The sequence below is a fragment of the Macrotis lagotis genome, chromosome 4, assembly GCF_037893015.1.
Source record: "Macrotis lagotis isolate mMagLag1 chromosome 4, bilby.v1.9.chrom.fasta, whole genome shotgun sequence".
Classification (NCBI taxonomy): Eukaryota; Metazoa; Chordata; class Mammalia; order Peramelemorphia; family Peramelidae; genus Macrotis; species Macrotis lagotis.
In genome coordinates, this window is record NC_133661.1 from 38718108 (window position 1) to 38790196 (window position 72089).

Sequence of the window (72089 nt, forward strand, 5' to 3'; positions counted from 1 at the left end):
ATATCCCCCTTCTCTCTACTCATATTGACACCTCTAGTCTAGACAGTTATACAGCCTCCTAAAGTATTCTGCCTGCCTCAATTTCTCCCCATTCCTCCCTATCTTTTACATGGTTGCCCAAATGATTTTTCTTAAATACAGGTCTGAGAATATCACTTTGCTCTGCCTCCACATACACACACAACTAAATAAGCTCTAGTGGCTCACTTTTACATTTGCAATCATATAGAAACAACCATTTTTAGCATTTAGCTCTTGGTGATCTTGCATTTATGATACACACTGCTCCCATCAATCCTTTCCATGGCCCCATCATACTGCTATTCCTGTCCTTCCTCATACGCAGCACTTCTTTGCTCACTGTTATAATTTTGCTCTGATGCTGTGCCACACAAAGAATATTCTTCCTACTGACCTTTAAATACCTGAATACTTGTCTTCCTGAAGTTTAAGAGCAAGTCCAATTTTCTTCTTAAGAACTTTTTGATCAATCTAGACACTAGCACCTCTTCTCTATATCCTCATCTACCATATTAACTTTGTATATAACTATATAAATATGTATAAACTTACACACAAACATGTATCTACATATACATACAGATATAGATATCATATTATTATGTAAACTCTGTAAGAGCAGAGACTATTTCAGACTTGTTTATGGATCCCTGATAAGGAACAGGGCTTGCTTATTGCATAGTCTGAGCTTAACAAATTCTTACTGATTGAATAATTATAAATATTTTTATGTATTTAGGTCTTTTTGGTATTCTCCTTAGTCCAAGAATGTTTTTTGGAAAAAAGAGGGTATGAACAGCTTAGTCACTTTAATAGCATAACTCTATATTTTCTCCAAAATAGTGGAAGACCACTGTATCTACATTGTATTAATAATTGTGTCTTCCAACTTTCATTATTTTATATAAGCTAAAGGTTCTGAGTTAATATCCATTTCTATTGCTTTTAATGATTTGGGGACATTTTTATATGGTTATTGATCATTTATCTTTGTACTGAAAGTTGTTCTGAATATATGTTTTCTGGGGGTTGACTCTTAGCTCTTTATACTGACTACTATTCTCCATATATCTTTTTTTTTATTTTGGACATTTATCCAAGATATTTGATGTGAATATTTCCCCCAAATGACAGTTTCTCCCCTTAAGTTTGCTACATTGATTTTGTTCCTGCAAAAGCATTTAATTTTTATATAATCGAAATTGTCTATTTCAAATGCCCTCTATGCCTTGTTTAGTTATGAAGGAGAGGAACATTTCATTAATGATTCATAATTAAGCAGTGAAAGATGACTGCAACACTGGAGGGAGCCATTGAATGGAGAATTTGCCACACAGTGTGATGTAGCTTTCTGAAAAATCAAGCAGGCCATTTTCTGAGATGGACTTCTCTATTTGGACACAAGCCTGAGACACAATGACTCTTCTTGTCCCCCACAGGCTTCCCCAGGGAGTATTCTTCATAATGAGCAATGTACCACAAGAATGGTTGGCCAAGTGAACTGTCAAATTATTCTCCTCTTGGTTGGGACAGAAAGAACACTTGCTTAAATTGTCATTTGCCTTTAGATTACTTCATTGGTTTTATTAGCTAATTCTCACTGTCTCCATCCTAGCAGAGAAAAGATAACAATAGATTATATTTAGATTGCTATCAGTTCCTCCAAAGGGAGCCTTCACTGTATAAAAATGCAGAGAAACTGGGACCAGGGAACTCTTCTATAAAAGGAAACTCATGATTAGCTTTAGGAGGAGGAATCAAGACATATTGATACCTAACAATGATTAATAATTATAATGAGGAGGAGGAGGAAAAGGAAGAGGAGGAAGATGAGGTGGAGGACAAAAAAAAGTTTTACTATTTTTGTAATTCAGTCATTGATGTAAAGGGTGTGTCAAATATATGTTAACCCATCAGCAGAGTCACACACAATATTTCATTGATCCAAAACCTGGGATGCGTCCATATACTTATAACTAGAAAATATTATTGTTATTATAAATATTGGTAGTGTTTGACTCTAGCTATAATGAAATTGACAATAATACTTTTAGAAAGTATCCAGGGGCGGCTAGGTGGCACAGCAGATAGACCATCAGCCCTGAAGTCAGGAGTACCTGAGTTCTAATCTGGCCTCAGACACTTAATAATTACCTAGCTGTGTGGCCTTGGGCAAGCCACTTAACCCCATTGCCTTGCAAAAAAAAAAAAAAAGAAAAAATTAAAAAAGAAAAAAAAAGAAATTATCCAAACAAAATCACTATGGAATCAATAAAGAACTTACATGCATGTACACATACATATGCATATTATAATATGTGTTTTCATGTGTGGTGTAAGTATATACATGTAGATGCATATTTATACGCACATATACATGTAGTGTGTGCATTCATCTAAAAATACAAATACACTGAATATATTTTATATGTTCACATATACATACATGTATGTGTGTATTCACACATGTATGCGTATATGTCGATTGTTCTGCTTGTTGAATGGACACTGTGAACTGAACTTATACCTTAGCTATAAGCTGTGTATCTATGTTTAATCTTATTGGGAATTATTTTGTTCAGGGATATTGCCAAAGATAACTCCAAAAAATATCTTATATATCAAAGATTTCCAAAAACATCAAGAAAATCTTTCAATTCGGATTTTACTCTGCCTAAGCATATTACAAAAATATTATAAATTGCTTCTGAAATTTTTTTGACAAAGCATAGAACACAGCATCTTATTTTTTCTTTGACATTATCAATCAACCGCAATTGACAAAGAATTATGGAAATGGTAACTGCCATGGATTTTTATTTTATACTAGTAATTCAAATCCTGACCATTTCTTCCAGGATTTTAGAAATGCCATCCTTAAGGAGCCTGGATTTATTTATCAATGCATATTATTCAAGGAAATTATAGATGCCATAAAGCATGTCATTGAGAATTCCAAAAAGTTTGAACCTACTGAATGTCTAGGAAGACAGAACCTAGTATTCTGACCAATAGATAAACTAGCTAAAGTTAAGTCCCAAAATGTTATTTTAGACCCCGTGTATGCTTAAGGAATCAAAAAAGATACCTAAATGAAGAAAAAAACTGAATTTTCACCATTAAAAATTTAGCAACAATATTTAATGGAATTTATTATACTCAATATGCATAATCTCCAAGCTATATGAGTTGAAAATTGTAACTACCTTATAGAAGAATTTAGTTCTATTTTTTAATTTTGTATGAACAGATTGAGGTACATATCATCCCTACTATCTTGCCTACTGAAATTATCCAGAACATTCTTCCATTGAGTCTACAGAGATAAGCTAACATTCTAACAATTTTTTATTGTATGCAAGTACACAATTATTTAATCATATATGTTTACATATGTATATTTATGTGTAATAGTTTTCAGAATTATAAAAATATAAAAAACAAACAAACCTCGAAAAAGCAAATACAAATATAAATCAATAGTTATATGGTATATGGTACCCCCTATGAATAAGTCAATATGCTAAATTCTTTACAAATCTTATCTTATTTGATTTTCAAAGCAATCCTGGTAGGTATTGTTATCATTTTATACTTAAGAAAATTGAAGGGGTGGCTAGGTGGCGCAGTGGATAGAGCACCACTGGCCCTGGAGTCAGGAGTCCGGAGTCCCTGAGTTCAAATCCAGCCTCAGACACTGATTACCTAGCTGTGTGGCCTTGGGCAAGCCACTTAACCCCACTGCCTTGCAAAAAAAAAAAACCTTAAAAAAAAGAAAAGAAAATTGAAGCAAAGAGGGTTAAGTAACTGACCTCAACTGACCTCACATAAGATTGGAATTCAGCTCCTCCTGACTTTAGTCCTGAAATTCTATGCAATGAATAATCTCACTGTCTCAATTATCTTTGAAAAGATGTATTTATTGAGAAGATAGATTAAAAACAAAAATTATGAAAGACATTACCCAATCAGGATCATTTTTCTCCTCTCCCCTGCTATATTTTTGTGGCGTGTGAGAGTAGGTGCTTCAAAAATTTTGCTAAATCAAGTTCATTTCCTGATGGAACTCCATTGGGCTTTGTTGTGTCTGAGATGGGAGCACACTCTAGTGTGGACTCTTGTTCTTGAACCTTTATTAATTCACCATTCTCACCTTTCATCTAATAGTAAAAAAGAATGGATACAAAAGGAAAACAAACAAAGAAACAAACTCTGAATCTTTTCATGACCCAAGTGGGAAGAATTAGTTGGGGATACTGAGATCTATACTCATAGACTCTTTGATCTTCCTATTATGCTTATGATTTCACTTTCTATGTCTAAGTTATATATATATATATATATATATATATATACACACACACACATACATATATATTTCATGTTTATCTTGGTTTGTACTATAAGATGCTGGCTTCTCTTTACCTTCTGCCAGACTGTTTTTCCAGGTTTCCCAATAGAGAGCATGACCTTTACTTAATAACTGGAGCTTTGATTTTATCAAATGCTATGCCATTGTGATCATTTGTTTTTATATTCTGTGTAACTAATTTGTTCCACTGGTTAAAATCTCTACTTTCTTTTAACCTATAACCAAACTGTTTTTATTTAGGGGCATAGTCCTTGAAGCAAGATTTTGAAGTATAAAATAATACTGCTAATCACTCATATTTCCCACTATTTTGTTAATGGCAAAGCAAGAGATAGAGATTGCAGAAAATAAAATGCACATTTTATTTTTTATTTATTTATTTTTTAGATTTTTCAAGGCAATGGGGTTAAGTGGCTTGCCCAAGGCCACACAGCTAGGTAATCATTAAGTGTCTGAGACCAAATTTGAACTCAGGTACTCCTGACTCCAGGGCCAGTGCTTTATCCACTGCACCACCTAGCTGCCCCCAAAATACACATTTTAATTCTACCAATTTACAATTTCTTTGTAGAAACAAAAAGAAATCAATTTAATTAAAAAGGGAAAGACTTAAATGGGGGTAAACTTCTTTGCAATAAGTTGTTCTGACAAAATCATATGAAAGATCTAGAGGAATTAAGTTAATTTTTAAGGATATGAGCCATTCTTCAATATGTGAAATATGAAAAGGCAATTTTCTTTCTTTCTTTCTTTTTTTAGTTTTTTTTGCAAGGCAAATGGGGTTAAGTGGCTTGCCCAAGGCCACACAGCTATGTAATTATTAAGTGTCTTGAGACCGGATTTGAACCCAGGTACTCCTGACTCCAGTGCCGGTACTTTATCCACTAGGCCACCTAGCTGCCCCAATCAGGCAATTTTCAAAAGAGGAAATCCAACCTATTAGAAATCACATCAAAAATTCCCAAAGCTAATAGGAAATGCAAATTAAAGGAACTCTATGTTCTACCTTACTTCTTGGAGATTAGCAAAATGATCAACACAAATGACAACTATTAGAGGAAGATTGGGGAAACTGATTCTGAATTGATGGAGTTATGAATTTGTTACACCATTCTGGAAAGCAATTTGAACCTATGCTCTGAAGGACATCAAACTTTTTATGTATCATTTGACCCAGCAACGTCATGTTAGGCATATATAATAAGAACTCAAAGAAAGAGGGAAAATATCCATTAGAACAACTTTCTTTAGAGGACTTCTTTTACTTAGTACCCAAACTAAAGGGGTGTCTAAGTATTGTGGGATGGTTAAATAAACTATTGTATATAAACAGAACAGAATATTATTTTGCCATAAATAATTATGAAATAGAAAGCTTCAGAGAAATCAGACAACAACTCAAAAGTAATGCAAAGTGAATTGAAGAGAACCAAGGAACAATTTATACAATAAAAACAATGTCATGGTCAGTTAACAAAAATTTATTTAGGCACTTAACTAAAGGGAGACATTTTATTGACTTCTGAAAGTACAAAGAAAAGGCAAATTCAGCCTTGCTTTCAAAGAGTTCACAGTTTAATGCAAACAAAATATACCTACAAGGCTCATACAGAGTAAATTGGAGATAATCTAGTAAGGAAGGGTTTAGTATTTGGGAAATCAGGAGAGACTTCTTGAAGATATTGGATGTTAGCAAAGAATTGAAGGAAGTAAGAACGCAAGAGGTAAAAAATTAAAGAGGAAGAAATGAAAGGCATAGGGGAAAATTGGTGAAAATATATGAAGTTGGAAAATAAAGTATCACGTAAAAGAAACAAGAAAAAGGTTAGTCAAAGTGGGTTACAGATTATGTGGGGAAGACTAAAGAAAAAGAATGCTGGAAAAGTAGTAAGAAAAGTTATAAGCGACTTTAAAAACAAAACAAAGGAGTTTGTATTCAATCTGAGAGATAATTGGGAGTTATTGAGAGTTTATTTGGCAGGGATATGACATGGTCAAATAGCCACATTAGGAGGATAATTTTGGTAGTTAAATGAAAGTTGAACTATAGTGGATTAGTCAGGGAGACCAACCAAGAGACTACTAAAAAAGTTCATGCATCAATGCCAAAGGGAAAAAGAGGTCAATGTTATAAAAGATGTGAAAGTAGGGACTAGCTTGTTTAGCTTTTGAGGGTCTGAGTTTAAGATGCCTACAAGACGTCGGGAGATGTTCAATAGATAATAGGAGATGTGTGACCAGAGATCAGCAGAGAAGTTGGAAATAGATCTGAGACAATATTTGAATCCATGGGAACTGATGAATTCATCAAGGGAGATAGTGTACAAGGAGAAAAGAAGAAAACCCAGTACAGGAGGATACCTGTAGCTACCAGGCATGACTTGTCTGAAGATCCAGGCGACAGGACTGCCAAGTACCAGACAGATAAATAGGAATGCCAGGAGAGAGTTCTTAAAGAGAAAAATATGTCAAGAAGAGCTTAATGAATAACATCAGATACTACAGGGAGGACAAGATGGATGAGTATTAAGAAAATAAAACCTTGAATTTAGCAATAGAAAAGATCATTGGTAACTTTGGAGAAAACAATTTCAGCTTAATGCTAATGCCATAAGTAGACTGCATAGTATTAAGAAGAAAATGAGAGGGGAAAGAAATAGAGGCAGTTTTCTTGAATTTAACAAACAAAAGGAGGAGAAATATAAAGAGGAGAGAAATGGATGAAATAAGAGTTGGGGGTTGGAGAAGACAGGAATATTTGGAAGGAGTTGGAAGGTAGTAAGTAAAAAGGGAGATATAGGTGATTAGAAAGAGTGAAGATAGTGCAGGCAGTTGATGAGGTTGATGAGGTTGGCTTCTTAGTTTTTCAGGAGATAGCACTGTCATAGTGATCATCCTAATCTCCTCCATTCACAGACAGTAGCTTTTCATGCCAGTAACTATAAATGACTCCCATTACTCAATGTCAGATCACAAAGTTCTCTTTTTTGTTCCTTGGTTAAGTATCAAATGCCAAAGATATTTTCTCATACTTTAAGAAAAAGGAAATAAAAAGGAAACTCCTAATTCTAGTACGAGATAACTCTCCAAAGATACTTCTCTTCCCCAACATCTTCAGGTAATGAGAATAAAAGTCTGGCAATGAATCCATGTAAATTGATTTGGTACAGGAGTTGGTGAAGGAATCAGAATATTGGATTTGGATTCAGGAGAAGTAAGTTCAAATCCTTCCTTTACTCTCTCTGAGCCTAGTCTGCCTATCTACAAAATGGGAATCTTATATGCAATTAATAGCTCCAGGACCATTTTAGGGTCTTATTTACCTTAAAGTACTAAAGAAATATAAATGAAGGATATCTTAGCTACTTATTCCCTTAATGAAGTGAAAGTATTTAGAGCAGAAGATACATTTAGTCCAATTTCCTCATTTTACAGCAGAGAAAACTGAGGAAATCTTGCTCAAAGTTTTAGGAATTGTTAACCAGCAGAATTAGGATTTCAATCTATGTCATCTGCCTCCAATTTCAAGACTCTCTACTATGCCCATTGGTTAGCAAATATCATTCTGTAAGATAGAATTTTAGACTCCTCATCTTTTCCCCTAGCACCTTGGCATTATTCTTAATGTAAAAGCAAGAAGTCTTATTTTTTATCCAGTAAAGAAACCCAGACAGAAATATAATAATGCTCCATTTGGTATCTTAGCAAATGGCATATGGTGGGGCCTGCACTTCAGCCACTATGTGACTCAAAAGCCAAGGCTTCTCTGCAGGCCTCATATTCCAGTGCCGGCTCCATTTAAAAGGAATAGCACGTGTTAGCCTAGTCCAAGTTTTAGGGACTGTGCCACTCAGGAAATAGAAGTCTACAAAGTTCTATGATTGGAACCGAACTAAGATATAGTAACAAAATGGTCTGAGTTACTAAGGCATCCTAAATGTATGCTATAAATAATACAGTAGGGTATGTTTTATGTCTGAAGGAGATCATGGACCAATTGGAGGATGGAAAATTCCAACTATATTACTTGAATAGTGTTACTAATCTGAAACCTATGAGCCCAGGCAGTTTAAGAACTAAGGTAATGAAAGACCAAGGCCACCATCCTGTGAACTGTTTTGAATATGAGAGAACTGCCATGGGCATTGATTCCTCATCTATTCTTCATGGAAGATCAAACAGCACAATTTATTCTGTCAGTGACACCCACATGGTGATTACCCACATTCAGGCTCCTATCACTTCTTTCAAAAATTATTCTATCAGCCTCCTAATTATACTCTCAGCTTCTATGCTCTCCTATATTTCTAATATATCCTTCCTGTAGCTGATTGTTTTCCCCAAAGGAAAATATGACCTTGCTTCATTTCTTATCAAAAGCCTTTCATAGTAATTTCTGATAGGCTAAAAATATCCATTTGACATTTGAACAAATGATAATTTTGGCTTTATTTCCAATATTTCCTCATCAAGTATGCCACATTCTAGGAAAACTAGTTTACTCGTTACTTCCTAAACTGGGAATTCTATCTCTCCCTTGAAGATTTTGCACATACCAAGCATCCATTCTCTTCCCATTTTTTAATCTTAGAATCAATAACTTCTATCAATGTTCAATTCATGGATCAATTTTTGACCCTGAAAGGCTTTCCTGATGATCCTATTAAAGGTGTTCTTAAGCCTCTTTTTTTAATATCATGTGTCCTTTTGGAAGTCTGCTGATATTTAGGAACCTCTTCTCAGAATGATGCTATTATCATAAAAATAGAATTATAATAGAAACCAATCAGACTAAAATTCAGTTATCAAAATATATTTTTAAAAGTTGCATGAACTTTCAGATTAAAATTTCGTGAACTCTAGATTGGGAACCCCTATTCTGGTTGTATAGTATTTCCCTGCTTATATCATTATTATTATTATTATTATTATTATTATTACAATTGCTATCATCATCATTCTTATTATTCCCTGTAATGTTGGGGAAATGTTATTTAATTTTATTTTCTCCATAACATTATAATATAGGTATTAATATCATTATAAATGAAGAAGCTAAGACAGAGAGAAAAATGTAGCTATTATTACCTGCGACAGTATATGAATTCTTTCTGAATTCAAGCCTAGAATCGTGTGCCTGGCATTGTTGAGCTGTCTAAATGAACATGTTTATATGTGATTTCCTTTAGTAGACTATAAGACCCCAAGAAAGGGATTTTTGAATTTTATTTTGCTTTTTATTCTTTGAACCCTCTCCCTACTCCTTTAGCTTCTATGGACTCAGTAGAAAAAGATCTAGGACTGAAGTCAGACTGATAGTCGTTGCCAACACAGCTGCAGGCATTAGATATGTGACCCCAGGAAAGATATTTGAATATCTGTTTTCTCCAGTTTCCTCAACTGGAAGATGGGGATAAAAATACCCTGAACCTTTAAGGCTGTTAAAGAAGATCTAATAAGATAATAATTATAAAATGCTTAACACACTACCTGGTATACACAGCAGTTGTCTTATTAACCTTGTTTCCAAGCATACCTCCTGCCATGATTGCATTGTGTTTTGTATCTACTTCAGAAATGTTTGTTGGGGGACTTCTGCCCAAAATGGCAGAGAGAAGGCAGAAATTTTAGGAAGCTCTCCTGGGTTTCCTTCAGGAATCACATAAATCAAGTCTATTAACAGATTTTGAAGTGACAGAACTCACAAAAAATAAAATCACTGGGGAATATTTTCCAGCAAAGTCTGTAATGATAAGTGATTGGGTGTGTCCGGGCTGAGTGTACCAGCTGCAGGGCTCCCTCAACAGTGAGAGTGGAGGCTTTGGCAGTTCAGGCTACACGGCAGGCTGGGAAGGCTCCAGTGGATGCCCAGGACCCCCATTCAGGTGGCATGGCTCCTCTGGACCATCAGATCCTGATGACAAGCCCTTGGCATTCCCGGGTGGGAGGGCCTGACATTCCCCAGGGTAGAGAGCCCAGAAACAACCCCAGGTGTTCCCACCTTGCCCAACAGCCCAGAGAGTAGTTGACAGACTTCCCCAGCACTTAGAGTACAGAGAGAGCCCCAGGCATCCCTAACCAGGAGGGTCTAATTCAGTAACTAAGCTGCTAGATGGTCCAGAGAGAGAGCCTCTGGCATCCCTTACAGGCAGATCCATTAAGCACCCCCTCCTAGAGTTCCTACCATCAATGGCCCCAGGCCAGTAAGGAGGCCTCTGGGATTCTCAACACAGAAGGTATGTAAATGAGCCCTTTGCCCAACACAAGATCCTTAGGATGGGTAACAAATTTCAAAAACAAGTAAGAAAGATCAGAGAAAGGCAAGGTCTATTGAAAGTTACCTTGGAGATAATTCTGGACAAACCACTACCTCAGAAAAGGAGGACAGAAGGGATGCCACATGTGAAGCTCCATACTAGAATATGAATTGGTTTTCAGCCCAGAAAGACTTCTTAGAAGATCTCAGAAAGGATTTTAAAAATCAAATGGAAAAAATTGAGAAGAGAAATATACGAAAAAATTAACAACTCGCAACAAAAAGTGGCAAAAATAACCCCGAATCCTTTAAAAATGCAATTGGGCAAATGCAAAAAGAAAAAGAATTATTTCAAAAATATATTTAGACAAATGGAAAAAGATATCAGCTCCTTTAAAAATAGAATTGGCCAAATGGAAAAGGAGATGCAAAAGGTAACAGAAGAAAATATCTCCTTTAAAAAAAAGGCTGGGACTAATGGAAGCTAATGACTCTAAGAGACATCTAGAATCTGTTAAACAAAATCAAAAACCATGAAAAAATCGAAGAAAATCTAAAATATCTCATTGTTAAAACAACTTACCTGGAAAACAGACCCAGGAGAGATCATTAATGATTTGTGTTTTCTGTGCCTATCTCTCTGTTTCAAATATGTTTCTTGTAAGTACTATACTGTAGGATTCTAATTTTTTAAAGGTTTTTTTTCAAGGCAATGGGGTCAAGTGGCTTGTCCAAGGCCACAAAGTTAGGTAATTATTAAATGTCTGATGCCAGATTTGAAATCAGGTACTGCTGACTCCAGGGTCCATGCTCTAGCCACTGTGCCACCTAGCCACCCCAGGATTCTAATTTTTAATCCACTCTACTATCCCCTTCTGTTTTATGGGGGAGTTCATCCCATTCACATTCACAGTTATAATTATTAACTCTTTATTACCCTCCATGATAGACTCTGTTTACACTTATTTTCCACTCTTTTTCTCTGTCCTTCCTTACCAGTGTTTTCCTTCAGAATACCTCTTCCCTCAATCTGTCCCCCCTTCTATCAGCCACCCTCTCTTTTTCTTCCCTCTTTCCCTTTTTCCCCTGAAAGTCATGATCAAAAAAAAAAAAAAAGAAAAAGAAGAACCATCCCTCAGGAATTAGTCAAAGAGAACTGCACTGATATACTTGAACCAGAAGGCAAAAAGAGTCATTGAAATAATTCACTGATCATTTCCTGAAAGGGATTCGAAAAATGAAAACACCAAGTAATATTGTAGTCAAACTCCAGAATTATCAGATCAAGGAGAAATTCCTGCAAGTAACCAGAAAAAAGTAATTCAAATATCAAGGAGGCATTGTCAGGATTGCATAGTAATCTTGGCTGCATCAACATTAAAGGATTTAAAAGCATGGAATATGATCCCAGAGAGCAAGGAAATTTAAATTACAATGAAGAATCAACTACCCATATAATTAAGCATCTTCATTCAGGGGAAAAGATGGTCACTTAATGAAATAGGTGATTTTCAAACTTTCCTGACAAAAAGACCAAAGCTGAACAGAAATCAAACAGGAGACTCATTAGATACATGTAAGGGCACAGAGGGAAAAGAAAAAGAATGCTATTCTAAAGATTAAAGTGGGTGCATCCTTACTTAGGAGGAAGATTCTCATAACTTTTAAGAAGTCTAACTCTATTTAGAGGGAGTAATCTTAGGTTGAAGTTATGGCCATTAGTTGATTTTGATGAAATAATTTAAAAAATTCAAGACATTAAAATGGAGGGGATTGCAATGAGACAAGAGGAAGGGGGAGGCATATGTAATATACTGCATGAAGAGCTGCAAAATACCTATTGAAATAGAGAAAAAGAAGGGAAGGGGTGAGAACTGTTTGAATCTTATTCTCTTTGGATTTGACTCAAAGACACACCCAGAATTTTATCTTCCCTTTCAAGATTTAGGAGTGGGAAGGAGAGAAGATAAGAAGGAACTGATAGAAGGGAGAGAACCAAGAAGGGAAAAAGGGAAAGAGAGAAGAAAATAGAGAGGGTGGCTGGTAGAAGGGGGCATAGATTGAGGGAGGAGGTAAAAAAAAAGTTCCAATTTATTACTAATTAGATAAATGCAAATTAAAACAACTCTGAGGCATTACCTCACACATCAATTTGGCTGGTATGACTGAAAAGGAAAAAGATCATTGGGAGATTAATGCATTATTTTTTAGGTTGAGTATTCATTTCTTTTTATTTATTCATTCATTCATCCATCCATCCATTTATTTATTTGTTTGTTTATATTTTCATCCATTTATACATGCATATTTCCAAGTTACATTTCCCTCCACCCTTCCTTTCCACCCCCCTCCCTTCAGTAGAGAACAGTCAGGTATAAGCATTTTACATACATATTTTGTTAAACCTATTTACAAATTAGTCATTTTTGACATGAGGAATTAGGAATAAGGGAAAGAGATAAATAAGACATAATTTTATAAAGTGCTCATAAGATTGGGTGTGTTTTTTTAGGGGGTGTGTTTTTTGTTTTGTTTTTCTTCCTCTGGTTAGGGATAATATAGACCATTACCAGTTTATAATAGTTGTCTTAGCTCTCTGGACTCTGTCGAGAGAAGTAGCTTCCATCAAGGTTGCTCATGTCAAAATGTTGAGGTATACGTTGTTCTTTGGGCTCCACTCCCTTTGCTCAGCATCAGATCCTATAAGTCATTCCATGCTTCTCTAGAGTCTGACCATTTGTGGTTTCTTATAGGACAATAATATTCCATAGTATTCATGTATTACAACTTGGTTAGCCATTCCCCAATTGATGGGCATCCCCATGTATTTCTCTATTCAATGTGATTTAGAGCATGTTTTCATATGAATATATATATATATATATATATATATATATATATTTAATTTCTTCATTTGAAAACTGTATGTTCATATCCTTTGACCATTTATCAATTGGGGAATGACTTGTGATCTTATAAATTTGATGCAGTTCTCTATGTATTTTACAACCAAGATCCTTATCAGAACTCCTCCTTGTAAAGATTGTTTCCTAGCATTTTGGCCTTCTTCTAATTTTGGCATTGATTTTATTAGTGTAAAACTTTTTTAATTTAATATAATCAAAATTATTCATTTTGTAGTTTATTAAGTGCTCTAATTCTTGTTTGGTCATAAATTTATTCCTTTTCCATAGATCAGATACATAGAGAATTTTCTGTTTTATTAATTTATCTATGGCTTCACTCTTTATATCTAAATCCTATACCCATTTTGACCTTATTTTGGTATAGGGCGTAAAATGGGGATCTATACCTAATTTTTGCCTTACTCTTTCCCAGTTTTCCCATCAATTTTTGTCAAATAGTGAGTTCTTATCCCAGAGGCTGCTGTCTTTGGATTTGTCAAATAGTAGATTGTTGTAGTCATTTACTGGAGTTTCTTTTGGACCTACCCTAATCCACTGATCCATTACTCTATTTCGTAACCAGTACCAGGCAGTTTTGATAGACTGCTGCTTAATAATAGAGCTAGGCCACCTTCCTCTACATTTTTTTTCCTCAATTCCCTTGCTATTCTTGCTCTTTTGTTGCTTCAGATGAATTTTGTTACTATTTTTTCTAGCTTGGTAAAGTAGTTGTTTGGTATATTGATTGGTAAGGCACTGAATAAATAATTGAATTTGGGTAGAATTGTCATTTTTATTATATTAATTTGACCTGACCAGAGCATTTGATGTTCTTCCAATTATTTAGATCTCACTTTATTTGGGGAAGAAGAGTGTTATAACTGTGGTCATACAGTTTTTGGATTTGTCATGTGAGGTAGTATTTAATGTTGTCTACAGTTACTTTAAGTGGAATTTCTCTTTCTATCTCTTGCTCTTGGGCTTTCTTGTTCACATATAGAAATGCTGATGATTCACGTGAGTTTATTTTATATTCTACTACTTTGCTGAATTTGTTAATTGTTTCAATGAGTTTTTTAGATGATTTTCTCTGGTTCTCTAGGTATACTATCATATCATCTGCAAAGAGTAAAAGTTTTGCTTTCTCTTTGCCAATTCTGATTCCTTCAATTTTTTTCTTCTCTTATTGCTCCTGCTAGCATTTCCAATATTATACTGAAAAGCAATGGTGATAATGGGTATCCTTCTTTTACTCCTGAATTTATTGGAAATGTGATGTTTATTCCCATTAAATATTATATTTGTTGATGGTTTTAGATAGATACTATTTATTATTTTAAGGAAAACTCCATTTATTCCTTAACTTTCTAGTGGTTGTTTTTTGTTTTTGTTTTTGTTTTTTGGTTTGTTTTTTGTTTTTTGTTTTTTGTTTTTTTTTAGTTTTTGCAAGGCAATGGGGTTAAGTGGCTTGCCCAAGGCCACACAGCTAGCTAATTAGTAAGTGTCTGAGGCCGAATTTGAACTCAGGTACTCCTGAATCCAGGGCTGGTGCTCTATCCACTGCACCACCTAGCCGCCCCAACTTTCTAGTGTTTTTAATAGGAATGGGTGTTGTATCTTATCAAAGGCTTTTTCAGAATCTATTTAGATAATACATGATTTCTGTTGGTTTTACTATTTATATGTTTATTGATGTTGAATGCTTTCCTAAAGTTGAACCATTCCTGTCTGCCTTGTGTAAATCCAACTTGATCATGGCATATTATCCTGGTAATAACTTGTTATAGTCTCATTGCTAAAATTTTATTTAAGATATTTGCATCAAAAGTCATTAGGGAGATCAATCTATAATTTTCTTTGTCTGTTTTGGTTCTTCCTGGTTTAGGTGTCTACTCCATGTTAATGTTATAAAAGGTGTTTGGCAGAACTCCTTCCTCTCCTATTTTTTATTTTTTTTATTTTATTTTTACAATTTCATGTCCCAATAACCTTTTTATTATACTATTTTATGGAAGGCTTGTTTTATTCTGCAACCTAATTTTAAATAATTTTTTTTTAAAAAGATCACTGGTAACTCTGGAGAGAGTTTTTGTTGTTGTTTTGTTTTGTTTTCCTCTCCTATTTTTTAAAAATAGTTTATGTAGAAGAGGAATTAATTGTTCCTTAAATGTTTGGTAGAATTCACTTCAGTAGAATTCACTCTAGAACTGGAGACCTGTTCTTAGGGAGTTTATTAATTGTTTCTTCAGTTCCTTTTCCAGAAATGGGGTTATTTAAGTAATTTATTTCCTCTTGACACTAATACATTGTTTTTAAAAAAATATTTCATATTTATTTATTCTCATTTTGTACAATTAATGTTTTTTATACATTAATAAAATATTTTTGTTTAAGAGTAAACAAAATACCCCCCCCAAAAAAATATAGACTCCCTTGAGTGATAAAATGAAGGGGAGAGAAAAAAATTAAAATTAAAAAAATAATAGTAATAATTGTAGGTATGGCCAGGTGGTTCAATGGATGGAGTCCCAGCCCTGGAACCAGGAGCACCTGAGCATATATCTGGCTCCATAAACCCAACAATCACCCAGCCATATGACATACAAGCCATCCCAACCCCACTGCCTGCAAAAACCAAAAAAATTTTAAAAAAAGACCCAAAATAAAATAAAATAGTAATAATAGTAGGGGTGGCTGGGTGGCGGACAGAGCATTGGCCCTTGAGCCAGGAGCACCCAGGTCCAAATCCGGCCCCAGACACCCAAAGATCACCCTGCTATGTGGCCCCAGGCAGGCCACCCAGCCCCACTTGCCCTGCACCCCCCCAAAATAATAATAATAATAATAATAATAATAATAATAATAATAATAATAAAATGTGCTTGAGTCTTTGTTCCAACACCAACAGCTCTGTCATGGGTGGATCTCATTCTTTATGATAAGTCCATCACAAAAGTTACTTCCATATTTTTCCATTGCTGATTGCAACTCCCACCTTTCTTATTTCTCCACTACCATGTACTATATTTTCTCTCTTCTTTCACTTTGACTCTGCTGTAGGGTTGCTGAGTGGTGCAGCAGACAAATCCCTGGTCCTGGGGCCAAGAGGCCTCGAGCCTCCATACAATCCCTTAGGCTCAGAATCCACCTGGTCCTATGGTCCAAGATAGACCATCCAATCCCAGCCCCTTGCAAGAAGTTAAAAAGAAAATGTGTTATATCTGACCACTTTCCCCCCATGGTCCATCCTCTCCTCCATCACTCACATCCCCATGACTTCCCCCTGTCCCCCCATCTCTCCTTCTTACTCCAGATGCCTATACCCCAGTGAGTATACATGCTGTTTCCTCTCCTAGCCACCTCTGATGAGAGCAAAGATTCCCTCATTCCCCCTTGTCTTACCCCCTTCCATATCATTGCAATAGCTCATTGTAATAAAGAAAATTCTTATTATATGAAATATCTTGGCCTATTCCCCCTCTCCTTTTTCTTTCTCCCATTACATTTCCCTTTGTTCTATTGACTCCATTTTTACACCATATTTTATCTTCGAATTCAGCTTTCTCATGTGCTTCAACTATAAAAGCTCCTTCTGCCTGCTCAATTTACTGAGAAGGATCATATAAGTATTGTCAGTGTCATTTTTCTATGCAGGAATACATGCAGTTCATCATCATTAATTCCCTGAATTCTTCTCCTCCAATCTCCATGCTTCACCTGAGTCCTGTATCTGAAGATCAAACCTTCTGTTCAGCTCTGGCCATTCCAACAGGAACATTTGAAATTTCCCTGGTTCATTGAAAGTCCATCTTTTTCCCTGGAAGAGGACATTCAGTTTTGCTGAGTAGTTGATTCTCCGTTGCATTCCAAGCTCTTTTGCCTTCTGGTATATTATATTCCAAGCCATATGAGCTTTTAATGTAGTTGCTACTAAGTCCTGTGTGATCCTGACTGCTGTTCCATGGTATTTGAACTGTGTCCTTCTGGCTGCTTGTAATATTTTTTCTTTGACTTGGGAGTTCTGGAACTTGGCTATAATATTCCTAGGGGTTGTTTTTATTTGGGATCTCTTTCTCGGGGGGGGGGGTGGATCAGTGGATTCTTTCCATTTCTATTTTGCCCTCTGCTTCTAGGATATCAGGGCAATTTTCCTGTAGTAATTCTTTGAAAATGATGTCAAGGCTCTTTTCCTGATCATGACTTTCAGGTATTCCAATAATTTTTAAATTATCTTTCCTAAATCTGTTTTCCATATCAGTTGTTCTTTTCAATGAGATGTTTCACATTTTCTTCTAATTTTTCATTTTTTAGTTTTGAAGTAATGAGTCCCAATTTCTCCTAAATTCATCGATCTCCCTGAGTTCTATTCTTTGTCTGAAGGATTTGTTCTCCTCAGAGAGTTTTCTTATCTCTTTTTCCATCTGACCAAATTTGCTTTTTTAAAGCATTCTTCTCCTCAACTTTTTGAACTGTTTTATCCATTTGACCTAAGCTGTTATTTAGCATGCTATTTTCTTCAGCATTTTTTTGGATTTCCTTGACTAGGCTGCTGACTTCATTTTCATGGTTTTCCTGCATTTCTCTCATTTCCTTTCCCAGTTTTTCTTCTAACTCCCTCATTTGATTTTCAAAGTATTTTTGAGCTCTGTCATAGCCTGAGCCCTATTTCTGTTTTTCTTGGAGTCTTTAGATGCAGGAGCTTGTGTTTCCTCATCTTCAGACTGAGTATATTGATCCTTCTTGGGATCATAGATAATGTATTTCTCAATGGTCTTCCTCTTTTTTCTCTGCTTGCTCATTTTCCCAGCCTAAGCCTGTTTTGGGGGTGCTTCCTGAGCTTTTGGACACTCCCACAAGGGTCTCAGTGTGTGAGGCTCTGTCCTCACTACTGGTCTGTGAATGACCATAAGCGCCCCCCTCTGCCATGGGGCTGAGGTGGCGGGGGCCTGTTGTTCTGTGGGGGGGCCTAGACTGCGATCAGGATCTGAATGTGGTCAGAGCCCCAGAATCCTGTTCCAGGGGCAAGGACAGAGCTCTGCAGTCTCTCTCTCTTCACTCCCCTCCCTCAGCTCAATGGGCTCATGCCCTGGGGGCTCTTACTTACCTGTTCTGCCTGCTTCTATTTCCTGGATCTGGAATGCAGTGGCCATGCTGTTCACTGTGTGCCCTGAGGGCTGGGTTCCCTGTGCTCACTCTGGCAGAGGGCCCCCGCTGTTCCCCCAATTTGTGCCTGGTGTTCCCCGGGGTGCAGCTCAGGAGACTCCTCCGCTGCTGTGAGCTGGGGCTCCCAGTTACCTGGGGCTGCCTCCGGGAGGCTGAAGTTCTTTGGCTCTGGCAGGCCACCCCTCTGGTGGGCCGCCCCTCTGACCCCAGGGAGCAGAGCCTTTCTGCTCTTTTCCAGGTTACCTTGAGTAGGAGAACAGAATCACTGGGTCCCTCTGTGGGTTCCATCTCTCATAAATTTAGTTAAAAGTCCTTAGTTTCTAAGATTTATGAGAGAGCACCTAAGAGAAGATCTGCTCTTGTTGCCATCTTGGCTCCTCCCCCCACTAATGCATTGTTGGTGGAGTTGAGCCAACCTGTCTGGAAAGCAATTTTGAATTATACCCAAAGGACAATAAAACTGTGCATATTCTTTGATCCAACAATACCACTACGAAGTCTGTATCCCAAAGAGATCACAAAAAGGGCACAAAAAATCCACATCTAGAAAAAAAGATGTATAGCAGCTCTTTTTGTAGTGGCAAAGAATTAGAAATTGTAGGGATGCCCATCAATTGGTATTGTGTATGAATGTGATGTAACATATTGTTCTATGACAAATCATGAGGGACAGGACTTCAGAATAGCCTGGTAAGACTTTCATGAACTAACTCAGAATGAGGTGAGCAGAACCAAAAGAACGTATTACACACTAACAGCAACATTGTAAAATGATCAACTATGATGGATATAGCTCTTTTCAGCAATACAGTCATCAAGGACAATTCTAAAAGACTTATGATGGAAAATACCATCCACATCCAGAGAGGGTACTATGGAGTTTAAATGTACACCAAAGCTTACCATCTTCAATTTTTCAAACATGTTTTATGTATTATGTTTTTTCTCTCTACTTTTTTCCCATTTAGAATGGATTCTTCTTTCACAACATTATTAATATATGTCTATGTTGTAGCATGGTCAACTATATAATGTATATTAGATAACTTTCTATTGGAAGAGAGGAGAGGGAAGAGAGGGAGAGAGAAAATGTTAAACTCAAAACCTTGCAAAAAATTGTTGAAACCAGCTATACATGAACTTGGGAAACTAATAAAAATATTTTTTTAAAAAAGAAGGAAATGTTTGTTGTGTTGGATGGGATTAGGCTAAGGTAAGCCAGGAGAGGTTCAGTAATGAAATGTCTCTTAATTTGTTGGGACACCACTTCTGTCATGGTAAGTTCCTCTTTGGGGGTCTCTTTAAGGAGTTCAATAAAGTGGCCCAGAAGACAGGAGAACTTGAATGAAAATTTCATTATGTATAAGTATATCAAGACCAAAGCAAATGTGAGATAGATTAGCCAAAGAACATAGATAGCACTGTTGTGTATAGACCAAATCTGGACTATTATGTTCACTTATTAGTGCTTTATTTTGAGAAGGACATTGGCATGTTAGAATATATCCCAAAAGTCACAAATGGTATACGGTAAAAGGACTGAAGTCCTAGCCATTTGAGGCCACATTATCTCCACCTGGTTGGACCTTTAAAGAAGGATTTTAACAATCTAACCACCTGCCTCCCTCAATAAACCTTTCTCCAACCCCTAGTACTCATCCCAGACACATTCCTCAATAGTTAGCATACTTCTTCCCCATTATACTAGCTCCATTCCATTGGCTCTGAACCCCTGACTATCAATGCCCATTTTGTAAATCCCATTACCCACTCCCTAATCCTAGATCCCTTATCCATAACATCCAAATATATCATTTCATTTCTTCCTGCTTCTTCTGCTGTGCTCTCTGAAATGTCTTACATGATTAGTAAACATTTTCATCTTAAACCATTTCCTTTTCCTATTCCCATGAGCTTTATACCTTCATTGAAGCTTAGCTCCCTCCTGATGACACTATCAACACTTCTTGTACTGGTTGCACTCTTACTCATATCCTTTTACTCACTAAAAATGTTCAGGTACCCAAAATTCATCTTGATTCTCATTGCTACTTCCAGACTCTCTTTACCATCATTATTTGCAATCTCTCCTCGTGTGATTTTTATTCAATACAAATTTATAAGCCTATCAGTATTTTGATAGCTGTTATCTATCAACTTCGAGAAAATTCACCTTCCTTCCTAAACAATTTCACTGACTAAAGCAGTTAAGAAGGAATGAATGAGGTCCTCTCCATTCCAACTTATGCTAGAACACTTCAACTTACATCTCTATACTTCTTTAACCACCCTAACTTCACAATTTCTAAATTTACTTAATTGCTATTAATATCCCTCCTTTCTCTGACAGTAATACAAAGATAGTCATGCCCTTAATCTTGCCATAACCCACTATTTTCTCTTGTGTTAAAGAATTCTGGATAAAGGATCACTCCCTCTTTCCCTCTGTGTTATGACCCCCACTCTTGTTCCACACTCACACAATTATCTTCAAGACATCCAGTGTTTAATTCATTCCAAGCTATTATCCTTGTACTGATCACATTCTCCTCCTGTCCTTCTCTAGTTTACTTGATGAATAAGTTCGGTTTAATCCTAACTTTTATATTTGTATCTCACACTCTTATCCCACTGCAAATCAGACTTTGGCAAACTCCCAGACTAGGATTACTCTCACCATCTGTTTCCTTCCCTCCCCTTTTACCTTCCGCTGAATGTGGCTAGAGAATAATGTAAATCCATATGGACTGGATCCACTAGAAATTGGTTACATAATCTTAACTAGGTCCTCATTGCCATCAAGGAATCTTTTACATCAATGTTATTCGTCCATTTTATCACTCATAATATCAGCTTTCTCAAACATTTCCATCCCTGTTCAAGTCTCTCAAGGCACCCTCTTCTTCCCATCATTTCAACTGGAAAATTTCCTTATAATTTACTGAAAATATTAAAGCAAGCCTGAGACCATTTACTCTTCCCTCCTCATCTAGCATCACAAAGATACCTTCTCCCTATTATCTCCTTCATAAAACTTACATCAGATTACATGGGCACACACAGATATACACATGCACAAACGCATACACACATATGTGGAAGACTGTAGACAGTCATTGCTAAGCAGAAATTTTATAAATATCTTTGATCCCATATCACTGTAGCAGGTTATCTCTTCTGTTATCCCCACTCTCATTTATCTTTGATTTAATCTTTTACTGACTACTTCCATGCTTCTTACTATTCTAACTTCCCCAATCTTTGGAAAATCTATCATTTTAAATGATACACTCACTTCTTCTTTCTTGGTTAAACTCCCAAAGTAAATCACCAACAATCAGGACCTCTGCTTTTCTTCTCCTTCAATTATAAATCCTCTATGATCTGGATTTTGATTTTATTATTTAACTGAAACTAGCCTTTTCAAAGTTATCAGTTATCTATTAAACAAATGTAGTGACCTTTCTTCAATTCCTATCCATCCTATCTTAATTTCTCTTCCTCTTTTAACCCCTTCCCCTGATATTTGTTCGTTTCTCTTGATTTTTCAGGACACGTCTTTCCTGGTTCTCCTCCTTCCCCTTCTCAAATTCCTGTGCTAGATCTTCATTTAAGTAATGCCCATTGTGTCTGTCCCCACCAAAGCTCTGTCCAAAAATTTCTTTTTTCCCCTCTAGCCTATTTCATTTGATGGGCTCATAAGGTCCCATGGTTTCAATGATCCTATTTATGCACACTATCCCCAAATTTATTTATTCAGTCTCAAATTCTCTCCTGATCTCCAATATTACATCACCAACTGTCTATTGGATGTTTTAAAGTGATTGCTCCATTTACATTTCAAATTCATAATGTTCAAACAAACCTTATCTTTCCCTGAATGCTTCTTTTTGCTTTTCAAAATTCTCTTTTATCGCTTAGATAAATCCAGTTGTGTAGGTTTGAAATTCAAGCACCATCTTTGACTTCTCACACACATTAACTTCCAATATTCACTCTGTCATTTTCTCTTCATTTCTATCTTCACAATATCTTTAGTATATGGCCCTTCTCTTCACCCATGCAGCCACCACCCTCATCGACTCTCTCCTGCTCAAGCAATACAATAGGGTGCTGACTGGTCTCCCTGATCATGGCAAATCTCTGTCCACCCTAGTCCATCCTCTACTCAGTTATCAAAGTGATTTTCCTAAGACAAAAGTCAGATAATTTCACTCACTTTCTTAACAAAATTTAGTGGCTCTTGGTGTCCTACAGTTAGGTATTACAGTGGATTTCTCAAAGTCAGAGCCCTAAGTTAGAAAGAAAGAAGTTTAAGTCATGTTAATAGCCAATAACTACAATAGGAGGATTAGAAAGGAGGAAGAAGAAGAAGAAGAAGAAGAAGAAGAAGAAGAAGAAGAAGAAAGAAAGAAAGAAAGAAAGAAAGAAAGAAAGAAAGAAAGAAAGAAAGAAAGAAACAAAGAAAAGAAAGAAAGGAAGGAAGGAAGGAAGGAAGGAAAAAAAGAAAGAAAGGAAAAAAAGAAAGAAAGGAAAAAAGAAAGAAAGAAAGAAGAAGAAAGCTGCATAGCATGTTAAATGCTTTACATACATTATATCTTGGAAAACATCCAGAGGCCATTCATTCAACCATGGAGAAACTCTAGGCTGACTTCCAATTCATCATAATCTGATGTTTCCTTCCCCAAGGGCTAAAAGATAAGAGAGATGTAATTGTTTTGCCAGACATAAGAGAGAGCAGTACTGAAATATCCATACTCATGCTTTTTTAAAATGTTTATTTTCTCTCTCTCTCTCTTTCTCTCTCCAGATTATCTAAAATTAAGGGAATTAGATTAGATAACATCAATATGCCTTATAGGATGACTCAATTGACCTCATGGAACCTCAATTTCCCTTTCTGAACAATGAAAATGCTACAGTAGTTCATAGAGTTGCAACAGGGAAAACTGCTCCATATATCCTATAGTGCTATAGTGCTATCAACAACTGATACTGGGAGTCACACAACTTTTACCTCCTCCTCCTACAATAAATGATCAACATTCCCCTAAACCTGAGTGAGCTCTAAATCCCTTGACAATAATTGACATTTTTGTATTCCAAATCCAAGATTCTAAATATTCAAAAGAAATTATATTTTAAGTAATAATCAAATTTAAAAGAAGGAAACAGAGACTTAGAGTTCAGACAAGTAAGGAATAATAAATTTTTTTTTACCTTCCCTACTTCCACATCTTCCCCTGAATCCAATATCAGTGTCTATTCTACTGTCTTATAATACCCCCTTACAAATAGTCACCATATTCCCAAAGCCAATAATATCTAAGGATACTTAATTCTTTTGTCTAAATGATATCTTTAGGGAATGCATCATTTCCTATGTCTTACAAGCTATGTCTGTGTGTTGAAGTGACATCTTGGAAAATATCCAGAGACCATGCATTCAACCATAGAGACATTCCAGACTGATTTCCAGCTTATATTTTGATGTCTACCTACTCTAAGAGTAAAAGATGGCAGAGATATAATTCTTTTTTCTAGACATAGATCTAGAGAGCAGTACTGGAAAACCCATACTTAGCATTAAAAAATGTCTATAATGCTCTCTCGCTCTCTCTCTCTCTCTCTCTCTCTCTCTCTCTCTCTCTTCCTCCTTCCCTCCTTTCCTCCTTCCCTCTTCCCATGGCCAAAAACAAATCCATCCATTCCCCACTATTGGTTGTCATCCCTTTATTTTCCTTAACCTTTTTGGGGGGGGACTATCTTCAGCCTTGACTATGGAACTATCTATCCCTCAGTTCTCAATGTCTCATGACTAAGTTTCAGGACAGACTTACACTTGGTTCTTCCTGAATGTTTTGTATAATCACTGAACATTTACTTCTAAGTTATGACCAAGACACCACTCTGATTTTTGGTCTCTATTACTAGGTCCTAAACTTGTTTTTATGATGCTCATATGTTTTCTTGGTATTGTTCCTTGTACCCTGGATTGCTAGTTTGAACTTGCCATTTGTTCTGGTTCTGGTAGCTTTCTTCAAACCCCAGCCTCTAGGGACAATTCCTAAGCAATCTTACGGTCATCTGAGCACAATCTGTCCAACACCTTCATTATACAAATGAGAAAACTGAGATTTAGAAAGCTTAAGTGACCTGATCAAGGTAATAAGTCATAGGTGAGGATTAAACCAAAATTTCTATTTCTAGCATCATTATGCTTTCCACTAAACTATATTCACTCACTAAGTCTTCAGTTTAGACTGAACCAGAATAGAACTCATCACTTTGCTGAATTGAGATTGTTCTTTATTCTTGCTAGCATCTTTAGGTTTTGTTTGTCTATCCTTCATTTCTTTTTTTCATAATTCTTTTTTATATATTTTCATCCATGTGCCTATGTATATTTTTAAGTTACAAAATTTCTTTCCACCCTCCCTTCCCACCCCTCTCCCCCTCAGTGGTGAACAGTTAGGGTAGCATTGTACATACATATTTTTGATAAGCATGTTGACAGATAAGTCATTTTCAGTATGAGAAATTAGGATTAAGGGAAAGAGATACATAAGAGATAATTTTTAGAAAGTGTTCATCAGATTCTGAAAGGGTGTGTGTGTGTGTGTGTGTGTGTGTGTGTGTGTGTGTGTTTGTGTGTTGTTTTGTTTTGTTTTGTTTTTTCTTCCTCTGGATGGGAATAATATGGTCCACAGCCGGTCAAATACAGTTGTCCTAGCCCTCTGGACTGCTGAGAGGCGCTGCTTCCATCAAGGCTGATCAGCTCACAGGGTTGTTGTTGATGTGTACATTGTTCTTTTGATTCTACTCCCTTCACTCAGCATCAGATCCCATAAGTCTTTCCATGCTTTTCTAGAGTCCAACCACATATGGTTTCTTATAAAACAATAATATTCCATAATATTCCTGTACCTTAACTTGTCTAATCATTCCCCAATTGATGGGCGTCCCTTTAATTTCCAATTCTTTGCCACTAAAAAAAAGAACTGCTATGAATATTTTGGAACTTGAGGACTTTTGCCTTTTTTATAATTTCTTCTGGTTATAGACTTATAATTGAAATTGCTGGGTCAAAAGGAATGAGTGATTTTTTTGTTTCTTTTTTTTTGCTTTTGGGGTATAAAATTCCATATTGCTCTCCACTACACTCCATTTTCAAAGAGAACTAATGATATTGTGGGGTGAGGTCTTGACTTATGTGTGAATTAGATTAAAGTGAGGCAGAGGTGTATCAAATCATCACTTTCACCCCTTCGTCTAGAATCATCAAAGTTCAGTGGAAAATCAAAATCAGGTGATGGTCCCAACAATAAATGATCTTGGAGTCTTCAATGTCTACCCAACCTCTAAGGGCTCCCCAATGTTTACTTCATCCTTCATGCTTTGCCTTAATGACCAATGGGTATAAAAGATTCTCATCTATCCATTCCATTGTGGAGGACTCTTCACATGCTTAGGGTAGCCATCTCTGTAGCTCACTGATGGGTTTGTGACCTATCCATTAACCTCAACCTGGTTAAGCCTGTCTGCCAAGATCTTTTACCATGGTGTGATAGTTGTGCATGCTACAGGCTTCTTGAAGTTACAGGTGGGAGTTGAGCGCTAGGTAGATCCAACAGTGGATGAGCAACTCTTAAAAAAGGCTCATCAAGTCCTCAGACCAGGGGAACTAGTTTTCCTTCAATATTCCATATACCTCAAGCAAGTATGGTAGAAAATAGAGAGAAGCAAGAACTGTATATATTCAGATTAAGTTTATTTTTCTTATTTTTTTATTTTTTTTTGCCAGGCAGTGGGGTTGAGTGACTTGCCCAAAGCCACACAGCTAGGTAATTGTCTGAGGCCAGATTTGAAATCAGGTACTCCTGACTCCAGGGCCAGTACTCTATCCACTATGCCACCTAGCCACCCCAGGTTAAGTTTAAACAAGAAGAAGTTTCATTTCTAAGATATATAGGACACTGGTTGAAATTTAAAAGGATAAGATCCATTCCCCAAAATAGTCAAAGGATAGGAAAAGGAAGTCTTATGAGAAAGAAATCCTTTTTTCTCAAAGATCACAAAAAGAAATGCCCCCCACCATTATTTATAAAGCAATGCAAATAATATAATTTTGAGGTTCTACTCTACCCTTAATAAGGTTGGCATTATTGGGGAGAAAAGGAAAATGATAATTGTTGGAATAATATAAATAGATGTCTACAATTGGTGATAATGTAATTTGATTACTGTGTTAATCAATTTCTATTGCCATTGTAAAAGCAAAAAATCCTAAGAGTTTTAGGAAATCTAATTAATAAAACCATATTCCAAAGAATTCACATTAAAACATGTTAACTGCTTACTGAAAAAAAACCAGTGTTTTACTTTGATTACAGATATCAATAACAATAGATAAAAAATAAGTGGCATAAATTCCATGTATATGTATATATATATAAACACTTTATATATATTATGTAAAATATATATTAAATATAATGTATATATAAGGAAAGAGCAAGGGACAGTAATTTTCATGTTTTTCCTTCCTTTGTCAGTTCCAACGGAGGAGAGAAAAGGTGAGTTTGAGGTAATTTTTAAAAATAATATCTAATATAAAAATTAAATACTTATATCTAACTTGATTGTGCTTCTTCAAATAGAGATAGATTTGGCAAAAGTCACCATGATAGTAAATGTCAGAACTGGGATTTGAATTCACATTTTCTAACTCTAAACCTGGACAACTCTTTTCACTGAAGCATGGGGAGGGCAGTGAAGACAGTGAAGGAAGTATCCTTTTAAGAGTATTTTGAAGAATTGGTAGGATTGTGACAGGTAGGAATTGGGAGGGAGGGCAATCCAGACAAAGGAGACATTCATCAAAAATGCGAAATTGGGCCCCCATGGATATAATTGATGATTGAGCAGTAGTTCACCCTGGTTGACTCTGAATCTTTAACTTCTTGAACTTTCTGATGGAAAAGCGAAGGCTTAATAGCATCAGGTCAATGACTAGGCCAAAGCAACTGGACGTTTACCACAACATGCCATATTTAGAGGCCCTAAACTTACAGGTTTTAAGGGAATTTTTAATCCTTCATCAGTGGAGAAAAAACTAAGCTTAGCACTGTTAGCAAGAGTAATTAGTTCAAAAAGGCAAATATAGGATCATAGACCAGGATGAGTTTTTTAACTGCCACATCCTTCCTTCCCACCATCATCACCTATTAACTTGAAAATTTGATTTTTCACATGTGTCCCAGGTGCAATTTGTAATACTTACCCCAGTTCAACCATTCCTAGTTAGTATTCTATATGACATGCAAGAAAAAAGGAAAAAAAATAATAGATTTTTCTTTCTACTTAGAAACACATTTAACGATGAAAGAGAGAAAGACTCACTAAAAATGGAAGAATTACATATATAGCTTCTCATTTAATATTAAAGTAAAGGGACACAGGCATTTATAAAAGATTGTGGCATATGACTTATTCATGAATTCCCATGTACAAAACCTGCAGGAAGTATCATAGCTGTGAAGGATTTGAAAAACATCTGTCTTGGCTTATTAATGGAATCTACAGGAGGGACTGGGTTCATTTTGGCAAGCAAAAATATTGATTCACTTGATTTTTTTTTCCTACTCTGGATAAAAACGACAGAAAGTTGGGTCCAGAACTCAAAAGTTTCCTAACAGTGCTATGCACCATAGAGAATACAGTGCCTTTCTCATTGAGGCTATTCTAGAATTAAGTTGATCATCTATGATGAATGAACTCCTAAAGGATGTGGACTGTAGCTTCTATGATGATCATTCTGGGACATTGCTGCACAGCATGGATGCAGGCCCCCCACACAGATGGTTAGATAATTCACTCATTCTTAATGAAATACAATAGAGAATGCATATGTTTTAATAAATGAGCATTCACAAAATCTAAATGAGTGGTTTTGCAAAGTCGCCCACTGAGGAGAATTTGGGAAAGGGATGCAAATTCTCTGGACTCTGGATTGCCCCCTAAGGAGATGGTCATCATCCCATGGAGCAGAAAAAATGAGACTCCAATGAAAAGAAAAAGGCCCTAGTAACAGAGTTGAAAATATATAAGGAACAGAAATAAAACAGACCTGTCAAGGTTAAAACTCTTACAGATAGACCCCCATTTATTCACTGACCACTATAATTTCAGCCATACAAAAATAGAGGCAAGAAGATTGTTGAGGGCCACTGAGAATAGGCAGGCAACAAACATTTTATTAAGTGTGCTATTGTGTGTGGAGACGTGAGTTGAAAGAGACCAGGAAAGGCAAGGTGGGGAGGAAGACCAGGGAGTGAAAATAGTCAACACAGAGGTACTGAGTGAAAAGGTGAAGTGTCCCAGATAAGAAATATCAAAGAGGTCAGTGCTGGTAAATCCTAAACTGATGGAGTAGTATGGTGCTGACAAAAGTCCATCCTCCTCCTTTCAAAAGGGCATCATCTCTCCAACTTGGTGATGGCCTCCCCAAAAGGACAATGTATACCAAAAGCATATCTCTTTCTTCTGTGCTTGTCTATAGATTTTCTAACCTCTTTGCTCTGTCAATTCAAGCCTTGACATAGCAGCCAGAGAGAAGTATCTTGACAACCTGTCTGGACAAGCACAGAAGAAAGGGATGGCAATTCCATTGATAATTCTATTAATGTTAAAGAACGTTTAGCCCACCTACGCCAGAGTACTTTGAGCAGTGAAGGACTGGAGAGCCTCCCTAGACAAGTCTTCAGTGTAGTACACTTTAGCTGGGAGTTATCACAGATCACAATCTCTTCTCTGTCAAAGCCTCAATAACAGATCCTCCAATATTTTTTGAAAACCCCTAGTGATTGGGAACTCACTTTCTCCACAAGTATCCAATTTAATACAGGGTCTAATATAGAATTTATCTGGAGAGAGGCTTCTTTGATTGCTTTGTTTTGTTTAACCTGTAAGTTAAAGAATCAAAGGACATCATTGTCTTGATGGAAAGAACAATAGATTTGGTGTAGGGTGACCTGGGTTCAAATTCTAACCCTGAAACCTGTTTGAGTTTGAACAAGTTAATTAACTAATCTCTTGGATCCTCTGCTTTCTCATTTTTAAGATGAGCATTGGTCGGTTCTCAAACAGAACCATAGAAATTTAGACTTATAAGAACCCTCAGAAAGGCCATACACATTCTGGCTCACATCTGAAGAGAAATCTCCCCTATTAAAAGTCCTACCACAGATTCTTGATCAAAAACTTTTCTCCAAGCTCTGAATCAATGATTCTGTGTAATATTAAATATGGCAGAAAACAAAAATACCTAAATCTGTCTGCTCATAATACACAAAACTGGTTTTCATATGGAAACTTGAAGAGATTTATATACACTGTCTCATATGAACCTCACCACCCCATGAATTATGCCAAAGCATTTAGCACCCTCATTTCATACTGACAGAACTAAGAAAAATTAAATGAGTAGGCCAACTAATGAACATCGGAAGCTTGTTCTTCCAGAATTCTTACTCCTTCTATGCCAATGTACCCTGAGCACTACAAGACTGAACACTAAAAAATGAGCCCTTGAACTAACCCCAACCTACTGCTCCAAATTTTCATAGAATAGCCCAAATCAACCAAGTCTGAAACCAGAAAGACCAGATTCCAAATGCTGCCTCGGATACATGTCAACTATGTGATTCTGGGCAAGTCACTTAAACACTATCTGCCTGAGTTTCCTCAATTATAAAAGAGTGATAATAGAAACACCTATCTCACAGAATAGTTGGGAGGATTAAATGAACTAATGTTAAGCACAGCAGCTAACACATAATAGGTCCCTGATACATGTTTAATGTATTCCTTCATTTTGAGGGGCAAGGATGAGATGAAGGGAGATAAAGCTGGGTGAGAGCTAGGGTAGAAGCTTGGTGTCTCCTGCCAACTGATCACTTGAATATTATGTATTAGTGGAGGTACTGACAAGTTCTTAGGTGAATGAAGGCAAAAATACACACATACAAATAAAATAAACAAACAAAACTGAAATCATAGATCTTTTTTTACTGTAATCTGTTCTTTGACAAGTGTTTGAACTAGAAATCACCACATGAAGCATTTGCTCTTAATTGATAAGGCCTATATGCCAAAATCTAAAGATGATTCTGTAAGATACCTGCCAGGGTATTATCTTTCAGAAAGGAATAAAAGCTATTACCCGTGGGAATGAGCTGGCCCTCCTAAGGATCCTGGGAGACTAGATGTGATAATGTCTCACAGAGCACTTTAGAAAATGTAGTTGTAGGAAGTGGGAGCATTACTGATGGTTTTATTCTCATTTGGCAGGGCCAGGGCAAAGGTGGGCTTGTTCCCAGTGTCTCATAATTTGGAAAGATTGTAAGGCCCAGGCAGAAGGTAATACTGAATTCTAACAGCATCAAATAATTGGCCATAGGAAGTAGGCATCAATGGAGGGGAAATGAAATTCTCAAAAAGGATGACTGGGTCAGTATTTATTTGATATACATTATCTGGTATGGAGAGCAAACAAGTAAGAGCTTTAGGTAATTTGTTATATGCTTTGGGAAAGAGATTAGGAATGCAAGCTTAGCTCCATGAGGGAAGAAGAGAGCATTGGTTGATTCTTAAACAGAATCATAGAAACTTAGACTTATAAGAACCCTCAGAAAGGCCATACACATTCTGGCTCACATCTGAAGAGAAATCTCTTCTACGAAAAGTCTTGCCACATATTCTTGAAGCCCTTCAGTGATGAAAAACTCACTGCCCCCAGAAGCAACCCATTCCAACTTGTGCACACTAATGTATAGGGAAATCCTTATTCCCTCTCATTATATTAGAATTTGCCACTTTCTACCCATTCGGCTCTAATTCTTCCCTCTCAGAAACAAAAGAGATATCTATTCCCTTTTCAAATTCAGAGTCTCTACAAAACTAAAATATTCTTATCAGTCTTCTCTTCTTGAGACTAAATATCTCGTTTTCTTTTAGCTATTTTTCCCAAGACTTTCATTCCCTTTATTATCTCATTTTTTTCCAGATTATGGAAGCTGCAATAGATTAATATGGCTTTCCAAATGTGTGCAGGAAGTATAATAATTTTAGTTATATACGAAATGTCTACACACACACACACACACACACACACACAATAAGACTACAAAGAACCTATAATTGAGCAAGAAGAACAATGCAGGTTGGATTTCCCTTGGGTTAATACAAAATTGTTTGTTTTTCTTTTTTTGTTTTGATTTATTTGTTTATTTTTAATTTTAAAGGATTTTAAATATCTCCTTCAAAGCCCCATGTTTTTCATGACAATTTTTTCCTGATGATTTTATATGATCTCAAATCCTGTAATACTCCAAAGAACTGAAGCTCTGTAAGCCCAGATAATTAATGAAAAGATACATGGCAGGAGTGAGAAGGCTATAGCATGTCATAAATATGGTATTATACTAGGAAAGTTAGGTAAGGGATGGTGTTAATATGTGTGAACAAAAAGACAGAATAATCATATCATAAGAATGAGGGCTAGTAACATTATCCTGATGTCAAGACTTCCCCCACATAAAATAAAGTCAACTAGGGTTTAGTGACTACTAAATGCCAAGAGTTGGGATATAAAGAAAGGTTAAAACAAAACAAAAGAAAAACAATTCTTATTTTCAAGGATATCATAGTCTGCTGGGGGAGACAAGATACAAACAAGGTTAATGTGAACCAACCATCAGACATGGTGTCCCAAAATAACAGTGCCAACGAATACTGTCCACATCTGAATAGGAATCTTTTCTATTAAAAATCTGACAGAGGAACAAACGGGTGGCATTTGGAATGAGGGGACGGAACCTTTTTCTGCATTCTGTAGGTACTTGTCAGACTTGGATTCTCCTAGAATCTGGTATAATATTCAAGTTCAAATCTCCGCCATTATGTATTGACTTAGAAAATCACATTTCATTATCTATGCTTTAGTGTGGCTTTATTTTGTTAAATATTTCTCTATTACATTTTAATCAAGTTCAAATGGAGTCAGAAGTGTTGTCTGCTGCCAGGCCCGTTGTCTGACAACTCTATTGTACAAGTGAATCCCATGGCTTTCTATTTATCATGAGGTGAAGTTCAAATAAAATCTCCCTACAGATAGATCAGTATCGCACTTTTAAGGATAGCTATGTATTGCACTGGATAGAATTAGGAAATGGAGTTAGGAAAACTTCAGTTCAAATCCTGTCTAAAACACTTATTAGCTATATGACCCACCTTTATCTGGCTCAGTTTCCTCCACTATAAATTGGGAATATCATAATAGCACCTGCCTCCCAGGATTATGGTGAGAATAAAATGGGGCATCTGTAATTAAAGCACAGTTGAAGAAAAAGACCCATCATCTTCTAATCCACCCCTTACTCACTTTGAAATTTCCAATTGATATCAAACTTTCCCTTCAACACTCCCAACCCTGATATTTAGATAGCTATAAATACGGATATGGATACAAATATAGTCATAGATAGACATAGACATAAACACAAACACATATATAGGTATAGATTTAATTGGCTATGGCTATAGATAGATACAGATATGGATATAGATATAGATGCAGACCATGGATTAGATATAGATAGATAGATATAGACATAGATAGATGTATCTTCAACCATTTGGTGAGGGTATTGCTTTGTGAATTAGGGGTTTGCAGAATTTTTAGGTTTTTTAGGATTTTAGTTATTCCAAGCATATTGTACACATAAAAAAATCACCTTTTCTTAGAGGAAAGCTTTTATTTACAAAATGCTGAAATCTGTGTGTGTGTGTGTGTGTGTGTGTGAGTGTCTTTGTCTCTCTGTGTCTCCTTCTCTATCTCTATCTCCCTCTCTGTCTCTGTCTCTGTCTCTTCTCCCCATCCCTTTGTCTCTGTGTGTGTGTGTTTCTGTGTGTGTGTCTTTCTTTTTCTGTGTGTGAGTGTGTCTCTCTGTGTCTCTGTCTCTGTATCTGTCTGTCTCTGTCTCTCTGTCTGTCTCTGTCTGTATCTGTCTGTCTCTGTCTGTCTGTTTGTGTCTGTCTATCTGTCTGTCTCTCTCTCTCTCTTTCTCTCTCTCTCCCCCCCCTTCTCTCCCCAGGAGTGCTGTTAATATGATGAAATCTAAGAAAATTCAGCTAAGAGGGTTCAGAACAGAAATTAATCCACCCTAACTAGAATCATACCAGCAGAGATAGTAATCAGAACCCAGAGATCAGGCAACCCTCCTGTGTTATGGCTGATTGGCCCTCATAACCCAACCCAAGGAATATTGTTAAAGGAGAAGACATAGGAATGGACAAATATGGAAAGATGGACCCTAGGAGAAAAGTGCCATAGTGATAGGATTGTGGTAGCTGTGGCCAGGACTCATCTAGAAATGTTGCCAGCTAACTTCTTTGTTCCAAAGGACTACATGACCCTTTGGCTTTCTTCTTATTTATCATGAGTGTGAATTCATAAAGAACCATAAAGCTAGATCAATATCTCAACCAGAGAATGAAGTACAATGTGCAGAGGATGGTGGGATAGAAGCTGCAGAAAGGAAGCACAACCCAAGATATGTATGTTTTTAAGGACTTAGTTCCAGTTACTCCTACCTTGTTAAAGGCTCTGTCAAAAAGATGGAGCTAACTTTTAACTTCCCTTTGTGAAGCAACAGGACACTGATACTAAGATCCTGCCTGTGGAATAGTAAAAGGGCACTAAACAGCAAGACAGTACTCAGGTTATATCCCAAACTCTACCACTAACCTGCTATGGGACTTTGAAGAAATCATTTGAGAGTGCCCTGGATTTTAAATCATATCCTAGCCCTACTGCTTATTCAGTGAATGACCTTGTATTTGGTGAGGTGACCAATTGGGCTTATTCTTTCCCAGAATCCTAATAGTGTGACTAGAAGGTGCAAGTTGAGTTCTTCACATACTCAAGTTACCATCCATTTGGGGCTCATGTTCACCTATATAAAGAAAAGAACAGAATTGACGAGTTGAGTCTTCTTAGGTTCAGTGAGGGAAGAGACAATATTAGAAAGACTTTCATATTTTGATTGATCAATACAAGCATGAAGGGTTATACCTAAGACAAAATAACATGGGCATTGGAATGGCCAGTGCCTAGTTTGGAGCATGCTGAAAACATTCAGTTTTTTAGAAATCTAGAAACATTTGGGCTTAGAATACAAATAACAAGAACACTTAATTAAACATTATTCTCCTCTAGGTAGACAAGGATTGCAAGTACAAAATGTTCTGCACATTGTCTGACATGATCATTGTTTTACTTTGCTCCACAAGAAAATTAAATTCTGGCATGGGAACAGATTAGAAGTGTTCTCATAAATGGTTAGGATATAAAAAAAAGGAATCATCAATAAAACGTATTTAACAAAGACAGCAATCCGGATAATGATTTGATATAGAAAGCTACCAAATGGTAGGTGTGGATGAATTCTTCCTTCGCCCCATTCTCATTCACCCACCTTGAACTCAACTGACCATAGCTTATGGCCCTTAATTATAGCTGTTTTTTTCTATTGGGAAGACACAAGCCCATAGAAAAAGTTATCCACACTTTTTCTACCTATAATCCTCTGTGGTATGAGTGGGCAACTAAGTGGCACAGTGAATGGAGTTCCAAAAAGACTTCTAGAAGTCACGAAGGCCTAAGGTAAAAGCCAGCCTCAGACACTTAATAACTTCTTGACGCTGAGCAAATCAATTAACACTTTGTCTCAGTTTCCTCACCTGTAAAATGAGCTGGAGAAGGAAATGGCAAAACACTTCAATATCTTTGCCAAGAAAAATCCAAATGGGGTCGTGAAGAGTCAGACACAACTGAGAGAGATTAAACAGAAGCTAGGGAGATCATTTTTATTTTTTAAATTTTTATTGTGTTTTAAAATTTATTTTCATCCATCTGCACATGCAGGGAGATTATTTTTAAAAGCAGAAGAGAAGTTTTCAAGTAGGGGGGAGAATCAGAAGAAAAAGACTAGCATTGAGAGAGACAGAAGCTGTCCATGGAACAGCCAAGAGCCCAGTATCACTACAATGAAGATTTTGAGTCAGGGAATAATAACATGTAAAGAGACCGGAAAGACTTTGATGTCAAACAGAGCATTTTGAATTTAATCCTGGAGGTGATGAGGAGCCATTGGAGTAAAGGGAAGAGGGGTGAGATCATGGAATCTAGACTTTAGAAAATCATTCTAATAATCATTGGAGGATGTAATGGAGTGGTAAGAAGAGCCATCTGCAGCTATTGCAATATCTAGGTGTGAGGTGATAAGAGTTTGCCTCATAGGGGTGGCAGGGTCAGAAGAGAGAGGGCATATTTGAGAGATGATGCAGAGGTGAAACGGGCAGGGTTTGCTAACAGCATGGATAAAGGGGGCCAGTGAGAGAGACTAAGGAATTCAGGATGACTGTTAGGTGATGAAACTGAGGTACAAGCAGGATGACATCATCCTTTATCCTCAGGGTGATAATTGTGTAAGTAGAAAGAGACAGATTAGAAAGCTATTTTAGAGGGAGAAACAACTCAAGATTTGGCAATTGTATTTTGGGAGTGAGGGAGAGTACTATGCCAAGGTTAGTGTACAGATTATAAACCTGGAAGAATGGAATAATGGTAGTACCTTTAACAGACCTAAGATGTTTAGAAAAAAAAATTATTTTGGAGGGAAAGATAATGGATTCAATTTAGGAGAGATTGAATTTGAGATATACCCAGAACATCCAAACTAACTACTGGACTGACTCTAGGATTTGCTTTTAATTAGTTTCCAGGGGTGTGGTCATTTTTTTAAGCCCAGCTAATATTGTAGCCTATTCTTAATTCTCTCAAAGGATTTGGTGAGTCAGAAAGGCTTACACATTTTATAATTAGTTTAATATATCTTTATCAGTCCCTTTTATGTGATTAGGTCTTGGTTTTTTTAAAGACCACTTCCTTTATAAAAACAATGCAAGGGGTATGATCTTTTTTAACAGAGGAGGAAACTGAGGCAACCAATATTTAAATGACTTAGAAACTCAAGTGCACAGGGTTACAAGTAATAATATAGAATCAATGCATAAAATCTACAAAAAGTGCTTTCACATTCTCCCATGTCTCTCCCTCCAGTAATGACCTAGGGTTTAGTTCTAATTGTTCAATTAAATCGTGGAGCGATCTCAGGTAATTTAGTTAACCTCTCTATTAGTCAGTGTCTTCATCCTTCACAAGACCATTGTAAAGTCCAAAAGGAATAATGGATGGGAGGTTGTTTGTGAAGCTTAAAGTACCATCAAATGCAAGCTATGGTTATAAAAAACCATGAAATCCATTTCAAAAGTATAAATTGCAACAAAAATGGGGGTTATTTTTATTACAATGGATTGCCCTTTCTTGAACTGTAATCTAATAGCTGGATATTTCTGTCTTCTTTGGGGAAAAGGGAGAAGGCATTGAAAAGACAGGGACTGAAAACCACAAGCCTCCCTTCAATTGTCCTGTGACTAAAGATGCTTATGAAAAGTCAGCTAGAAGGAGCCCCTATAATGTCAAATTATCTCCTAGAATTGGTGACTCACAGACTCTTCTGCTAGGAAGGCAGCTTGGAGGTCATTTGGGACAATTCATACTTGAAGCATGAATCTCCTCCTCTTGTTTTTGCTCAGGCCTGTGATTTCATAGAAAACACTTATTAAGGAAAACCCCTATTGACATTGCTGGCTTGAACCCTCTATGGCTTACTGAAGAACTTACTGAGATTTTTAGATGCTACTATCTGTGTGACCCTGGTCAAGTCATTTCATCTGTATCAGTCTTAGCTTCCTCAGCTATGAAATGGGAAAAGTAAAGGCATCTTTCTCACAAGGTTGTTGTAGGGATCAAATGAAATAATAGACACAAAACATTTCAAAAAATTTATAACACAATAAAGAACTGAACTCAGAGGAAGAAAAATGAAACCTAGCTTTTCATATTGAAAAGTTAATGATTCTCAGGTGACCATGATTCTTTTTTTCTGTCATTAAAATGGAAGTTCCTTGAGGGCAGGGACTGTCTATGCTTGTGTATTTATATCTCTATCACATAGAACAATACTCAATTCATGATAAGTACTTAATAAATGGATTTTCAATCTATCTCTCCCTTTTCATTTCCCTTGTTCCTCTCTCTGTAGCTACCCTACTGTAAGGATGATGGTACCCTAAACAGAAATATGAGTTCATTTATTGATGACTCCAAAGACTGACCATTTCCTTTCCCCGAAGTGGCCCATGCTACTTTTCATTTTTAATTAGCTTTACCTACTGCTGAGATTTTCTACAAATTGTATGGAAAAGTCCCCACAAGCTTTTATCCATTTCTTTTAGCTCTGCATCTTAATTGATTTTTCAAAAGGTCCTTGTTATGATCATAGACCAGACTATTATGACTCTCCAATGACATCTCTCTTTTGGACTCAATACCCCAGTTTCTATTCTTGTATTTCATGCCTTTTAGCTGTCTAACCATTACAATGGAGTGGGAACTTGGAGTGGGAATGAGGGTAGGGACAGGGCTGCAGAACTATTTTTAACTCTTTAAAGAGTACTATCTTGAAGGAGGATTTCATTAGTTTTTCTTCATTCCAAGGGGACAGACTTGAAGCAATGAATGAAATTTAAAGAGTGACAATATTTGATATTTGCTAAGAATTGTAGACATTCTAAATGGAGGTGGATTAGAAACAGAATTATGCAATGGAGGTATTGGATTTCTTCAAATTGGAAGTTTTCCACAGTGTCTGGATATCCACTTGCCAGGGATTATTGTTCCCATATGTAAAAGGACCTATTCTCTGAGGTAATTCTACCCAGAAATTCTTGGATACTCTGAAAGATCATAGGATTAGGAACAAACTAATCTAGATACTACAATGAGTTTGGATCAGAAATTTCATGTCATCCTTATCTTTGATTGCTGTGCCATAATAAGTATTAAACAGAACTGGACCTCAATATAGTTTTGTGGCAGTTCACCAAGATCTCACTGCAGTGTGACACCTATGTTCAGTATAGAATTGCTCAATTCAATCAGTCTATATAATTATGCTATTTGCTAATCCACATCTTGCCATCATCACAAGATTTCACAAAGAGTTTTGGTAAATACCTTACTGAAAGTCACACATATTATGTTCATAGCCTTCTCTTAGATTCCAGTCTTTCAACAAAAGGAACTTTCATCCTTTCATCTGCTATGGCAGTATCAATAAATCTGTGCTGGATAATATTTCTCATGAACTATGTCATCAATAGCATAGACTAGAATTTTAGCAGTAATTAAAATTAATCGATGCAAATTGCCCAAATCAGAAATTCAGGGCAACATTTTTTGTTTGATTTTAAAGGCAAGAAGGCAGCAACACTTAGGAATAACTCTAATGAAGTAACCAGCCTCTTTCCACTATGAAGATGCTTGCAGAATATTAATGAAAGTAAGCTTAACCCAGATTTCTGGGATGATGCTAACAAGACACTTCAACTTCACAGAGGAAAGGAACAGAATCAGTTAAGTTTCTTTGTTCCAAAGCAACTAAATTCTGGGGAGTCCATTGGAATGGTTTTCCCTATATGTTCGTGTTTGTTCTTCCTTATACTGTATGTGTGTTAAGAGAAAATATTTTGTGATGTCCTGTGTTGGGAGAGGGGGTGTTGAGGGATAGCCTCCATCAAAAGGCCACAAGTGCAGAGTCATCTGTATCCTTGACCACACCCTCTTAGACCTTCATTTTTCTCTTGAGTATTCCTGTACCACAGTTCAGTGAAGTCTGGCAGTAAGCAATTCTAATGCTCTGATACTCTCACTGTTAGTTTGAAGAATTTAGCTTTCTCCCTTTTTGAAAATCAGGTACTTTCCCATAACCTCTTTAAGCTCAATTTCCTCATCTATAAAATGAGGAGGTTGGAGTAAGGGACCGCTAAGGTCCCTTCTTCCTCTAAGTCAATGATCCTTTGATAATTTTCCCTGCCATTGCCTCTCTTAGTCTATACCATTTATCAAAGTTCTCTGACAGGGTCTCAGCAATCAAATCTGCACGTTATTTCAGTACCCTGGAATGTAATTTGTCCAGGTTTTGTAAATTGAACTCATTGAGGGCAACTAGGTGCCCAGCCAAAGCCTTATATATCATGACTGACTCAAACTAGGAAGTGGCATATGATTCAATGATTGGAAAGAAATGGTTTCCATCTATTACAATGTGAACTCAAGATGAAAATGAAGTGGTTTACAATCTGTCTTTGCATTCATTAAAATTTAGAGGGCATCTGTCTTCATGATGCCTAAATTTTCTCCCTATCCCCATGGCACACCATGGTCAATGCATTCTCTTGAATGGAGGAGATATTTCTATTTTGTGTACTCAAAACAAGCAAAAGCATGACAGTTCCTTCATGCTGCAGAAGGAAACATATTTATCATATTATAATGAATATTTATCATTATATTCAAATATTTATCCTAGGACTCCCTCCCCTACTATCTTACTCTGTCCCCCACCCACTGCGACCCTCTGGAAGCTATTCTTCTGAATATATTGAAGGAGTCTTAGATCCTTTATGCACTTTATGATTATTCTGAATAAATAGTCTTTTTCTACTATTTCTGTTGGCTTTTGTTACTCTTAAATGCTGTCAAATTCTGTGGTTTTATTTTGTATCCTAATGTATATATATATCTATATGAATCTATATGTATATATAATATGTATGCTTAAGTATGTATTTATACATGCATGTGTATATGTAACATGTATATATGCATATATACAATGATAGATTATATTATAAATATATATACAAATATTTGTCCCAATTAATTTCTTTGTGAATTCTCCAAGATTTACTTAGTAAACCATCAGATCATCAGATATTAAATGAATTTAAAGGAAAATAAATGCCACTAGAAGAGACAGGGAAATTTTGATTTTTGGTAGGAATTCTATGTTTAATCTAATCTCAGAGATTTTTCATGAGAAGTATGGAATGGTGCAAACCAAGATCCCCAACTCCCTCCAATGGACAATTGAAAAACTGGATCAATTACATATTCACTTGTATGCTTGTGGGTAAAAATGTTGTTACTTCCGTTTCCCCTCAGCTTCCCCTAAACCCCAAATCCACCGACAATAAAGGTTTAGGACTAACTCTCTGTACCCTGATGAAACTTCCTTGCAGATGGCTCTTTTTCCTGAAACCTATATTCTTTATTTCTTTGTTTTGAGCATTAAGAAGCCTGTAGGAAAAGTCGAGTCTTGTTTTTCTGTTTTGTTTTGTTTCTGCCCTCAAAATCAAGCTAATGCTCACCCTGTCACAAGGTAGGGAAAAGGTCCCTACTCTCTAGATGTCATTAGAAGAACTCGAAGCTGGCAGGCCATTATTATGTACAAAGAAACATTACAAGTGGCAAGGGGGGCATCTATGCATGTCAGATCCATAAATCTCTAGGAATTGTGCAGCAATGAGAAATGGGATAAAGTCAATTTTGCCCACCAAATGGACACCTTGGAGTTGTATGACTAAACCAACAGCACAAATCATATATATTCTACTGGAGAGAAAATGCCTTAGCCACTGAAATACAGAAAAAGAGATTTTTGAAGCTATTTAACCACCTGCTCCTCAAGTACCAGATCTATGAGTTCAAATTTTGCTTTGTGGTTGGAGATGAGATTTTAAAGGAAATGTCAATGAGACAAAGTCAGAGGATCACTGGATTTTCACAGATATGGATTATTATCCTTTCCGGGAATGTATCCCTATCGACTTTTATACTTAAGAATGTCACATCTCTATTTCCTCCCTCCTATTTTTTGTTTCTGAGATTCATAAGGTGGTTTGTTAACAGAATGAAAATTAAGGTTTAGTGACCTGCAGAGGACAATGGACGGATCATCCAAAGGTCCCTTTGGAGGGAGAATTTTTTTCTAGTAGATCTCATCCCTTTTCAGTTGGCTCTTCTCAACTTCCTGAGGTCACAGGGTTTTTCATCACCAGAGGGCATTTGCTCCTCATTTCATTTAATATCAAACTATAAGAAACAAAAGGTACTTTCTTCTCTGTGGAGGGGGTACTGTTCAGACCTTCTTCTGGAATCCAGATGGAGTCCCATCTGCTGCCCCATCAGGTAAGCAGCCTTTTGAGAACAATTCTTTGGCCAAATATCAACATCTCAACCCCCAGACTCCCTTTTCACAAATGTATTCTCATTTACATCCTCCAACTGTAGAGCAATTATTTGGCCAAGAACTTTGAGTGTGTCTATCCAATGCCCAAAATAGGTTGATTCTATTTGACTTAGTCTTAAATGATTTAATGAGATGGGGCAGGACCTAAGCCAGCCCCAGTTCAAGGATTTCATTGTGATATGGAAAGGGATCAGAGCAAATTGAGTTGTGACTTACCTTCCCACTTTTCAAATAGCTGGCATCTAGGGATTGGGAAACAAAGAGAAAGGGATTTCAATGAATTTCTTCTAGATACTTCAAAGGAACTTAATTCCTAGAAACTTTTGAAAGAAGAATGCTTATAAAGTATATAAGAAAAGCCATAGGTTTAATTTAATTAATTGGACTAATAAATTAGATCATATGATTCAGAGTTGAAAAAGACCTCAGAAACTATTTTTCATACAGGGATAGATAAGGAAGAGGAGATTCAAAAAGGTTAAATGTCTTCCTCAAGGTCTCCCAAAGAGAATGAATTGAGCAAGGAATTGATTATAGACCTTCTAAATCTAAATAAAGAACCCTTTCCCAAATAACTCTTCCCATATAATCTAACCCTGAAAGCTATAATGCAATAGATATTTTTGAGTAGAAGATCACCCTAATATTCAAGGGACTTTCTGTGATATCATGCAACTAAATGAAAACTACAGAAATCTGAATCCTGGAATCTATAAAGAAACAAAATATCCCTGTAAATTTTAGGGTGAAAGTGATGAAGCGATTTATTCACTTTTGAGTGATGCAAGACAGTCACTAAGCACTGAGCTGACCTTCAATGCATAATCACAATGTGAAGGCTCTCCTACTTTCCTAATGACTATAAATGGATAATGCTAGCATGATTACCCAGATGAAAAAGGCAAATTGGATTATAGTACTAGTAACAGAAAGAATCTCAGGGACCCTCTCTTCTATATCTCATTTTATAAATATAGAAACTGAAACCCAAAAAAGCTTAAGTGACTTGTCCAAGGTCACACAGGTATTTTGCTTCTTCCCTTATAGGGCAAATGAGGGGTTGTATATGTAGCTATCCATGACCCAGCCAAGTGAAATGCAGTGAAGCTAACAGCCAAAAGGCTAACCACTAAGTGTTTGTTATTATTGTTAAAATGTTATCATCATTATCATTTTCATCATTATTAGTCTTCAGTTAATTGTGACCGATGCCCCTAGATTTTAAATCCAAGAGCATATTATCTGATCAGGGTTGCATACCTGGTAAACGTCACAGGTAAAAACTGAACCAAGTCGGGGAGGCTAGGTGCCCAGTGGATAGAGCACTGGTCCTGGAGTCAGGAGTACCTGGGTTCAAATCCAGCCTCAGACACTTAATAATTACCTAGCAAGCCACTTAACCCCATATGCCTTGAAAAGAAAAAAAACTGAACCAAGATGTTCTTGATTTAAAGACTAATTTATATCCACTATTCAATTAAGGCTCCTTCTAAAACCTGAATTGATATGGCTGAAAAATACTAGTAGGCTAAACAGCAACAACAAATAAATACCAGCTACAAATCATGGATCTGAAACTGCTAAAAACTGGATCAGAAATTGGATCAGAAATTGGATCAGAAACTGGGCTAGGTAGGGCCAAAGATCAGCAATACTGATTTAGAAACAGAAGAGAATTCAGAGATCCAACAGAACTTTTACTTAAAATCCTACTTTGCTGGTGTTAAAATAAACTTAAGCATGAACAAAAGCTTAATGGCAGATTCTCTGAATAGAATCTACTCAACCCTCTGTAGGCCTTCTTTCCTCCTGGTATCTTACCATTAAATGGCTGTGAGGCTATAAATATTTCCCTTCAGCAACGTCTTCTTCTTCTTCCCTCTTTTATTTACCCTCTTACTGTCTCCTCTCCCAGCTCCACAACCTTCCCTTCCACACACACAGACTACATACACAGAAACACAAATATTTATTTTTGAGGAAATGGGAAAACAGAGAAAATAAGTAATTTGTTCAATATCATACAGGTAATTGGTGCAGTGAGTTGGCACAGTGGCAACAGGACCATGCCTAGAGTCAGGAGGACCTGAGTTACAATTCAACTTCAGCTACTGAATAGATATATGACACAAGACAATTCCCCTAACCCTATTTGCCTCATTTTCTCATTTGTTAAATGAGCTAGAGAAGGAAATGGAAAACTACTACCCTATCTCTGCCAAGAAAACCCAAATGAAGTCACACAACTAAAAAAAAAAAAAACGAACAACAATGCAGATAATTCAAGATGAGCAAGGTTTGAATACAGATCTTCCAGCTAAATTTTCATTTCTCTTAATGCTGCAACCATATGATGGACTTTAGGAAATAAGGGACCAAGAGACAGGTTCACACAAAGCTGACTAACCTACCTGTCAGAATGTAAAGCAAAGAGCTGTAAACAAAGTGACTGGATGCATGCTAGATGGAATAGATTGATAAAGTTTGAGCTTTCAGGTTGTGCCTTGGGTAGATGATCTGGTTAGCACTCTGAATATATTTATCTATTGTCTTCTGGAAAGGACACTAATGAATCTTGTCTACTAAAGAATATCCTCCTTAAATTCAATCTACCTTGGATGATAGAACAAGGGGAGCAGGGAAAGGGAAATAATGCCATAATTAAATGATATCACAAATGAAGGGGCAATACCTACATATGGGAATTCAGTTTAGTGAAGACTCTATATATGAGGTGATTGGAGGCAGTGTGTAATAGATTTTTTAATGGGGCAGATTTAGACATAACTATGTCTCTGCAGAAGCATTGAATTGGTAGAGTACAATAAAGTATCTTTACAGAACTCAAATAACAGCTCAAACTATGAGTCTGATGGTCATCAGAGCAAATTTTCATCCAAAGGAATGAGTATTGACTTTAGTCATAGAATCTAAGTTCAAATCATGGTTCTTTCAATTATAACCTCTGTGACCTTAGACAAATCACTTAATGTCTCTGAACCTCAGCTTTTCATTTGAAAAATGAAGACTTTGGACCAGATTATCACTAAGATCTCTTTCTCACTCTAAATTTATCATTTTACTACTGCATGAATCTGGCAACAGGTTAATTTCTTCATTTAAACACAAAGAATACAAAATGTCCCATTAGGAAGTGGGGATTATCTGAACTCCTTTTGCCAACTGGAGATTTCTATGAACCACGGGAGCTGATTTCTATGTGGTAAGTTAATGACCATATTGTTATAAAGTGTTAATATCATATTAACCTGAGAATGAAAAATGGTGATGAAGAAAAGTGTTCCCATGAGATTCATTATAAAATATGTCCTGAGAAAATGAAGACTTAAGTTAGGCTTGTTCCCCTATTAAAAGTTAAACTCAGCAATTTTCTGCTGAGACTTTGAAACTCTTGCTGACCATGAATTTATGGAATATTGTATCACAGTAAATGGGGTTAGTTTTAATGGGAATTAGCTATTTGGCTCCATTTTCCTTCCAAATATTACATTATTTCAAACAGTCTCTTGTAAATTTATAGAAGTAACTCCACGAAGAGTATGTTTTTTCTTCCTCTTCTTTTTAAATCAATGGAGATAGTGTCATGAATACCGATTCTAGGTGTCTCAATGGATAGGGCATTGGACTTGCAATCAGAAAGACCCAAGTTCAAATCTGGAATCAGATACTATAAGATCTCAGATGTTTGTAAAGTGCAGATTAAAATATCACCTCCTCTTTAGAGGTATTGTGAAGATAAAAAGAGATTTTTGTAAAATACTTTTATATAATGGTAACTGAAGTTATTTTCATACTTATCAATTACTGTTATGCATCAGCAAATGCATATTTTTACCCATGTGCTCACTCCTTCCAACACAAGATTCATCTTTCTTTTTCCTAACCCATTTGATCTTTGTCCATGTTTTAATCACAATCCTCAATAAGGAATCTATTTGAAATACCTTTTCACCTTGGTATACTTTCCTTTAGGGCCTCAGGTTGGGCATTTCTTATTCCTTGCTCTTGTCACATGCCTATATCACCTTCATTTCCTATCATATAGTCCTTTTGTATCTTTTACATCAATTATGTAAAACCAGAAGATTGTTTCATTTATGCATCTCCAAAAAAGCACCCCAGATTGGAAGCACTCAATAGTCAAGTACCCACTCAACATCAAAGCTCACAAAGCTCCATCAATGTATTTGCTTTTGCCAACCAGTAAAGAAACTCTTGCCTGAAAACAAAAGATATTTGATAAAATAAATAAAAATACAAGAAAAACTCCATGCATGTAAACATGGGTTATGTTCTTCAACAGATTATTACATCATTAATGGGAAGATCTATCTAGCTATCTATCTATCTATCTATCTATCTATCTCTCATCTATCTACCTCTCATCTATCTATCAATATATCTATATCTATATATATATATACGTTATATATGAAAATAATATCTGACTAGGGAACATACAGAGAAATCATATACACAGATACAAAAAAAAAAAACATGAGGCCAAGATATCTCAAGAATCCATGTGCCAAGAAGACACACATGAAGAAGACACAGTAGCAGATATTCCTGGTGTGGATACATATGTAGACAGTAAAGCTCACACCCCTGATGCTATAGGGGACCAATTCCTATGGTTCATGGAATCACCAAACTCTCAATCATTGTCCCTGTGGCAAAATAATGTTGTTATATGTTTAGAGTCATCTATATAAACAAACTCTTTCTATTTGGAATGTCTTACCAGTTTCAAAATCATTCAAATTATTTATGCTACTACCTTCTGCACTTTAGGGTTATAGAACTATGTGCTAAGGACTAAATTCCTCTTTCCTAAGGTTGAATGACTAAAATTCATTTTACTGATAAGAGAAGATATACAATTCTTTCATGGCCAGCAATATGAATCACTTCACCTACTTAAGGAAAATCAACAAAAGTTCATGTAGACATAGTATCCAAAAGTTAAGATTGAATTATGATTCAAAGTCTCTGGGTCAAGATATCTGATTTCACATTAGAAAACGTTTTAACTCTCATTTTAACTCTGATAGAAATGTCTGATATCTAGAATCCACTTAAAGGACTATGCCCCCCAAAATAAAAATACAAATAAACAGCAAAAACCTATAGAAACAATGTGGAACCTTAGCCTATCATAAAACCAAAATACTGCTTCCTTAGCATGCAAACAAAAATAGTCAAGAACAATGAGTCAATGAAAAAAGATAAAATCATTATCCCCTGATGACTTCCTGGTACACAAAATCAAATAACATAGTTACGATGAACTTGGCTTCTGCGCCTTGTTATGGTTAGTGTAAAATGTTGATGTCTCAGTACACTTTATAGGAGTTATTGTAGGTAATTATAATTAAAATCTGCTTTTGCCCACTATTTATTGCTTATAAGCATTGTGGCTCACTAATAAATATAATTTTTCTGAGATTATGGATCTCCATGATTTTCAGATGCATTCCAATTGTGGAAGAATAGTTAAATAGTATATATATATATACATATATATATATGTATATGTATATGTATATATACATATATATATATTTAATAGCATTGATGTGGATTCCTTACATTTATGATGGCTGCAAATCATCCTTGTCTTCTTATCTGTGCATTTCTTTTCTCTGTTCTTTAACAGATACCCTCTTAGAGCATATTACAAGTATGAGTCTCTTGTCTAGGTACCAATGGAGAACTTGAGCCATTTATCAGTCACCCATCACTCTAGCTTCCTAACTGATCCATTTCTGTTTATGATCTTTTTACCATTGGTAATATATCCCTGATCCCATACATGAGGCCTAGGTCATCATTGGACCCATACTGCAGCATATGGGTGCCAAATACAGATTTCTTGATTTCATAAATTTGATTTTTATAGGATGTAAGATTTTACTTTCATGTTTATTCAATGATTTGATAATTATTCTCCATAAGTAAAATATAGAAAATAGGAAGATATGCTTGTTAAAGGTATTCAATAATGCTATGTTAGCTAGATGGGTAGCACAGTATATATAGTATCAGACCTCAAGTTAGGAAGACCTAAATTTAAATCCATTCTCAAACAATTAATTATGCAAGTCAATTAAACTTTCTTTGCTTTAGTTTTTTTCATCTGTTGTTCAATCATTTTCTTTTTTCCCCCTGAAAACTATTTATTTTATTTTACATGTAAAGATTATTTAATTGCCTGTAAAGATATCTTGGATCATCCAATTTCATATAATTTTGAGTTCCAAATTTTTTCCCTCCTTTCCCTTTCTTTTCCTAAAGACGGAAAACAATTTGATATATGTGATATATATCCACAATCATATTAAATATATTTCCACATTATTCATGTCATTAAAAAAAAGAAACACTACAAAAAAGGGAAAAAAAGGAAAAAAGTTCAAATCATATGCTTTGATCTGCATTTAGGCTCCATAGTTCTTTCTCTGGATAATAATGGAATTTTTCTATTACAAGGCTTTTAAATTATCTTTGATCACTGTAGTGCTGAGAAGAGTTTTGTCTATCATAGTTGATAATGACACTGTTGCTGTTACTATGTACAATGTTCTGCTGGTTTTGCTCCCTTTACTCAGCATCACTTCATGTAAGTCTCTCCAGGTTTTTCTGAAATCCACATGTTCATCATTTCTTATAGAGCAATAATATCCCATCACATTTATATTCCACAACATGTTCAGTCATTCCCCAGTTGATAAGTATTCTCTTAGTTTCTAATTCTTTGCAACCACATAAAGAGTTACTATGATTATTTTTACATATTTGGGTTCTTTTCCCCTTTTTATGATACAGACCTAATATTGGTATTGCTGGATCAAATAGTATTCACACTTTTTTTAGCCCTTTTAGCATAGTTCAAAATTGCTCTCCACTATGATTAGGTTGGTTCACAATTCCATCAAAAATGCATTAGTGTCCCTGTTTCCACACATTCCCTCCAACATTTATCATTTAACTTTTCTATAATATTAGCTAATTTTATATGTGCTAGGAGATACTTCAGAGTTGTTACAATCTACATTTCTCAAATCCAAGTGTGAGGGAACCTGTTTTCTGCCAAGGGACATTTGGATATTAATAACATTATTCATAGGTCATACAAAATTATCAGCTTAAAAATTAGCTGCTATATTTGGTCAAACATTTAATTTTATAAAGTTCCTAGATTTATTGGATTTCAAGTTTCACCTATGATTTTCACAGTAGAACCAGACAAAATGATAATTTTATGATCTGTGGACTAGATATTTGCTGCCCCTACTCAAACTATAGTGATTTAGAGCATTTTTTCATTTGACTATAGATGGCTGTAATTTCTCTTTCTGAAAATTGTCTGTTCATATTCTTTGATCATTTATCACCTGGGGAATAATTTGTACTCTCTATATTATAGAAATGAGACCTTTATCAGAAATACTGGCTATAATATTTCTTCCAGCTTTCTGCTTTCCTTCTAATCTTGGTTAAATTGGTTTTGTTTGTGCAGAATTTTTCTTTTTAACTTTTTATTTAATGTAATCAATGTTCTTTATCTCTGGTTTCATCATAAATTCTTCCTTTCTCAATAGATCTGGCAGGTAAATGATTCTTTGCTCCAATAATTGGCTTATGTAATCACCCTTTATTACTAAACCATATACCCATTTCAATCTTATCTTGCTATAGAATGCAAGATCCAGTTTTTCCTACCACTTTTGTCAAATAGTGAGTTATTACCCCAAAAGCTGGAGACTTTGATTTTGTGAAATAGTAGATTACTTTAGTTAAGGAATTCCTTTCTTCACCTAATTTTTGTATCTTCTTTTCTTATTTCCCATTTGAAGTAGTTTGAGGGCAGAGCAAAGGTGGCAGAGAGAAGATAGAAAGTTCCCTGAACTCCCTAACTTCCTTCAGAAATAACATTAAATCAATTCTCTAAATGGATTCTGGAGTAAAAGAACCACAAAGAGATAGAATGGTCCTTTTTCTACCTAAGATATATTAGAAGGATTCCAGGAAAGATCAATCTCTCATACTCAGCTGGAACAAGAGCAAAGTCCAGTGCAGGGAACACTAGTCTCTGAAGGATGTGAGGAAAGCAAGATATTCTTAGTCATTGCAAAGATCAGCAACTAAGACCCCTAACATCTAATTCATCAGGTCAGTTGAAAGGTCTCCAGGCCCCAAATAGAAAGTAAATTGACACAATTATGGTGACTAGACTGAGCAACTCCAGTGCCAAAGACAAGCCACTAGCACCTCAGGGTCCAGCACAGAAATTCAGTTAGTGGGGCCCTGGACCAAGGCACAAGAAACTTTGGGATAGTGATTCCTGTGTTCCAAGAGTTGTGCTCAACTCAAAAATATCTCATCCTAGGCTAAAAAATGAGAAGGAAACAGAAAAAAAAACCTGACCATAGGAAGCTTTCATCATGATAAAGAATATCAAAATACCATCTCAGAAGAAGACACTGGAAAATAAAGGTTTATATGTGAAGCCACAACAAGAATATAAATTAGTCCAGTCCCAAAAAGTTCTCTTAGAGGAACTCCAAAAGGATTTTAAAAATCAAGTAGAGGGGATGGAGCCAAGATGGCTGCAGGAGAAGGGCCTCTTAGGTGCTCTCTCCAAAATATTTCAAAAACCTTAAAATTATGACTCTAACTAAATTATCAAGAGACATAACCCACAGAAAGATCCAGTGAGACAATTCTCCAGTCCAAGGTTAACTGGAAAATAGTGGGAAGCTTTGTTCCTTAGGATAGGAGGGGCAGCACCAAGCCAGAACAAAGGAGCTTCAGTCTCCTGGGAACAGCCCCAGGGTGACTGGGAATGCCAGGCTTCTGGCAGCAGCTGGAGTTTTCTAACTTGTACCCCAGGCAGCACCAAGCACAACTTGGAAGATCAGCAAGGAGATCTCTGCCAGAGTGAGCATGAAGCACAGGCCCTCAACACAGCCATAGTACTCTGTGTAGCCCAGGCAGTCAGCACAGCCCAGACCCCAGGAAATGGAAGCAGGCCTGGGGAGCCACCCAGCAACAGCTGTCTGGCAGCTTCCTGGCAGAGGTTGGGGAAATAAGTAAACAGGGAAAAAAAGGAACCTGACCATAGACAATTACTTTGGTCCCATGGAGAACCAAATCACACAATCAGAAGATGAGAAAGCCCAAGCTTCTACATCTAAAGACTCCAAGAAATACAGAAGTTGGGCTCAGGCTGTGAAAGAGCTCAAAAACTATTTTGATAATCAAGTAAGGGAGGTAGAAGAAAAGTTGGGAAAAGAAATGAGAGAGATGCAGGAAAAAAACATGAAAATGAATCAGAGATCCCCCCAAAAATGCTGAAGAAAATAACATGTTAACAACCAGTTTAAGTCAAATGGATAAAAAAGTTCAAATAGTTATTGAGGAGAAGAATGCTTTTAAAAGCAGAATTGGCCAGATAGAAAAGGAGATAAGAAAACTCTCTGAGGAAAACAAATCCTTCAGATATAGAATGGAGCTAAATGAAGATGATGACTTTGTGAGAACTGAAGGCACAATACTTCAACACGAAAAGAATGAAAAATTAGAAGAAAATGTGAAACATCTCATTGAAAAAAAAACTGAACTGGAAAACAAATCCACAAAAGATAGTTTAGAAATTATTGGGCTACCTGAAATACAAGATCAGGAAAAGAGCCTTGACCTCATTTTTGAAGAATTCCTACAAGAAAATTGCCCTGACATCCTAGAAGAAGAGGGCAAAATATAAATTGAAAGAATCCACCAATCTACTATGGAAAGAGATAAAAAAAAACCCAGTAATATTATAGCCATGTTCCAGAACTCCTGAGTCAAAGAGAAAATATTACAAGCAGCCAGAAGGACACAATTTACATATCATGGAGCTTCAGTCAGGATCACACAGGACTTAACATTTCTACATTAAGGGCTCATAGGGCTTGCAATATAATATTCTGGAAGGCAAAAAAATCTTGGAATGCAACCAAGAATCAACTACCCAGCAAAACTGAACATCCTCTTCTAAGGGAAAAGATGGACTTTAAATGAAACGGGAATTTCAAATGTTCCTGTTGAAATGACCAGAACAGAAAGTTTGATCTTCAAGCACAGGACTCAGGTGAAGTATAGAAAATGGATGAGAAGGGTAAATTATGAGGGGCTTAATGATGATGAACTACATGTACTCCTGCATAGAAAGATGATACTGAAAACACTTATATGAACCTTCTAATTTAATAGAGCAGGTAGAAGGAGTTTTTATAGATGAGGTACAGGAGAGAGCTGAATTTGAAGATATAATATACTGTAAAAATGGAGTCAATGGGTGAAATAGAAATGGAGTGGGAGTAAGAGAAAGGAGAGATAGAATTGACCAAGATGTCATGTAGCTTTTACAATAGTATGGAAGGGGGGTGAAGATGAGGGGGAATGAGGGAACCTTCATTCTCTTCAGAAATGGGTCAGAGAGGAAACAGCATACACACTCATTAGGGTATAGAAGAAAAAGGAGAGAAGGGGGTCAGGGGAAGGGGAAGGGGGATGTAGCTTATAGAGGAGAGGGTGGATCACAGGAAAGAATAATCAGATATAATTCATTTTCTTTTATATTTTATACAATGTGCTGGGACTGGGTGGTTGCTGGGCCTCTGGGGTAGCATGTGGGCTTCGACCCTCTTGGCCTCAGGGCTGCACTACTTGGCTGCCCCATAGAACATTTTTGAAGAGAGATAGAATGAAAGGAGAGAGAAAATGTCACAGATATTAGTGGGTAGGAATGGATGGAGGAAATTACAATCAGCAACAGCAATTGTGGAAAAATATAGAAGTGACTTCTGTGATGGACTTATGATAAAGAAAATGATCCACCCAAAACAGAAGCCATAGTATCAGAACACAGACTGAAACACATTTTTTCTCTTTCTTTTATTTTATTTCTTATGATGTTTTATGTTTTTGTGGGAGAGGGGTATTATGTTTACTCTTAAACAAGAACATTTTAGTAATGTGTAAATAAATTAAAGGGGGAAAAGTATCTAGCACATAGCAGGTGCTTCATAAAAAATTAGAAAAATTGGAAAAAAGAAATGAGAAGTCTTCAAGAAAGCAAGGTTCAACAACTTGGAAGGCAAAGCACAAAAATTGACTGAAGAAAATAATCCTTTAAAAATATAACTGGACAAATGGAAAAAGGAAACAGCTCTTTAAAAATGGAATTGGCCAGATGCAAAAAGCTAAAAATCCTTAACAATTAGATTTGGACAAATGGAAGCTAATTACACTATGAGACATCAAGAATCAATCAACCAAAATTTCAAAAAATGAAAAAAAATAAAAGAAACTGTAAAAGACTTCATTGAAAGAACTGAACTGGAAAATAGATTTAGAAAAGATACTTCAAGAATTATTGGATTATCTGAAAGCCATGATTGAGAAAAGAATTTATATAGTAACTTTCAAGAAATCATCAAGAAAATAACCCTGATACTCTAGAAGCAAAAGCTAAAAGAGTCATTGAAATTATTACCTCCTGAAAGAAAAGAAAAGGCTGGTTGAAGGGAGAGCAGAAGGGTAGAATTAGAAGGGGAAAGGGTGAAAGCAAAGGAGGTGGACTGATAGAAGGGAAGGCAGATTGAGGGAGGGGGTGGTAAGAAACAAAACACTACTGAGGAGGGATAAGATGAAAGAAAAGAGATAAGGACAAATGAGAAAAAAAACTAGAATGGAGGAAAACACAGAGTTAATAATCATAACTATGAATGTGAGTGGGATGAATTACCCGATAAAATAGAAATGAATTGCAGAGAAGATTAAAAAAATCACAAACCTTTAATGTGTTGTTTACAAGAAACACATTTTAAACAGAGAGAGAAACATGGAGTAAAGGTAAAAGGCTAGAGCAAATAACCATAAAGTAAAAAGAAGAAAAAAGTAAAAAAAAAAAAAACCTAGGGTAGAAATCCTGATCTCAGGTACCCTAGACAATGAGGCATTAGCCATTCTAAACATATATTCATCAAATAGTATGGCATCCAAATTCTCAGAGAAGTTAAATGAGTTACAGGAAGATAAAGCAACAAAACAATAGCAATCCGGGTCCTTTACCTTACTAAGAATTAGATAAACCTAATCACAAAATAAACAAGAAAGAAATTAAAGAGGTAAATACAATGTTAGAGAAGTTAGATATGATAGACATCTGGGGAAAATTGAATGGGTAGAGAAAGGATATACCCTTTTCTCAGTAGTACATGGCACCTACACAAAAATTGACTATGTATTAGGACATAAAAATCTCATAATGCCAAAAGGCAGGAATATTAAAGTCATCCTTTTCAGATCATAATGCAATAAAAATTACATTCAACAAAGCACCATGCAAAGATAGACTAAAAATTAATTTGAAACTAAATAACTGAATTTAAAAAAAATTTAGTGGGTCAAATGACAAATCAACTGAACAATCAATAATTTCATCCAAGACAATAACAATAATTTAATTTATGGGATGCAGCCAAAGTAGTATTTTGGGAAATGTTTATATCTCTAAATGTTTTCATAAATAAAATATCTAAAAAAGCAAATCAATGAATTGAATATGCAATTAAAAACTCCAGAAAAAGAAAGAATTAAAAATTCTCACATAAATATCAATCTAGAATTTTTGAATATCAAAGGACAAATTAATGAAAGTAAAAAACCATTTAATAATAAATAAAACTAAGAAATGGACAAAGAAATAGATAAACATAAATTTGATTAAAAAAGAAGAAAACCAAATTACAAATATCAAAATAAAAAGTTGAATTCATCCCAATGAGGAGGAAAGTAAAGAAATAATTAGGAGTTATTTTGCTCAACTTATATACCAATATATCTGATAAGTAAAATGGTGAGTATTTTAAAAAATTAAATTGATTCCATTAAAAAAGGAGAAATAGGGGAATCTCACCCATGGAGAATTGATGAATTGATTCTGCCTGGGACTCTTCTTTTTCTCTCTCTCTCTCTCTCTCTCTCTCTCTCTCTCTCTCTCTCTCTCTCTCTCTCTCTCTCTCCTTCTTTCTTCCTTTCTTTCCCAAATCAGGACTTAACAGAAAGGCTGGACAAGAATTTGGGATCCCCCCAGCCACGGACTGTTCAGAGTTGGTGCTCCCCTGAATTGATACCCATGCCAGTGTGTGGACACTCTGGAACGTGAGTATAATGCCCAAGCTGATGAACTCTTAAAAGCAGAAGAAAAATCCCTGCAAATGATGCCCCTGGAGAATAGGGATGATTTGACACTGGGAAAATGGATTCACATTATTGCAGGTCATCTTGGTGCTCTTGAATCTTACAGTGTCTCATAGGCTTCTGGCTTTATACTGAAGCACAGACTTGGACTCCAGGAGCTCAACTAGCAAATTCAGGAATCCAGCTCCGGTTGACATGGAAATACCCCACTAAATCTAGACAACAAGGAGATTTCATCTGTCCTGCACACAGCAAATGGAATATTGCTAATTGGACTATTGCTAATTGGTCTACTACTGATGCTAAATTTTGTAGAGCCCCATTACCTATGTCTGCCCTCCTAACAGGACCTTCTCCTATAACTATTCTTATCTCTTCATTGGTTAATATCTCATGTTGTATTACTCCTCTCCACTTTACGCTCCCAAAATTACAGGGTAAAGTAATAAGACAAAGATTAACTGAAAATTGTACTACATGGAATATAAATAACTCCACCCTTAGTATAGCTATTCCCCTTAATAATCAATATTTGTTTTGTGTCAATGCTTCTGTAATAACCAATCGCGATGCTTCAATACATTATTCATTATTATTGCCCAAAACACCACCCACCGATCATCCTCTATCTGTTGTTTGTGTCCCAAAATCATGTATTAATGCCTCTACTGCTCAGCACAAAACTGTACTTCATTATAATGTGTCCTTTCCACCTTTATTGCCTTGTAATGGATTTAAAAGAGCCTGGTATGACACCCTACTTGGCAGGGCAGGAACAGGTTTGGGTATAGTAAATTCTATAGATCTTGAGACCTTGGCCAGCAGACTGCACAGTGCTGGAAGGGATGTATCTCAAGCTTTGACAATTAATGCTAATTCGTTGCCCACGACAATCCTGCCACACCAAAATATTTTAAAATACCAAGGCCAATTCTTACAAGTTTTTTAATGATAGCATTCTAGCTAATATATGGATTGATGCTAATATAAGTGCCCTGTTTAGTTGGACCAAATGTTCTTTGCAAAACATGTACACTTTAATACAAAAAGAGAATGCTCAAAGGTTATTACAAGAAGGAGATACCAACATTTGGGATGTAGCATTACCCTATATGGCAAATTATTGGAAACAGATCAAGCCTGATCGAGCTCAGTGTACCTCCCTTTGGTGTAGTGGGACTGTAGTATATTATCAAGTTCATATATGGAAAATGATGTGTCAATTCCATGTGATTCCTTTTGTGTTATGTGATTATTTTGCTTTACCATGTATAAATAGTAACTATATAGATCAAGACAATGTAACGTATACTTTACAGGACTGTACTTTCACTAACAAAGGCATCCTGTGTGAGATGATGAATAGGCGGTTGGAGCCCTGCCTTCTCTCACACTCCTCTAACCTTTGTGACTTAACTGTCTATCCTCTTTCTAACTTTTCAATGTTATATGAAGTATCTCCTCAACACATTTGTTTAACCTCTAATAATAGTACTGATTTAGCTTCTGTCTCTCAGAAACCTCCCTTTTCTGGATGTTTTACTAACTTCTCTTTTTTACACTGGCAGGGTGATGATTTTTACTTTTCCCCTGATACAGATGTTGTTAAGAATTTGACTTGGGTACCCAAATTGTTACCTCTTCCCCATACTATCTTTATCTTTACGACCTTTAATTGCTATTCTTAATCAATCTTATGTCCTAAAGAAGCTGTTAGAGTCTGATCAGCACACTTTGAATGAACATCGAATACAGACTCACATAGTTGCAGGACATTTAGTCGAGGCCTCTCATTTAGTAACTTCTGATACTAATCACCATTGGTATGATTTCCTGTTTAAATCAGCAACTGCTACTAGATATTTTAACAGTTTAGCTATTGCTATATTGTTGTGAATGATTTTCTTGTTATTATTATGCCTTTGTAATTTTATATGTATATTAAAATGAAACAAATTTACAATAGGTTTACTCCTATAGTCCCATCCTCATACATTTCTCGTCACCTTAAGGCCAAATGAATAAGAAAATGAAGTTTTCTTCTAAGTAAGTTCTCTCGAGCCTGTATGAGGATGTGCCTTCCTCACGAATTTACCTTCCCCCCCCCCCACTCCAGACATTCTATAGGTGATTTGGATCCTTGCCATCTTTTCTCAGCATGTCAGGGAGGAGCCTGTGGCGTGCATTGATGAACCAGTTGCAGACCTGTCCTGACATTCCATAGGTGATTTGGCCACATTCCAAAGACTCCAGGAGCCAGCCACTCCTTGGAATACACAGGTAGTACTGGGGACAACTAGCTATTCTCACCCTATTGACCTTATTCAAAGTAAAATCTTCAGGCCCCCTATGGCATTTCCTTGAAGTCTTCAAACTGCTTCCATATTACTGTTAAAGGAACTCCCTCCCAACTAAATTAGCATCTAGCCTTCTCTGTTCTCCACTGATAAATACTCTGAGGCTCTAAGCATTGGCGGGAAACTCACCCATGGAGAATTGATTCTGCCTGGGACCTCTCTCTCTCTCTCTCTCTCTCTCTCTCTCTCTCTCTTTCTCTCTCTCTCTCTCTTTCTCTCTCTTTCTCTCTTTCCTTCTTTCTTCCTTCCTTTCCCAAACCGGGACTTAACAGAAAGGCTGGACAAGAATTTGGGATCCCCCCAGCCACAGACTGTTCAGAATTGGTGATGTTATCTTTATCTTTTTCTTCTACTTTGATTATAGTATTACTAACCCATTGTCTTTAATGTATTAGTTGCTGTATTGGATGTTATTGTAATCAATCTACTCCTTGTGTTGTGTAATTAAAATACTTTCATTTAAAAAAAAGGAGAAATAAAAAATTAAATTTTTGAAAAAGTATTGACCAAGCAATCAATGAACTCCCTAAAAACTCCAGTACCAGATAAATTCATAAATGAATTGTATAAACTTTTAAATATCAATTAATTTCACATTCTTTATAAACTACTTTAAAAAAAGGTGATGAATGAGTTCTTTCAAATTCCTTTTTAAAGACCAATATGGTACAGATACCCAAAGGAGGAAGAGACCATCTTTCCTAATGAATATTGAAGCAAAAAATTTTAAATATAATATTACAAAGAGATTACAACAATTTATCACCAGTATCATACTGGAATTTGCACTTGATTTGTTTCAATATTAGGAGAACTATCAGCCTAATTGACCATATCAATAACAAAATTAAGAGAAATTATATGATTACATCAATAGATATTGAAAAGACTTTTGACAAAATATAGCTCCCATTCTTACTAAAATCACTGGAGATCATAGGAATAAAGGAAGTTTTCCTCAAAAACCTAAGTAGCATGTAACTAAAACCAGGATAAGCTAGAATTTCCAATAGGATAAAATGTGAAGCAAGTATTTTTACTCACCATTCTCACTACTGTTTTTCAAAATTGAACTAAAAATTTTATCTTTAACAATGAGAAGATAAAGAAATTGAAGGAATCAAAATAGGCAAGAGAAATAAAACTATCATTCTTTGCAGGTGGATATGATGTTATATTTAGAGAATCCTAGAAAATCAAATAAAAACCTGCTTGAAATAATTAACAACTTTATCAGAGCTACAGGATATAAAATTAACCCACATAAATCATCAGCATTTCTTTATATTACAAAAAAAAAACCCAGCAGCAAAAGATAGAAAAAAGAAATTCTATTCAAAGTAACTATAGACAACATAAAAACTTTTGAGTTTGCCTTCCAAGATAAATGTTAGAACTATATGGAAGCAATTACCAAAAACTGTTCATTTAAACAAAGTCAGATCTATGCAACTGGAAAAAATTCAAATGCTCATGGATAGACCAAGCTAAAATAATAATCCTCCCCAAATTTAGTCAGTTATCCAATGTCCTACCAAAAAAAATTAGCAAAAGAATTCCTCTGAGAAAAAAAGGCCAAGAATATCAAGGGAATTGTTATTTTTAACAATTCAAATGAAGGTGGTGTAACCATACCAGATCTAAAATTATATAATAAAGCAGTAGTCATTGAAGTTTTTCTTTTGTACTGGCTAAGAAATAGAGTGGTGCAAGAATGAAATGGTAGATATAAAATTAATAGTAGTAAATGGCTATAATAATCTATTATTTGATCACCTCAAAGACTCTAATTTCTGGGATAAGAACTCACTATCTGATAAAATCTGCTGAGAATACTGGAAAGTAAGATGGCAGAAACTACGCATGGATCAGCATCACATACTCTCTACCAAGATAAGGTCAAAATGGGTATTGAGACATAAAAGATAATACCATAAGCCAGTTAGGAGCGCAAGAAATAGTTTATCTGTCAAGTTTATCTGTCAGGTCTATGGAGAGGGGAGGAGTTTATGACCAAATAAGAGATATAGAACATTATAAAATGCAAAATGGATTTTGATTGCATTATATTATAAAGGTTTTACACAAACAAAACCACTGTAACCAAGATTAGAAGGAATTCGAAAGCTTGGAAACATCTTTTGCAGCCACTGGTTCCCATAAAGAATTCATCTCTTTATATAAAGAACTAAGCTACATTTACAAGTCATTCCCCTATTGATAAATGATCAGAGTACATGAACAAGGAATTTTCAGATGAAGAAATTTAAGCTATCTATAGTTACATGCAAAAAAATTCTCTAAATAATTATTGATTAGACAAATGAGAATTAAAACACCTTTGCCTATCAGATTGGCTAACAGGACAGAAAAGAAAAATGATCAATGCTGAAGGGAATGTGGGTAAACAGGGACACTAATGTATGCTCTGTGGAGTTCCAAACTGGTCCACCCATTTTGAAGAATAATTTCCAATTATGCCTAAAGGGCTATAAAGTCATCCATGCCCTTTGATTCAGCAATACCACTTCTAGTTTTGTATTCCCAAAAGATCATCAAAAAAGATAAAAAGGGTCTGCATACATAAAAATATTTATAGTAATTCTTTTTATAGTGGCAAAGAATTGGAAGCTGATGGGATGTCTAAGAATTGGGAAAGGCTGTACAATTTCATGGATATGAATGCAATGAATATTATTGTTCTATAAGAAATCATTTACAGATGGACTTCAGAAAAAAACTGTAAAAAATTATTGAACTGATGCTGAATAAAGTCAGCAGAACCAGGAAATCACTGAATTATTTAACAGCAACATTTTGTGATAATCAAAAATAACCTAAGGAGCCTGAATGTAGACAAAGGCATACTATTCTTACTTTTTAAAATTTGTTATATGTTTTTTCTTTCTCATGGTTTTCTTTCCTTTTACTCTTATTCTTCTTTCACAGCATGACTTAATATGTAATTATGCTCAATTTGTATTATAAATATATATATATATATATATCAGTTTACTCTGTCATTACAAAAAGTCAATGTTAAAAATTTCTTTACAAGTAATTAGAAAAAATAACATTAAAATTAAAACAAACAGGAAATATAAAGGAATTTTTTTTTCTTCAATGGAGTTTTTTCCATGTGGTCAGTTCTATTTCTTAAGAATTTTTTTTCATCAGCCAATTTTTGTGCTTTCTTTTCCAAGTTGTTGACTTTTTTCATAATTCTACTAAATAACTACCATTTCTTTTCTGAAATTTGCTTCTGCTTTTCTTATTCTATTTTATAAATTGTTTGAGAACTTCCAAGGGGTCTTTTGGGGGTTAGAAATCAAATAATATTCCCCTTTTAGGCTTCAAGTGTATGCTTTTTACCATTTTTTTTCTTCTGAGTTCATTTTGCTCTGATTGTTTTCATAGAAGCTTTCTATATTTAGGGATCTTTTTATTTTCTTTTATTTTCTCATTTTATAAATATTTGAACTCTGCTCCTGGGGTGCAAGGGGACCTGTCCCACATTTTCTGGGCTAGGGTCCAGGAGCTGAATAACTAGCATTTTGCACTCAGGCCTCGGGGGTTGGCAGTTTGTCCATTGAGCTGGAGTGACCTGGCCTCATCACACCTGTTGTACTGTTGTTTTAAGGCTTGCGAAATGCCCTCTGTGTTGTGGCTCGAGACCTCACAACTAGTGTGTTGTGCCAACAGTCTGTTGAGTCAGAACCTAGAATCCTCACTTGTTGATCTGTAGCTCCACTGTCTTGCCCATACTTTGCCTGTACTGGACTGTGCTGCCTTTTAAATCAACTGGGACCAATCTTTCCTGAAGTCCTTTTATGTTATCTTAAATTGGAAAACTGTTTCTCTCGATATTTTTATGGGTTCTGTTGTTGCAAAATCCAATATGGAGGCTTGGTTTTAAATTGTTTCTGAGGGAAACTGGGAACCGGGCAATTTCCTGGTTTCTTTCTGCCGTTTTGGTTCCATCCCTTATTCTATCATTTTCAACTTTGTATTGTTTCCATTTGAAATTTTCTTGACAAAGACACTGGAATGTCCTCTCATAGGTTCAGAGAGCGAGGACAACTGCATTACACCAACTTTGGACAGTATTATCTCCATCCAGAGGAAGAAAAGCAAAACAAAACACGTGCACACACACACACAACAACAACAACCCTTCAGAATCTGATGGACACTTTATAAAAACCTTTAATATGCTAATAGTGTCTCAAACTTGCACTGTCCAAACTAAATTCATCTTCCTTCATACATTTTCCTTGTTGATGGTTTTACTACCATGACCCCATTTATCCATATTCAAAATCTGAATCACTATTACTCATTTGTGCTTCCCTATATTCCATATCAATTAAGACCTGTCTTTTCTACCTTCAAGTCAAATGAATAAAAATCCATTTATTAAGTGCCTATATGTTCCAGACCTATCAACAATAATGTGTCTATACAATACCGTTAACCCAAAAGTATTAACAACCCTGAGGAAATGGAGATATTGATACTCTGCAGTTCATGATTACAATTCTATAGAAAGGAAGATCTTATTTGTGTAAACTTATGTTTTTATTGAGTCCTTTTGCTCTTGTCCAATTCTTCCTGATCCCATTAGGAATTTTCTTATCAAAAAAACAAGAATGATTTGCCATTTCTTTTGCCAGTTCATTTTACAGAAAGAGAAGAAAGGAAAGTAGGGTTAAGTGTCTTGCCCAGGTTACTTAGTAAACAATTGTCTGAGACCAGATTTGAACCCATAAGAATATCTTCCTAATTCCAAGCCAAGTACTCTATCCATTTTACTCCCTAGATACCTCACTCCCTTAATAAAGGAAGATGAATCTGGCCTTTTGAAAGTTACTGACTTTTTTTCCTGCTGTTCAGAAGAAGATTACTTCAGCTAATTATCCTTTATAAGGAAGGACAATATCCAGCTTTTTTTCTGTTTGGGAATTCTGTGGATTGTGATTTTCTTAAGGTTTGAAGGCCCTAGAATTTCAAAATTGAAGCTATAAAGCCTTTCTGGCTTGATAGAATATTGTCCTGTAATTAACCATGAATAGCAACTACATTGTAAAACTTTACAGACATTTGTGGACAATTAGAGTTCATTTTGGGTGGGTGGGAAACAGGATGTACAATAGTTGAAGAACTAGACTAATCACTCTACTTGAAATACTATAATCATCTTAAAATATGTTTCAGTATCACTCATGAATGAGCTTATTGAAATTTTAATCCCTTCTAGGGAAGACAAAGAAGAAATGATAAGAAATATTACCACATATAGAAAACTATCTCTCCCCTTGAAAAGCAAAGAGTCAATAAAACTCAAGACCACTCAAGATGAAAGGGACTTGGGGCAACTGGGTGGTGCAGTGGACAGTACACTAACCCTGGAGTCAGGAGAACCTGAGTTCAAATATAGACTGAGACACTTAATAATTACTTAGCAGTGTGACCTTGGACAAAGTCACATAACCCCCTTGCCTTGCAAGCACAAACAGAAAACAAATAAAAACTGAGATGAAAGGGATATGAGAGATCACCTAACCATTCTCTACTATCAAATATACAGTTGAAGTGATTGAGGATCAAAGAATAATGTGACTGGTAGAAGGAAAAACAGCTTCTAAGCAGAAATTTCTCCTCAAAGGTCCTCCTGGATTGTCCAGTGATGAAAAGAGTGCCTCTTCCATTTAATCCAACCACACGACAGGTCAAGTATTCCCTGGGCCTCAATTTTCACATCTGTAAAAACAAATGGGGGCTGGACTCAATCCTCTAAGTCCCTGAAAACTCTGACTATGATCTAATGTTCCCAGGTGATTTATTTATAGCTAAATATGAGCTCATTCTTTCATATCTGAGTTAAATGACATGACTATTAGGTGGCTAGGTGGCGTAGTGGATAAAGCACCGGCCTTGGACTCAGGAGTACCTGGGTTCAAATCTGGTCTGAGAACTTAATAATTACCTAGCTAGCTGTATGGCCTTGGGCAAGCCACTTAACCCCAATTGCCTTGCAAAAACATAAAAAAAAATTACATGACTATTGGAGGAGACAGAGCCAAGATGGAAGATTAGAGGCAAACCAATTGAACTCTATAAATATTCCCCTCCAAACAAATTTAAAATTAGACCTTAAATCAAATTTTGAAGCAATGGAAACAATGAAAGGTCAGGGTGAAAAATTTTTCTGTACTAAGAAAATTTAGGCAGTCAGTACAAAAATATTGGGATATCCAGTTGGCCACAACAGCAGAAAAGATTTCCAGAGCTCTCGGACAAGAAATGGTAAGGGGGTTGGAGAACTCATGTGAAACAGATTATAGGGGGCTTTTTGCTGTTTCTGGGTACAGGTGGTTCTGACTGAAAACTCTATTGCCCATAAACAATGTGAGTCAGCTTTCCAGGGTGGAAAGGAGAATTAGGGATTGATGACAAAGGAGGAAAGTCCCTTCTTCTAGTTTTAAGGCAAAAAGCAATGTTAGTCCTTGTAGGCACAGGGCATTGAGGGCCTTCCTATGTCAAGACCAGACCATAGAACAAGAGAAGAGTGACTATACCTCTGCCAGGATCATACCATCTTGAAAGGACCAAAAACTTACAAACCCCCAGAACTACCTCTGAAAACATGAGCAAAAAAAGGACTGAAACCACAGGTAAGTAGAACCCAACTTTAACTTAAAGTTCAAAGTTAAGAAATAGCCTGGGAATATGAGCAAACAAAAAAAAAATAGGTCCATAATAATCTATTGTAGTGACAGGGAAAACCAAAGAACACACTCAGAAGAAGACAACAATTAAAAAGAGTTGCAAAGACTCAAAGATAAAATGCTCATTGTACATAAGCCCAACAAGGATTCCTGAAAGAGTTAAAGAAAGAGAGAAGAATGGCAAGGGAAAAGTTTGGGGAAAGAATAAGAATGATGCAAGAAAATTAATACCTTGGTAAAAGAGGCATTGAAAAAATAACACCTCACAAACAGAATTGATCTAATGATAAAAGAGGCACAAACTCACTGAAAAAAGAACTTCTAAAAATGAAATAGGCCAGATATAAAAAGAGGTACAAAATTTCACTGAATAAAAAACTAGGGGCAGAGCCAATATGGCGCATGAAGGCAGCATTTCCCAGGAACTCCAACCCCCAACCCCCCCCAAAACAAAAACAAAGGATGACTCTAGCCAAAATTTAGAGGTGCAAAATTCACAGAAAGACTGAGTGATTGGGCAGCTAGGTGGCATGGTGGATAAAGCACCAGCCCTGGAGTCAGGAGTACCTGGGTTCAAATCCCGTCTCAGATACTTAATAATTACCTAGCTGTGTGGCCTTGGGCAAGTGACTTAACCCCATTTGCCTTGCAAAAAAATCCCTAAAAAACAAAAGACTGAGTGATACATTTTCCCAGTCCAAGATAACTTAGAAGTTCCATGGAAAGGCGTGTTTCACCAGAACCAGAGGTTGGAAAAAAGCTGGGGCATAGCCCAGTCCAGTCCAGCACAGCCCAACCCAGTGCAGCCCAGAGATCGTGGGCAACAGCTCGAAGGGGCAGTGATAGAACTCTGCTGCACCAGAATGAGTGTACAGTGAGGAGCACTGGCCATAGAATCTGCAGTGAGAATTGGGAGAAAGAGTCTGCACCCCAAGAGGCAATAAGGGAAGTCTGCAGAGATTTCTCTACTCTCCCTGGGCTAGAGCTCTTCTGTTTGCCTACACTCAGATATTGCTATTTGGGCTTCTAAACCAAATAACCAAGCTGGATCTGTCCTTATAGTCCCAGGGCAGAGGGAAGTACTGGGTCATCCACATATGGAGGAATAAAGGTCCCAGTGGAGTGCCCCCCCAAAAAAAAACAACCCCAAAGCATTGGAAGTGCTGTAAATTAGTCTTGGGTTGAGGAAATGAGTAAACAACAGAAAAAGAAGAATCTGACCATAGAGAATTACTTTAGTCCCATGGAAGATCAAGACACATCCTCCGATGATGACAAAGTCAAAGCTTTCATATCCAAAACCTCCAAGAGAAATAGAGAATGGGCTCAGACTATGGATGAGCTCTGAAAAGACTTTGAAAAGCAATTAAGGGAGGTGGAGGAAAAATTGGGAGGAGAAATGATAGCAATGCAGAAAAATCATGAAAACCAAATCAAAAGCTTGGTGAAAGATATATACAAAAAATACTGAAAAAAATAATATGCTAAAAACCAGTTTAGACCCAATGGAAAAAGAAAAACAAAAGGCAAATGAGGAGAAGAATGCCTTAAAAAGCAGAATTGGCCAGCTGGAAAAGGAGATAAAAAAGCTCTGTGAAGAAAATAACTGCTTCATATGCAAGATGGAACTAAAGGAAACTGATGACTTTGCAAGAAATCAGGAAGAAATAAAACTCTTCCCAAACAGCCAAGAAATAGAAGAAAATGTGAAATATCTCATTGGAAAAACAACCAACCTCAAAAACAGATACAGAAGAAATGATTTAAAAATTATTGGGCTATCTGAAAGCCACAACCTGGAGAAAAGCCTAAACTTCATTTTTCAAGAAATAATACAGCAAAATTGCCCTGAGATCCTAGAAGCTGAGGGTAAAATAGAAATTGAGAGAATTCACTGGTCACCTCCTGAAAGAGATCCCAAAGAAAAACTTCCAGGAATATTATAGCCAGTTCCCAAACTCCCAAATCAAAGAGAAAATTCTAAAAACTGCCAGAAACAAACATTTCAACTATGGAGTCTCCATAATTAGGATTACACAGAATCTGGCAGCAGCTACATTAAGGACTCGTATGGATTGGAATATAATATTCTGGAAGGCAAAAAATCTTGGTTTACAACTGAGAATCAAACCCAGCAAAATTGAACATCCTGTTCCAGGTCAAAAGATGGGCTTTCAGTGAAACAGGGGATTTTCAAACTTTCCTATTGAAACATCCAGAGCGGAACAGAAAGTTTAATCTCCATGTACAGGACTCTGGTGAACCATAAATGGAGTGGAAGAGAGGGACTAACTATGAGGAACTTAATGATGTTGAACTGTTTGTATTCCTGCATGGGAAGATGTTGATAACTCATATGAACTTTCTCATTTATAAGAGCTGTTAGAAGGAGCATATATAGACAGGACATATGAAGGAGAGGAATAGAACGGTATGATATGGTAAATGGATGGAGTCAATGGATGATGAGAGAAAGTACTGGGAGGAAGGAAAAGGAAATGATAAAGCAGAAGAAGCTGAGAGATTTCACATAAGAGTCAAGAAAAAGCTTTCTTCAATGGAGTGGAGGGGGTTAAGGCAAGGGGGAATGAGTGAGCTTCCATTCTCATCAGAAATGGCTCAGGGGGGTGGCTAGGTGGCACAACAGGGTAGCTAGGTGGCACCAGCCTTGGAGTCAGGAGTACCTGGGTTCAAATCCGACCTCAGACATTTGATAATTACCTAGCTGTGTGGCCTTGGGCAAGCCACTTAACCCCATTGCCTTGAAAAATCTAAAAAAAAGCCTCAACACAAAGAAATGGCTCAGGGAGGAAATGACATACACACTTAATGGGGTGAGGAAATCTATCTTGCCCTGGAGAAGGATGGGAGGAAAGGGATGGGATGAGGGGAAATGAGGGGAGTGAAGGGGGGAATAGGTGATAGAAGAGAGGGAAGATTGAGGGAGAGGGTATTCAGATCCAGCACACTTTTGGACAGGTCCTGGATGAAAGGAGAGAAAGAAAAGAATAAATGAGAGTGGGGAGAAATAGAGTGGAGGTACAGCTAGTAATAGCAACTGTGGGAAAAATATTGAAGCATCTTCTCTAGTGGACTTATGATAAAGAAAGCAACTCACCCCAGAGACAGAGCCAGACTGAAACAGAATTTTTTTTCTCTCTCTCTCTCTATTCTTGAGGTTTCTCATTTTCTTGGAGGGCGGGGTAATGGCATGGAAACAATGTAGAGACTGTCAGACAACCTTCTGTGGGGGCAGGGAAGGGGGGGAATTGTAAAATTCAGAGCCTTGAAAAAAATGATGGGTACATAATTATTATTGTATATAATTGGGAAACAAATAAAATGTTTAAAAAATCTAACTATAGCATGCACCTTCAAAGGTTTTAGTGAGGTTGAAATTGGTTAAATTTGAAAGGTATTTTGAAGTTCTTAAAATATTGTAGAAATGTTATTAACATAGCATCCTTATTTTAAAGCCTTGTTATTATATAGCAATATAACATTATATAATGCTATTATGTAATATATAATAACTGTATATTATGTGATTATTATATATATTTGTCTGCTTCTGCTTACTCAATCATTTTCACATTACTCCAAGGCAAACAATGTAGCCATTATGGTCCAGTACTATGGATAAACATTAAAAATATTTGTTTTTTAATTATATATATCAAAATATATTTTAATTACTATTTTAATATAATTAATTTTCTTGGTAGCTTTATGTATTTAATGAAATAAATGAAAATAAGCATTTGTAAAATACTTAATGTGTGTCAGGAATTATGCTAAATATTATCTCATTTGTTCCTCACAACCACACTGCAAGATAGGTATTCCTATATTCTCCATTCAACAATTGAGGAAAATGAGATAAACATCGATTTAGTGATTTCAGTCACTCAACTAACTAGTAAGTATCTGAGACCTAATTTGAATTCAGGTCTTCCTGTACAAAAAGTCTATAATACAAAATAGTTAAGAAGTCTGGAGTTAGTCCAAATTGGTCAACTAGAGCAAAAGTTTTTGAAATACAAACACTATGAGCAATTTTAAAATTAAATTTTCTAATATTAGTCATCTCTCTATCAACTTTTTGCCCTTTGAAACCTAACATCTTTGATAGTCACATCAAAGGTCATCTCCTTTAGAACACAGAAGGATTTCTGTAATCTTTCCCTAGTAGAAAATGACCCTTCCATTCACATAAAATTTTATCCCTTTATTATTTATTTTCAATAAATATATAATTCTGTATTATATTTATTTGTAATCCCATCACACATTTCTATTTTCTCTTCTTGAAGTCAGAGGTTATGTCCAATAAAATTTTACTAACATAAGACGCTGGACATGTCTAAGCTCTCCACAGCATCTCCTTCAGCCGCCTTCATGTCTCCATGGCCTTTGGAATAAATTGATCTCACCCACTCATTCTACTTGGGAGAAGTCTTCCCGTGATGGGTTTGAGCCCTTTTCTTTATGTTCAACTTGGTTTAATTCATCTGCTGAAATACTTTTACTGGGTTCTGTGCCTGCTACAAATTTTTTGAACAACAAATTAGAACCAGTTGAAAAGGTGGGTAAGCAGCTCTGAAAAGGTTTCAGCAAACCTCTACTATTACCAGAGGAGCTAATTTTCTCTGAATACCTCATAAACACCATTTGAGAGATGCAAATGATCTCAATATGCATGGAGTTTATTTTAAAAGTATTTAAACTACTTTTTAAAAGCATTTTTTTCTTTTTAAATTTAGAGTTCAAAAATCTATTCCTCACTCTCAACCCAGGCCTAGTCACTGGGAAGGCAAGCAATATTACATCAATTATACATATAAAATCACGTAAAACATATTTCCATATTTTACTTCAATTTGGAGTCTGAATTCTTCAGTTCTATCTCTGGCAGTGTATTTTTCATCATGAGTTTTTTTGGAACTGCTTTGGAAAATGACATTGATCCAAGTCGATCATCTTTACAACATTGTTGTTACTGTGCACAATGATAAACCAATATTTCTTCCTGTATTTCGCATTATTTATTTTGTTTTTTCTTTTTTTTTTATTCCTGAAACCACCTTTTCCTTATCATTTACTGTAAGACTATAGTGTCTCATCATAGTATCCCTTTTAACTAGTTCTATTTTTGGTTTTGCTTTGCTTGAAATCCTTGCTTTTTTAAAAAAATTTAATGGAAACATATATGATTTTGCTCTAGACCTTTATTTTAACTCTGTATGTGTTCTTTTGCTTCAAGTGTGTCTATTGTAAGCAATGATTGGATTCTTATTTTACTTCTATTCTGCTATCTGCTTCAGTTTTACAGCTGAACTCATTCTATTCAATACACATTTAAGCTTACTAATTTGTAAAGGGGTAGAACAACTAAGCAGAAGGAGATTATAGGAGTATTTTTGCTCATATTCAATGCAGGACTCCCTTGCATTGTCCAAACTCGGATTCAGGTCACAGTTCTGGAGTAAGAAAGAACACTAGCATACCATAGCTAGTAACCCCAAAGGAGGAGGGACCATGATCAGTTTGGAACTATGCACAAAGGACTATCAAATGATGCAAACCTTTGACCCAGTAGTACCATTAGGTTGGTATCCCAAAGAGAACAAAAGGGAAGGGAAAAACTGGAAAGGGACATACATGTATAAAAATATTTATGACAGCTCTCTTTTAGGGGGGTGGCAAAGAGCTGGAAATTGAGGGAATATTCATCAACTGGGAAATAGCTAAAAAATTGGTGGTATATGGTTGTACTGGCATATTATTGTGGTCTAAGAAATGATGAACAGGCAGACTTCAGAAAAACCAGGAAAGCCTATATGAACTGATGCAAAATGAAATGAGCAGAACCAAGTCAGCATTGCACACAATAACAGCAATACTGTAATATTTTCAACTCTTCCTGATTTGTTGATTCTCAGTGGTGCAATGACCCAAAACAATTCTGAAGGATTTATGATGAAAAATGCTATCCACTTCCAGAGAGAGAATTGATCTTATCTGAGTATGGATCAGTACTTAATTTTTTCAACTTAATTTTTTCTTTTTTAGGGGTCTGTCTTTTCTTTTGAAGCATGATAAATATGGAAACATATTTTGCATGTATACATATGTATAACCTATAACTTGCTTGCCTTCTCTATGAGGGCAGAGGAGAGGAAGGGAGAGAGGGAGAAAATTTGGATTTCAAATCTTTTTAAATGTTACAAATTGACTTTCCATATACGTAGAACTGCTTGTACCCCCCATTCCCTCATTTTCCTTTGTGCTACCCTGGAAGACCTAACAGTATATATGTAATAGCTAAGCAGTAATAAATTTGAGCTGGAGGCATAAGGCAGTGTGACTTGACTCCTTATTCTCAGCTCCCCTCCAGGGTTGCTGATAGGGCTCTAAGGTGAAGCAAGCCGCAACAATAAATAATCAAAAAAGGAGAAAATAAAATTGTTTAGAGGACAATGTTGACAAAGTTCAGCTGTGTTCCTGCCTCTAGTCTGCTATCTCGGTGTCACCCTCGCTATCATAGAACAAGCAGAAATTATTCATCATACAGATTAACGTGCACAATGTCACTAGTCTGGCTAGCTTCTTCAAGTCTATGCCATCTTCTTTCACATCCAGGTTTCAGTTAAGTCTAGTGAAAAGTCTAGTGAAAAAAACATTGTTGGGAATGCAGCAGGATTTTCACGGAATATAATGGAATGACGTAGAAGATGGTTGAACTGACTCAGAGCGAGCCTGGAGCTGAACAGTACTGCTCATAAAAATGAGAAGGGCTAAGGAGGAAATGCTGAAGGTGCATTGCTGGAATACATCATGCATCTTGAGAGACAGCAGAGAAAGCACAAAATTTGGATCATAAGTTTTAAATTCTTATTCCACTGTTTATTCCTATATAACTTGGGGATGTTCTGTGACCTCAATACAGCTCAATATTTTCATCTATAAAAGAGTAGTACCTCCTTCAAAGACTTGTAAGGATCAAATGAAAGAATGATTCTTTTTTTTTAAGATTTTATTTGAGTTTTTTCCCCCCAATTCTTGCTTCCCTCCTCCCACCCCCACAGAAGGCATTCTATTAGTGAAAGAATGTTTCTAAGAGGCTTTCTAGAAGGCCAGCCAGCTTTGCCCTTTGTGGTGGGAGTGGGGAGTCCATATAATGAGAAGGAGATTTGAGAGTTTTATTTGAGGTAGGAAACATCTTATGCAAAAAGAATTTGAATATTTAGCCTATCCTTTGATATGATGAAAAATCTTGCATTTCAGAGTCTAATTCCCTTGAAATCTCAGTCTTGTGTGTTTCTCTGACTTCATTGAAAAAGATGGAAATGTTAACAAGAAAGAGAGAGAGAGAGATAAAGAAAGGATGGGATGAAGGAAGAGAGAGAGAGAGAGAGAGAGAGAGAGAGAGAGAGAGAGAGAGAGAGAGGAGAAGGAAAGAAAGAACAAAGAAAAAGCAAAGAAAGAAAGAAAGATGGAAAGAGAAGGAAAGAAAGAAAAAGCAAAGGAAGAATGAAAGAAAGGAACAGAATAAAAGAAAGAAGGAAAAAAGAAAAGAGAAAGAAAAAATGAAATAATGAAAGAAAAAGAAGGAAAAGGACAGAAAGAAAGACAAAGAAGGAAGGAAGAAAGAAGGGAAGGGAGAGAGGAAGGAAGAAAAAAGGAAAGAAAGAAAGACACATTTAAAGAAACAAAGAAGAGAAAGAAAGAA